We start from the raw sequence: 72,089 nt of genomic DNA on the forward strand, positions 1-72,089 counted from the left end.
GTTCTCCAGGTCATCTTCTTCTCCAGGAAGAAAAAAAAAATTCCTTATTTTAGGAGAGCAGCACAGAAAATCAAGGAGAATCATTTAGCCAAGATCTAGCTGAGCTGGGCTGGCTGGAAAAGAAAAAACAAACTTTTCAGTGTATCAGTGATGCATCCATTTTCCTTACATATTCGAATGAGGGTGATTTCATTTCCTAGCCAGTTACACATTTTCATGAGATTTCAGAAAAGCACAACTGGTTCTGCTTCTGCATGAAGGTCTGTTTTATTAGATTATCAGATAAATAAGAGACTCCTAGACCAGTGCTTACCATAGTAATATAAACACAAAGACTTCCAAATAGTTTGTGCACACTATACAATTTAATCAGTGCCCCAGGGTTCATTGTAGCACTCTTTACAATAGCCAAGACATGGAAGCAACCTTAATGTCCATTGACAGATGAATGGATAAAGAAGCTGTGGTATATATATATCTATACACACACACACACACAGTGGAATATTACTCAGCCATAAAAAAGAATGAAATAATGCCATTTGTAGCAACATGGATGGACCTAGAGATTATCATACTAAGTGAAGTAAGTCAGACAGAGACAGACAAATACCATGATATCACTTATATGTGGAATCTAACAAAAATGATACAAATGAACTTGTATACAAAACAGAAGTAGACCCACAGACAGAAAACAAACTTATGGTTACCAAAGGAGAAAGGTGGGTGGGGAGGGATAAATTAGGAGTTTGGGATTAACATATACACACTACTATATACAAAATGGATAACCAACAGAGACCTACTGTATAGCACAGGGAACTATACTCAATATTTTATAATAACCTATAAGGGAAAAGAATCTGAAATCTATCTATCTATCTATCTATCTATCTATCTATCTATATGTATAACTGAATCACTTTGCTGTACACCTGAAACTAACACAACATTGTAAATCAACTACACTTCAATTTAAAACAATTAATCAGGAGCCCTCAGAACTGTTTTTTTTTTTTTTTAACAGACAGGAAAATCAAGGCAAGACAATTATTGATAGAGAAATTTCAATGCAGCCACATTAAAATAGCTATATTTCAATATTAAAACCTTATATTTCTTTAACATTGGTATATTTACCTTAACAAGTAATATAAAACAGGCATCTCAACTCTTTAAGCCCTGTGGTGCATGACCCTGGATAATACAAATGAGGTTACGTTTTAATGATTTATTTATTTTTTTTACTCTTGGTCATTGTGCCATAGACCTGAGGCAATGGGGTCAGAAGGTCAGAGAGGTCAAAGAGTTCAAGCGAGGTCACATCATCCTGAGTGGCAGACTTGGACTCTACACCCGTGTCTACTGCTCTCTTGCCCCAACCTCACCCATCGCCATATTGTTTTTGAGGGCAGCTTCATATATAGGGACGTGACACAGAGTGATGGCCAGTGATGGCCAGTGGAGGAATCCCTTGGCATTGCTGGACGCGCTCCTGAGGTTAGGCCTATTTTCCACAAGGTGAGATGGTTTTCAGAGGTGCCAGAGCCAGTCAGCTCCCAAGGTATTGTGCCCCTCACATGTGTTAGAGATCAAGGTATATTCCTTTTGTCTACCAGAGAGGAATGCCACGCTGGCTCTTTGTATTCCATTGGCAGAGTGACAATAGAATTTATTGTCCAAACTAGCACACTTGTGAAAGCGCCAGAATAACAGGTATAAACACAGAACCATCTCAGTTATATGGGAGTGTATAGTCACCATACTACTGACTTTGGTCTGTCCTCGTGCTGTTGGGCTCATCCTTTCTGCAAAGCTTTGCTTGGATATAAGCACCGAAGAGCTACTTGCGAGCACAACCATCATCTTTGATTATTCAGCTTTATGTAAAAAATCCAAAACAAAAAGGGTTGCTCTTTCTTTAAAAATGCTGGGTAATTTCTTTTAAAGTATTCTGTTTCTATAGTAATTATTCACATTATTCTCTGAGTTTAATAGATGTTGTTAGTACACTGATTTATCAGGGATTTAAGCATTGTGGTTCTCCATCCTTTTTTATTTCACACGGTCTTTTATATTTGGGGGAAATCTGTGCTGTTGAAAAAAATCATCTTGTATCTGCTTTCAGTGTGCAGGAGGATTCTTAACTTGATCCAAATGCTGTGCTTTGATTTCCTTAAAGAATTGTCATTCTCCTCCCGCTCTAATCCCATCATCAGATCCTGAGCTTCCCTTTGGACATCATAGTATGGCGATATGGTAAATATGAAAATAAAGCATGGGGAGCAATCATTGTGAGAGGTAGCAGTGGTCGTGGGATGGACATTGAGGACCCATGATACTAGGGTGGGGACACAGGTGGTTACCTCGAGCACCCACAACCCCTTCATCCTTCTAACTCCATGCCTACTTCCATTTAAATGAATTAAAATTAGGACAGCACAGTGGAACAGTTGAATGAATTAAAATGAAACAAAGTGAAAAATTCAGTTCCCCAGTTCTGCTAGTCACATGGCAAGTACTCAATCACCATATTTGGTTAGTGGCTATCTTATTGGATGGTGTGGATATAGAATATTTTTCCTTCATCGCCAAAAGTCCTATTAAACAGTGCTGTTCTAACTGACCCCTGATTTGCTTCAACGGCTGTCCTCTCCTTCTCTGCCCACATTATTCAGTGAAAGTCCACCCTGAGTGTTTCCTAATTAGTCTTAGTCAATGATAATAATTCCATTCCTTCTTGCCAGGAACTAATTGAACAACTCAGGCTAAGGCAACCAATGCATGCCATGCCCCTGTTTACAGCTGCTTGTCCTGAGGTGGTTAGAAGCCTATGTTAGCCCAATTATACTGAAGAAAATGACTTTTGATTGGGGGAAATAGTCTCTCTTTCTCCTGATTGAAAGGACTAGGAAAGGGTATGGTCCCGGCTCCTGCTGGCAACCAACTTGTGACCAGGAGGGAAGCCTGCCTGAATACAAAGCTGACATGTAGAGGGGACAGCGCAAGAGAGAGGCAGGAAAGAACGTAAGGTCCCTGATACGACGGCTCGGGACCAGGAGCCATCCCCGCCCCCTTCTGGACTTCCTCTTCAGCGAGATGATAGATGTGTTTGTTGTTCAAGTCCATTTGAAACCAGATCTTTCTTACTTGCAACTCGAAGTCCTTTGATTGATTAATCAGGATTCTTATCCTGTCTCCACCATAAAATAATCACATGACCCTGAGTGACCCCTGCAACCTCTCTGAGCATAGGTGTCTTCATGTGTGAAACAGCAGAGACAGAGATCTGCAAGAGGTCTTAATAAGATCATTAAAACCCTGAAGACCTGCTCAAGGTAAGAATCATCAAGAAGAAGCTGTGACATTGATATTGCTCAACAGAGTCCTTAGTGGTCCTGATGGAAGAGAGTCCCGGACTCAGAGGCATGACTAACCCATGCCATCGACACGGACTGTGGGGACCCTCAGGAAAGAGATGCTCTCTCATTTGCCCACATGGATGCTGAATACATCTTGGATATTTATTTATTTAAATGCTGGTGAGTCATGATCTCCTGTGTCTCTCTGAGATGTGCCTGACATTAGCACATCTCAATGTAATGTTTTTGAATGTGCCCCATCCAGTCTCCCACACTCCCTTTCTGTGTTACCACATCAGTTATATAGTCTCCACTGATTCATAAAAACTTAATCCTCTCAATTTTCCCCTCCAAGAAGTGAAGTTGATTATAATCTGGTACTTCTAAGACATTATCTCTCTGCTTCCCCATCCTACTCCCCACGTGTTCATCTTCTGGTCCACATATCCCAATTTATTGTCCATTTGGTCATCAAAGCCAAGCATCTAGAAATCATCCTTGAGTGTTCTATCCTACTCAGCCCTCCATTCAATGGGTAATTCATATTTTCCCGTTTACTTTCTAAATATCTCTTGAATCCATGCATCCCTCCAGCTTCTCTGCTGTTGTTCTGGTTCATCTGGATCATTATGTCACCTCTTAAAAGATCTTACTGGCAAACACATAGATCCCCACACTAGAACACACCCTCTAAAACCTGTATCTGGTTATCTTATTCCTCAGCTAAGACTTTTTAATAACTCTTTGTTGCCTTCATAAGCCATTCTAACTCCTAGTCAGAAAGAGAAAAACAAATATCATATATTGTTTATATGTGGAATCTAGAAAAATGATACAGAGGAACTTATTTGCAAAACAGAAATAGAGACACAGATGTAGAGAACAGACGTATGGATGCTGGGGATGCAGAGGGGTGGGAGGCATTGGGAGATTGGGATTGACACATATACACTACTATGTATAAAGTAGATAAGTAATGAGAACCTACTGTATAGCACAGGGAACTCTACTCAGTGCTCTGTGGCGACCTAAATGGGAAGGAAATGCACAAAAAGGGGGAGATATGTACACGTATGCTGATTCACTTTGCTATACAGCAGAAATTAACACAACAGTGTAGAGCAACAATACTCCAATAAAAATTAATTAAAGAAAAAAACCTTTAGCCTCACCAAAAAGCCCTCTCACCTTACCCGGCCTGCACCTCCAGCCTTCTTTCCCACCTTCCTGGTCACTTGCAGTGCTACAGTCGTGTGTGATCTTTCACCATCATGCTTCTGTGTGTACGATTCACTCTGTCTAGAATCCCCTTCCTGTCTTGTCCATTCACAGGGAGCTTCCCATCTGCCCATGGAGAGCTAGCTCACCAAAGCTGCCTTCTCCTTTCCTAGGCAAGCTGATCACACTCTCACTATGATTCCATTTCACTTCCTGTGTCCTCTTGTCAAATAGGACAAGCATGCCATGAAGCCAAAGGTCATCTTTTAGAATCCAGCACCTGACTCTCTCTTCCTTAACACTTCAACCAGCCCCCTATCCTTCATTTCCACGTCGGATAATACTTAGCACCCTCTCACATCCTATATAATTTTATTATATCTTATGTTTAGTGTTTATGGTTTGTCTCCTTCATAAGGACAGGGATCTTTGTTTATTTCACTCACCCATATACCCAAAGTCCCTAGAACAGTGTCTGGCACATAGTAAGTGCTCAATAAACATCTGTTGCATAAAAGAACACATCTTTGTATCTTTGGAATGTGACATAGTTCCTGGAAAATACCAAGTTCTCAAATAAATATTTGACGTTATCCAATTTTTATAACGTTCATAATAAGAACAGTTAATATTTACTGAGCTCTTGCCATGTGTTAAATGATTTACACAAATCATCTCATTAAATCTTCACAACAAGGCTATGAGGTAGGTTACTCACTTTATTTACAAGAAATTTGAGGCTTTGGGAAACTAAGCAACTTGTCCAAGGTAAATAAGCAGTCAAGCTGAGGTTCAAATATGAAGTGTGACTCCAGTGCCCGCAATCTTAACAAGTATATTGTTCCACCTCAAATAATCAATCACATGTTTATTTTTTGTGTCATTATATACTCTTCCAATCTACTATCTTTTTAACTTCAAGTAGAAGGCAATAAGAGTAGCTGACCTCTGGGTATAAAAGACAATAACAGGGCAATTTGTGTTGGAATTGTGATGCTAGACATATTTTGTAGTTAAATATTTTGGATGAAAATAAAAACAGTGCTTGTGGACAGCGTGCTTATTTCTCTGGAAGGAGTAAAACTTAGACGTATATTGACCTCACAGGTCCAGCACGATCTTTTTTTTTTTTTTTTTTTTTTCTGCCGTACTCGGGCCTCTCACTGTTGTGGCCTCTCCTGCTGTGGAGCACAGGCTCCAGACGCGCAAGCTCAGCGGCCATGGCTCATGGGTCCAGCCGCTCTGCGGCACGTGGGATCTTCGCAGACCGGGGCACGAACCCGCATCCCCTGCATCGGCAGGCAGACTCTCAACCACTGCCCCACCAGGGAAGCCCGGTCCAACACGATCTTGAAAACGATATTCAACACAGACGTTGAGTGACTAATCTCTCCTCGTTCTCTTTGTGAGCATGTTGAGGAGGACAGATAGGAGACAGCCCCATCCTTCCACCACCCTTTCTCCAGCCTCACTATAGATGCGGTGCCCCTACCTCAGCATATACCAATTACACACCAGCAGTTGGCAGAATCATCTACAACTCCACACCTGTCTACACACACACACACACACACACACACACACACAGCAAAACCACGCACTTATGAGGGCTTCAGATTCTACCCCAGAAAATCCTGCAGGAGCAAATTTCATCTGCCAACATTATTTATTGTAGTTTATTTTCTTTTTCAGTCTCATTGCACTCACCTGAGTGCAATAATGTGCATTCTTCTTGGGTCTGGTGAGTCATTACAGAGGGTGGGTGACCAAATCCAGAGTCCTGAATGCACTTATATATTTTGCATTTCTAGTCATCTTTGATTTCACAGAATGTTTTTAAAAATAAAATTTGGACTGTACACCTTTGATAAAAAATAAAATGTGTTATATATTTTCAATTAATACGTAATATTTTCTCTTAACACATCATGAGGATTTTTTCTGTCTTAGTCAATGTCCTTCAAAAATTCCAGTTCTGATGGGTGCTCTATGTGTCATCTTAAAGATTCACCATGTATTTAACCATTCTTTGTATGTTGAACTTTGAAGTTGTTCCATTTTTTTCTATTATAAATAATTTTCTAATGAATATCTGCATATAAATTTTTCCTGTGTTATTTCTTAGAAGAGATTTCCAGAAAGGAAATGGGTCTAAGAGTAGTTTTTTTAAAGACTTATATATTAATATTGCCAAAATGCTTTCCATAAAATTTATGCTAATCTAAATTCTCAACAACTGATATGAGAATGATCATTGCAAGACCCTCTTGCTAGCATTAAATAGTATCATTTCAAAAACAATTCTAGATAATTGTATGGGAGAAATCTCATTGCAGTTTTATTTGCATTTTTGTCATTAATGATGGGCTTGAAGTTATTGCCTGTTTTTAAAACGTTTGTATTTTTTGTTTGGTATATCATTTGTTCACGTATTTTACTCAATTTTAGTAGAATTTGTATAAATACTTTATTTATTAAAGCTATCTTTGTGTAATTGAAATATCAGCTCTTGCCATATTTGCTGTCCACATTTTTTTCTCAGTTTGCATTTAATGTTTAATTGAATTTATGGGTATTTTTGTCATAAAAAGATTTTAAATTCATGTAGTTAAACATATTGATTTTCTGCTTTTGGGGTATATTTTTAAGCATATAAATCCCTTCCCCTTTCCAAGATCAGTATTTGGATTTTCAAGAACATTTAGTAGTAGTATAATCTGGTGAATTACAGTGAATTATTTTAGAGTAGTTTCCAAATTACTGATCATCTAAAAGTCAAACTTGTGTTTTTCTATAATTGTACTCTGGATTTATCTATTTATTTTGAAGGCATTGAAAACAGATTTACTACATCTCTTAGGCCCATTAGTGACATTACTCTTGCTGGAGATCAGAAAGAAAGGTACCATGGGCTCCAGGGGACCAGCCTCTTCCCCCAGTGAACCCTCCCTGGGGCTGGGGAATAACCCTGCTGCTCCCTCCTTCCATCCCTTTCACCTTTAAAGACGTTGGGTGTGAAGTGACCTCTGAGGCTCTGGCTTCCATCCCCACCAGAGCCCTTAGCCCGTTTTAATAGCACAGGTCACAATATCACAGGCTCCTGAGATCTGAAGCTCTCTCGTGATTGGCCTGTATCTTTTTCAGCGTTATCAGAAAGAAAAGGTCTAATTAGTTGGCAGAACCTGCCGAGAAGCTCCTGCTTATCAGCTGTGAAATTCTGCACAGGCCGTGTCACAGCCATAAAAGCAGAGCTGATTTCCCCAGTGGGATCTCTGTACACCATGCCAGTCCCCAGATGGGCCAAGGTCAGTTAGAGCGGGCTTCCAGAGGAGATGCTTGGATCAGGCTAGGTTTGCAGATTATGATTGCAAGGGTGCATGGGAGGGTGGTTATATAAATGCACACATGCACACATCCAGACAAACTGGAGAGGAATGGAGGAATGCACAGAGAAAAATGATGTATTAAAAGGAAGAGCTCAATCTCATAGCAATTTGGTTACAAACATATAACAGCTGCTTATTTTAAATATCTACTCTCCCTGCCCCTTTGGAATGGGGACCAATGGGGCTCAGCCTTCATAGGCAGGGAGAGCTTAAGAGCCCAGGAACCAGGCACTTTTGTACCTTGCCATCCATTGCTTCAAGGTCATGTGCTCACATACAGAACCTTGAACAAGATGATGCCTGACAGTGGGAGGAAAGGCAGTGCAGACATATGTTCCAATCTGTGCCCTACACCTCCCTGGTGGGCTCTCCTGGGAGAGCATTTGGTCTCTCAGTCCAGAAGCTCCCTCAGCTACTTAAAGTAAGATGATAACACCCATAACTAAATCTTATGAGGATGAATTTAGATCAATAAGGTGTCTATCACATATTTAATATGAGTTAATTAGTCCTTAATAAATAGTACTTTCTTAATATCTTAGCCCTTTCTAAAGGCTGGCTCTTCTGCTTTGCTTTGACCTTATCTTGTGAGCAGCTATGGCAGACGGAGAGGTGAGGAGGGCTTTGGGAATCTCGTCCAGTTGGGACCCTCTAAGGAGAGGAGTTGAACCCTGCGGTGGCATCTGGCCGACTTCACGTTCTGATCACGGGCACAAATGCTGCTAATGGTCAGCGTTTTGGCTTTGTGTCCACCTAGGTTTGGAGCCTGCCCCCCAACCAAGCCCTTCACAATCTCTTAAAAGATACATAAAAGCCCTCCCCTGAGAGCCAGTGAAAACTGTGTGCTCCCTTTGAGATGAACAGGAAACATTTGTTGCTAGATTCCTGGCGAACACTGCCTCTCCGGAAGCATTCTTCCCCACATTTATGAGGTGGGCACAGCAAAGGAGAAATCCCAGAGCCTTTGACGTCTTACGTGGGCACTTCTTCTCGAAACCCTCAGCTCCCAAGGGCTTCCTCACGTCCACAGGCTCACCATGGCAGGCTCACTGTACAGCTCAAGAAAGTGTGACATAGGAATGAAGCAAGGGAAGAATCAGGTATATGGAGGAAGAGAGAAAGGGTTAAATGGGGGATAGAGAGGAGAAGAAGGAGGGGGAGGGAGGGGAAGAGGGGAGGGAGGGGAGGGAAGGAAGGGATGATGAAGGAAGGGAGGACTAGAGAGGGAGGAAGAGTCTGCTTTCCAGAAAATGAATGTATCACTTCAAGAACAGGCTTATCCTGAAATGAAGCTGGGGTAGTGGCAAAATTAGCTAAATTCTATAATAAAGCCTCTTGAATGTCCCTGAAATATGATGTTTACCCCAGGGCCTGATTTTCTCTGTTTCAGAAGAAGAGGGATGTGAAGAAAGCAAAAATACCACAGCTAGACGTAGGAGGAAAGAGATGTCATCTCTTACAGGTAATTTGAATTCAGCAGGTGTAGAACCAGGTCCTTCCCCCACCCCAAACCCATAGTTCTTATTCTCAGCAATTGATCATTGCAATACATCCATCACTCATCTCTGATTAAGTTCTTTAGTTTGTCTATATTCCTTTAACGTCTTCACTGCATCCTCCTCTGATTGTGTTATAGATTTTCCTTGCCTTCTCAGTGCCACGGAGGAGTAGAGGGTGTTAGAAAAGGAAGGCATGGAGCAAGCTCAAGGGAAGAGAAAATGAGAAAAGAAAGGGCCGAAGGTCTTCTCTGAAGAATGCCCTGTAGGAGAGGAGGCACCTTTCACCTGGGCAGCCCCCACCAAGCGTAACCACAGTGGTACCCTCTGCGGGGTCATTAACTGTGTGACATTCCAACCAGGACTTCTCTCCAAAGATACTGCAGATGGAAAGCCCCCCAGAATGATCTAGGATAGTACTGGGCTCATAGCAATGCTCAGTAAACAGGGACAGTTTCTGCATCATTTACAATAGCCAAGACAGGGAAGCAACCTAAGTGTCCCTCAACAGATGAATGGGTAAAGAAGATGTGGTGTATATATACACAATGGAATACTATTCAGCCATAAAAAAGAATGAAATAATGCCATTTGCAGCAACATAGATGGACCTAGAGATGATCCTACTAAGTGAAGTAAGTCAGACAGAGAAAAACAAATACCATATGATATCACTTATATGTGGAATCTTAAAATAAAGATACAAATGAACTTATTTACAAAACAGAAATAGACTCACAGACATAGAAAACAAACTTATGGTTACCAAAGGGGAAAGGTGGGGAGGGATAAATTAGGAGTTTGGGATTAACAGATGCACACTGCTGTATATAAAAAAGATAAACAACAAGGTCCTACTGTGTAGCACAGGGAACTAGATATTCAATATTACAAGGTTATCTTGTAATAACCTATACAGTCATGGAAAAGAATCTGAAAAAGAATAGATATTTCATTATACTCTGTATCACTTTGCTGCACACCTGAAACAATATTCTAAATCAACTATACTTCAGTTCAAAAAGAAGTAGTCAATGTGGGACACAAATCCATTAAAGAAAATAGTGACTGATTTTGAAGGCACGCTCTCCCATCCTGCCCGGCTCCATCTCTCCAGCAGGGAAGTACGGGAGAGCCGCTAAGACTGTGGGTTCACCATCTCTGGCGAATTACTTACTTCCATGAAATCGCGTGCCCTTGCCTCTAAAACGGGGCTGTTCACTGTCCTCCCTGCATGAAGCTGGCCTTGAGAGTTGCATGAGGCCAAACAGGCAAGGCCCTTAGCCCAGAGGCTGGCACACCCAGTCACTGGCTCATCGGCAGCTCTGTTTCCAGCCACCCTGTCAGAGCCACACAAAACTTTCCCTCCCAGAAAACTGTCCACTGCCCCACAGCCCTGCTTCCTGGGCATCACAGTTTGACCTGAAGTTGCTCTTCCATTTACTTTTTCCTGACTTGGTGCCCCTGGGATGAGTCACAACCTCTTAGGGCCCTACTCATACTTCTTGGTGAGCCCATGATACGTTTCTCACCAAACTTTTTGGAATTGAATTGTTACAGTCACTTGCGCCCTAGAAACGAAACCTCCAAGTGGCCCCTGACCTCCTTCCCACGTCTGTACTCTGGTACCATGTGCATCCTCTCCCACGGATGCTGCTTTAACCAAAACCAAGATTTTCCCTAAGAGGATTTTTGTGAAAATCTTGGCTTCCACGCTGACACTTTTTTTTCAGTTATTGACAAAATTGTGCAGGATAGAGTGGGCCACCCTGCTCTCTCCATTGTTTTAACTATGGCATGATTTGAGGGTGGACCAATTTCAGATAATTATTCCTTTTTCTACCCCCAAAGCCTCTGAAGCAGTAATGTAAACAATGGGTTTTATTTATATACAAAAATAACAGCGTCAAAAGAACAAAGGACCGTATAGAAAAGCTGAGAACACTCAGGACAATTTGTATACAGGAAACATGACGCAAATATTGTTTTTGCTCTAGCAAAAAATTAACCCTACACCTCCTTTTGGCGGTAATAGGTAATTAAGTTTTCTTGTATTGTTGTTTCAGCTAGTTTTCACTTTTCCTATTTATGATTTCTGACATTTCCTGCTTTACCATAGGGCACACATCCACAAGCAGCAGGAACTAGAGTATTTGGCTTGAAACCTACCTTAGAATCTTGAAAAATAATAAGCTAAATTTTGTGAGAACATCTTGAAGAGGAAACCTGTTCTGGTACGACTCTTGTTGTGTCAACATTGCAATACATTATTTAGAGCAGGAAGACCTGGGGTCAAACCCCAAATTTTCGCTCCCTGGTTGTGGGACCCTGGGAAGGATGTTTATTTCTCTGAATTTTGGTTTCCTCATCGAAACAAAGAGTATAATGATACCTACCTTGAAGAGTTTTATGGAAATTAAATAACATAAAAGATGTAAAACATTTATCTTAGATCCTAGCACATAATAAACATACTACCTATTATGTTTAAGTCTGAGCAGTATAATTTTATCCATGGAGGCCTTGGTAAATAAGAAGATAATGGACATAATGTATCTTAGGTTTGATGAGCATCCTTTCATATAGTCATACTCATCACCAGCTCCAAAGGATTTACTTTGTCTTTGACATTGGGGCGCATGTTCCACAGGGGAGAAGACTCTCTTTACCTTTATCTACCTATATGTGCCCAGGAAGCCCTGGGCTCTGCTCACATAGAGTGTGCCTGATTGCTTCTTCCTACTGGAGACTTCTACCATCTTCCTCATTTAGTCCTGGAGCACCTGCCTTGGGGGCAGCTGGTTATCACATGCTTGCCTAACCTGTGTCTAAAGCATCTCTAGGGTTGTCCTTCTGCAGTTTTACAATGATATTCCTTTCTAGGTGACGCTACCCGACCCCCCGTCTCAGAACTTGCCCGGGTTAACTAGAGCAGACGAGGCGGGCCGGGGTGGGTCAGGACACATTCTCTGAGTTTGCTCGGTACTGATCTGAAGGAAGCTGCAGCATAGAAGCTGGGAGGAAGTCCCCCTTAGCAAGCAGAAGAGAGTATCTAAAGGGCGTGGCTAGAGCAAGCAGGCAAAGAGCAGTGTTATGAAGCCTCTTGGTGGAAGGGGGTATCCTTGCAGGTGGGATGGACCCAGGATCAGGAGTCCGGGAGTAGGTGGTACTCAGAAAATGGGCAGCCTTGGCAAGTTCTATGATGGGGAGCACAGCCCAAAGCATGGCAATGGGGACTGAGGGGCAGATCTCCACTGCGGCAAGGACTGTAGCTTTTCCCACTCTGCAAGGACTAGGATAATTAACAGGACCCAGGACAGAGATGGCCTTGGCACAGAGCATAAGGAGGATATTGACTGCCGGGACTGGGAAAATATGTGGTCTCAAGATCAAGGCAAGAGGCCAGAAATCAATATACAGACTAATGTCCGAGGTTGGCTAAGTTTCTCTAAATCAATTTCACTGAGGTTAAGGTTTTGTCCTAAAGGTATGGATGAGGTCTAGCTTCCAGGTTGAAGGTCTTGGCTAGGCAGAGAGGAAGGTGGCAGACCTGGAGAAAAGCAAGATCTGATGGGTAGAAATGGAATCTTTGGGTACCCAACCATGTTAGAGTGGTGAATAACTAATTCAACCAACAAAATAAAATCAGGATCAATATAATTATTAAAAATGAATGATTCTGTGTGTTCTGTCTCTCTGAATATATGAAGATATTTATTAGGTGAATGATAGTCTAAATTCTCTCCCTTCTATCTTGTATTATGCAGGGCAATTAAGCCAATGAATCTATTTCAGTTGGGAATTGTGTTCTGCATAGCTCCTCTCCCAAAACATTATTTTCTCTTACTATGGACCAACGGTAAGGTCAAAGGCAGAAACACCTGTCCATGCTATGCAGCTGCTAGGAACCACCTTACTTGGTGACTATTGGAAATCATACCTTATGGGGAATCCCCTCCCCCTAGTAGTGGGAGGATACCGTGTCTTGGCGTGAGCCCAAAGGATTCTCTGGCCTCAGAGAGCCCAGAACACACAGCCTCCAAGGACACACAGAAATCCTAAGCTTTCCTACAAGGAACAGAAGCTTTCTGCTAAAGGCATTTCTGCCTGGCATTGTTTCATGGGCTTTTTTTGGGCCACATGATGAAATTTAACCCGTTTTACTTGCGGAATCTTTCACAGAAGTAGACAAGACCATAAATGGAACCACGAACAGTGATAATTAAACCCTTCCCTATGGAATGCTGTTCTCTCACACATTTTGCTGACCACGAGACCTCTTTGACACATGGGTAGAGAAAACGTCTTCTGGGTGAGTGGCTCACTGAATGAAGCCTCCTACCATGGGTAGGGCATCTGCGTGCTCATCTTTGGGGACATTGGATGTTCCCCTCTGAGGTCAGGAGGGAGGAGGGCAGGATGAGGCTTTTGGGAGCTAACTGCTGTCCCTCACCTCTGGTTCATCGGGGGTGAATTCCATTTCAGACCATACCCAGATGGCAGAGCTAAGTGCTTGCTGGCGTTTTATTTTGCACTCTTTCAGAAAAAGCGAAGGCTGTACAGAAAAAGAAGGAGAAAAGAAGCAACAGCAGAAGAAACCAGGAACTGATGGGAAATGAGGTAAGTCTTGCATTTATGATGAGTGAATTGAATAAGACATGAGCAATTACCAAGTTGCGATCAGCAAAATGTTTTCGAAAAGTTCCAGCAAAGCTGTATGTGAGAGAAAGCAACTAATGCTACTCAGCTAAACATGCCCACGTGAACTGTAATTGGGCAATAAACGGAGTCACACAACATGCTATTATGCTCAGTTTATAAGACACAGTCTCCACAAAAAGTAGCACAAATTACCATGATTTTTATTCTACCAGACCCTTGGGTGGGTAAGTTATGAGAAGAGCTTAATATATAGCACTACTAAGCGAAGCATTGAAAAAGACTGATTGAATTTTACTCAGCGATCCTAGGTTTGGGATAATTCTTTCCTTTAGGAGAAAATGAATGGGTATATTCTGGTTCTTTTGCCTGGAGCTGGAATAGAGAACATTATTTGGGGATTTTACCAACCCTTCGGTTCCTAGACCTTATACATCTGACTTTCGCCGTCAATGCCAAACCACAAGCTTTTAATTTTCCCTGAAGATTAAACCAATATTTACCAGTAAGCCTGCATTTATCCTAAAAACCCTTTACTGAAAACCATTGGTTTCAAGTAAATGTTAGATCTTGTTTAAGAATAGTTGCCCCTCCTTAGTGAGGCAGGCAACAAGAGAAGAACATTTCTGATGAGAGAATGAAAAAGAAAATTTCCTTTCAATTCTATCAACGGAGCATACTTTTTCAGTTGGTTCATTTGTCACTTATTTTTCAGGATTTCTCATTAGCTAGCCAATCCAGTAAGTCCTAAATGTTGGCAAAGAATCACTTCCGGTGGAGGTCTTCAGTAGCATCAGATATAAAGATGCAGGGAGTTCAAGAAAAGATGAAAAAGAAACCTATATTGGAAAAGAATCTGAAAAAGAGTGGATATATGTATATGTGTAACTGATACACTTTGCTGTACAGCAGAAAGTAATGCAACATTGTAAATCAACTCTAATAAAAATTTTAAAAAAGAATCCTAACTCTGATGTAGATGTGCAAATAAATATGACATTTAATAGAAAGTAACCTCAGTATCAAAAAGCATATTGTTTCCAAGACAACATGCTACAAACCTTGCTTTTCTACTGCTTGTCATTGGCGTAAACAGATGTTCTTCATCTCTTTCAGGCCAGCATGTTTCAACTTCCAATCACAGAAATATTGCAGAATATCCACACAAATTCCTAACGAGGTTCTATCTCTTATTTGGTTTGAAATTTTGATAATCAATGGAGTCTTTCATCGACAGAATCCAAATAACTTCAATAGGTATCTGGATGTATATTATCTAAGATCTATTGGAAAAATCATGTCAGGGATCATCAATACAGATTGCTCTAAGGATGTCCCAATGAGCCCATATGAAGTCATTAAGGTTTCCTTAGCACTTCCCGGAAGAGATGGAGCATATTAACCAAATTCTAAATGAGCAGCATACATGTGGCCTATCTAAATCATTCTCATAATAAAAGCTGCCCACTCTATTGTTGGGCCTATCTTTTCCTTAAGGTAGCTGCAAAACGACCCTTCAGAATGAGGAAGCAAGGAGAAGGGTTTGTTCTCTTTCCTGATCTCTTGGTCCAGTTCTAAAACTAGCTGGTGATAAAGATAAATCATGGGGCCCAGAGAAGACCAGGTTGAAGTGTTCTTGATTGGAAGGCTGCTCTACAAATGAAATAGGGTCCACCCCATAATTCCAAAAATGCCTGGCTTAGAGCAATGGAGGAAAAGCTCTGAAGAGCCTCCCACAGACTTCACTGTCTACTTTTCTGGGGAAGAAACAGCTGAGTCAAACATTGCAGATTGGATCAGAAAATGCAGACTTCAGCTGCCACTAGGACACTGTCTCTCCCAGCCAGGGTTAATTCTTCTAGACTGTAGGCAGGAATAAGCAAGAGGCAATTAGTAAGGCCTTGTCCTCTGACCGTGAGGACCCATTCCCTAAGGACATAAGGGCCCTGGTAGACCATGTAGTGAGGGCTGGGAGGGCAGAGCCTGAGGTCCAGTCCTGGCTCTGATCCGATGCAGTGTGCCTTCACCTGTGAAATTAGGGGTTGGATAGGTGGGTTTCAGATTACGTGATTGTGTTGTGTTTTGTTTGTTTGTATTTTAGGAATTGGACCTTTTCTTAAAATAAGGTTTTAGGAGGATCCATGTGATGCAAAAGAGGTAAAATCAATGCAGCTTTGGATGAAATTGGGAGAAGGACCCAGACTGATCCATTCCAGTGGATCCAGTGTTCCTTAGCAACCACTAGGAATGATTTCACACACGCCTCAACCCAGGACCAGCTGGTCTTCAAACACCCTTTACACTCTACACTTTGTCTTTCCAGCTTTATTACCCTCTGAATTTCCATGCAATGAACTGCCTCTCCGAACTTATTTCCTCATGGGCAAAATGGAGTCACTCATGTCAACAGGAATAAGTGATAAGAAAAATAAAGATGAAGTTAGAAGAATTGTTCCAATCCTGAGACTGCCATTTAATGAGTGTGAGACCTAGAGAAAGTTGCTTACTGTGTCTCAGTTTGAATGTTATTTATCCCACGATGGGAACTTGGCAAGGCACAAGGGAAAACAAGATAAGATAATGCAGTTATCTCTCACTAGCCAAATTCTCACTCAGTAAATTCAGGAGCACATAGAGTTGGAGAGATATTTTAATCTAAAGATTCCTTGTAAATATTGAAGAGATAATTTTATTTTTTAATCACAAGGAATTATTATATTGTCTCAGATCATTTTTACAACACCTTGATGAAAAAAAGATGTGAAAGTGCTTACCAAGTTGAATTCTACCCCAATACTAATTATATTGTATGCTGTTATTGAAGGAAGCTGATACTAAATTACAACCTCTAAGCTACTCTGTTGTAACTTCTGGTGTAACAGAGGACAACCCCTGTTATAAAATCACATCAGTTTATCAAATGGCCCTGACTCCAAGTCAGTAATTTTTTTTTTAAATGACCTATCCCACTAACTATGGCTTTTCATGAGAATTGGCTTTGTGTTCAGGGAATAATTCATAAAAGCCAATTGTCTGCAATCAAACATTTAATTAATTATCAAGCAAAAACAAAAACAAAAACAACTTAGAACTAACCCAAGGAAATACAGAGAAGAATAAAATATGATTCTTTATAGCCCAGGAGTTTAAAATACAATGTTGAGGGCTTCCTGGTGGTGCAGTGGTTGAGACTCCGCCTGCCAGTGCAGGGGACACGGGTTTGTGCCCCGGTCTGGGAGGATCCCACGTGCCATGGAGCGGCTGGGCCTGTGAGCCATGGCCGCTGAGCCTGCACATCCGGAGCCTGTGCTCCGCAACAGGAGAGGCCACAGCGTTGAGAGGCCTGCATACCGCAAAAAAAAAAAAATACAGTGTTGAGAAACAACATTAATATTAATATCTATGAGGTACCACAATGAGAGGCCAGTAGAAGCTACTATAAAATGTGCTGCTGCAATTCTTCCTTCAAGCTGGTATGTCTGGAGGACCATCTCTCCAATTTATATAAGTTACCCTTGACCTCAAGTGTGTCTACAAGTAGCTGAGAATTAGCCATCTAATTGGTCGGTCATTCCCAAGTTGCTTGTCAAATGGCAGGGTCAGCAATCAGCCTTCTGGTGCTTATAGTTTAACAGGGAAGATATATTCTTCCAGCTGTAATAGCTTCCTAGGGCTGCTGTGCTACAAATTACCACACACTCAGAGGCTCAAAAGCAACAGAAATTTATTCTCATCATTTTGGAGGCCAGAAGTCCAAAAGCAAGGGGTCAACAGAGCTGTCCTCTCTCTCTGAAGGCTCCAGAGAAGAATCCTTCACTGCCTCTTCCAGCTTCTGGTGGCCCACAGGCATTCCTGGGCTTGGGCTACATCACTCTAATCTCTGCCTCTGTCTCCACATGGCCTTTTTCTCTGTGTCTGTGGTTCAAATCTCTCTCTGCCTTTCTCTTTTAAGGACTCTTGTCATTGGATTTAAGGGAGCCCTAATTCCAGAATGAGCTCATCTTGAGATTTTTTAACATCTGCAAAAACTCTTGTTCCAAATCAGGTCACATTCGCAGGTCTTGGGAATTAAGACATGGACACATCTTTTGGGAGGGGGCCCACCATGCAACCCATCACACTTTTCTTGAAAGAAATAAGTGCAGTTGTGGTAAGTGCTGAGATGGAATAAGGAATATGGAAGTATCTCAGGAAGTGACTAGCCTGGAGTTGGAGATCAAGGGAGGATTTTCTGAAGCCACTTTGGTTAAGACCTGAGGGATGGCCAGAGGGGAAGGGGGAGTGAAGAGCACACCAGGCTTAAGGAGAATAATGGGCTCAGGCCAGAGCAGGGAGATGGGGAGGAGGAAAGATATTTAGAAGAATCCAGGATGGATGGAACAGAGAGACTAGAGCAAGTAGATTCTAAAATTTTTCCTAAGAGTAATGTGAGTTCAATAAAACTGCTTTTTTTTTTTTTTTTTTTTTGCGGTAGGCGGGCATCTCACTTTTGTGGCTTCTCCCATTGCGGAGCACAGGCTCTGGAGGTGCAGGCTCAGCAGCCATGGCTCATGGGCCCATCCGCTCCGCGGCATGTGGGATCTTCCCGGACCGGGGCACGAACCCGCGTCCCCTGCATCGGCAGGTGGACTCTCAACCACTGCACCACCAGGGAAGCCCTCAATAAAACATTTTAATAAGGGAATTGAAAGTATTAAATTTGTTCTATATAAGGAATACTCTTTGCTAAGTTGTTTCTATGTCACATGCTGTTTCTCCTGTCTGCTTTTTGAGCTGTTTCCCAACGCCACCTCTTCACTTCATTCTAAAGACTGTTAACTATGGTCATTCACTTGTAAAACCTCACTTGATATTTTACTGATTCTCCTCACCAAATATCAGATCCACATCTTTTACAAAAAAGTCAATAATAATATATGCTTGATCCTCAAAATATGTGGGGCTCTGGGTCAAGGAAGCATCATGTCTGGGTTGGTTCTTAGCCAGTGAAAACAAATCTATTTCCAATTGTTCTCTCCTGATAGGTCTAATCATTATCTCATCCTGCAGTGAAAAATTTCTGAAAAGTATTGTCATCCTGTGTTCTTTTGTCAGGGGTCTGCAGTAGTTCTTACACTCCAGTGGTTTTTATCGCAAAATGTGTTTATCCTCTAAGATTCAGTCATAAATAATATTCTATTTGCAAATGCTACCAGAATTAGGAAAAAGATAGCATCAAGGGACTAGGGAGGGTTACAAGGCTAAATTTACGGAAGTATTACTTTATCTTTGGAAAGAGGTTTGATTACTTGGCTAATTATTGTCGTTATGCTTTAAAATCATTCATCTTGCTATTTGGTTGTATTTGGTGCTAAGTTTTATTTTAAGAGGGCTCTGCTAAGAATCCGGGTGGTAGTGACTCTGTCCAGAACACCAAGACTTATAATTTTGTGAATTCCTGAAGCCACAGCTATATAAAAATACATGTCTTGTATTTACATTCATATCTTGATGGCCTTTATAACATTAGTAATGCAGTTTCTTGGTTTCCATAATATAAGGCGGACAGGGGTAAGATGACCTAGAACAGCTTTTAACTCAAATTGTTTGGATTGCCAGATCATTACCAAAAACACAGGAAGATTTGAAAATTTTACAGGGCCTTGCAAATCTGTGGGCCACGAGCTCAGCCTTTGCCTGCCCTGTACAGTCAGGGAGCATTACTAATACATAAACCAGACATGGGACTGCTTCAGGCTATAAATTTCCCTCTGTTCCAGTCAGCCAGAGCAGTGGGAGAGGAACACTAGAATGAAGGGAAGAGAATGACTGTTCAACTCACATGTTTTGAAATAAGCCCACTTACGCTAACATTATTTCCTCCTACACAAAATCAAACAAACAAACAAAAAGTCTTGAGGAGAGAATGAAGTAGAATTTTCTGTTTTGGTTTATTACAGAACAAGCAGAATTCCCATAAGCTACATATGGCAAAAGAATAAATATGATCTTTGGAGTAACAGCACAGAGTAATATCAAAGATTCTAACTAGAAATAGTTTCTTGCCTAATGCCAATTATATTTCTGTCCTAATAGCTTACCTCATCATTGAACTAGAGTTAAAAGGTGCTACAGCTACTTCAAATGCTCCCCCAAATGACCACCTCTCCTCAATGGCACCACATAAGACTGCCATGCCTAGGTTTTTTCCAGGTTCCCTGATTTCAATTCCCTGCTCCCTGCCAAGACAGAGAGTATGCCAAGATGGAAACTGAAATAAAGCCCCTCTGTTTCATTCTCTTCTGTTACAGCTTGAAAGCTATTTTAACCTTAATGCCTATTCTTTCAAATTTAATTCTTATTATTGTAAATTACAAGACCTAAAACCAGAAATTAACCAGCCAATAGGCCCCGACTTTGACAGACCAGAAAGGACCCTTTGCAGGGGCCAGTCTTATGTGCATGGGGTTAGGGAAGGATAGGATGAAGATGTAAACACACACTGGTTGGATGGCCTTGTTTTCCCTCTATTTCCTTCCTACTATGACATTCTGCATGGCAACATTGAAAGGATTTTTGTCAGATTTGGTCCCCTGCTTAGCCCCAAGATATGTAAGACAGGGGAGACAAGCTGTAAGAGTCTCTCACGTGCAATGGCTTGGATTCACGCAAATGGGTCTAGATACCAGCTCAAAATGTTCAAAAAGGTCTGAAACCCCTGAAAAGGCAGGAAGAGAAACAGAAGCTTCTGGAGGGGCACCTGTGGAGAGCTTTTTCCCAGAGTCTACTTGGTCTAGGTTTAAGAGTGCCAACTCATGGGGTGACGGGGGAACTGGGGGAAGGCAGTAAAAAAGGTGCAATCTCCCAGTTATAAGATAAATAAGTCCCAGGGGTGTAATGTACAGCATGATAAATATAATCAATACTGCTGTATGTCATATATGAAAGTTATTTAGAGAGTAAACCATGAGTGTCTCATCACAAGAATATAATGTTTTTCTATTTCTTTAATTTTGTATCTATATGAGCTGATGGACGGCCACTAAACCTATTGTGAGAGTCATTTCACGATGTACATAAGTCAGATCACCTTAAACTTATACGGTTCTGTATGTCAGTTTGTCTCAATACAACTGGAAAAAAAAGAAAAGAAACTGAAGCATAGACACATCAAGAAAGCCCCAGAGTCAGCAATGAGAGGCAGGATTTGAACCCAAGTGAACTAATGCCATCATGCTCGTAAATACTGATACAATGTCATCCTCTTCACAAAATAATCATTAAAGAACATTAAAAACATATTTTGCTAAACATGCTAAATCAGACATTGTCTAACCTTTTAATGGTTGATAGCCCGAGATGGCCAGTGTGCAAATGCAAAAACAATGTGTAACCAGAGCTTGTGTTAGCCTTAATAGCTTGTTTTACATGATGGTGTGAAATTAAATAACTGTATTGATTTTTTTAAAAAGTGCCAATTCAAGCAACTTCCTAGGCCAGTGGTCTCAAAAATGTGACTGCCCAATCAACAGCATCAGCATCACCTGGACATTTATTAGGAATGCAAATTCTCAGGCTCCACCCCGGATCTACTAAAGGAGCAGCTCAGGGTAGGGTCAGCAATCTACATTGTAACCAGCCCCGCAGGTCATTCTGATGCACACTCAAGTCTGAGACCCCAGACCAGACACCTAAACTAGGGATCTTGCCTTTCACTCTTTTTCTCCCTCTCCCTCTCTCCCTCTTCCTTCACCCACCATCTCCCTAATCCCAATGACCAGATGTTCTACAGCTCACCTGGGGAGTAGCATGCAAGGCATTTTACCTCTCTCCATGTGTTTCCTCATCTGTGACATGAGGAGAAAAATACACCACTCCTTGGGGTCGTCATAAGGATTAAATGTCTAAATACATAGGAAGTTTTTAGAACAGTGCCTAACATGTAAACATAGCTAATTACTATCAGAGTGGGCCCTCAGTATTTGCATCTTCCTTACCCACAAATTCCACCAACCATGGATCAAAAATATTGAGGGAAAAAAATTCCAGAAAGTTCCAAAAAGCAACATTTGAATTTGCCATGCACTGGCAACAACTATTTGCACAGCATTTACATTGTATTAGGTATTATAAGTAATCCCCTGATGATTTATAGTATATGGGAGGAGGTGCGTAGTTTAGTTGCAAATACTATGTCATTTTATATAAAGGACTTGAGCATCCACAGATTTTGGTATTTGCTGGGGTCCGGGAACCAATCCCCCTGGGATATTAGGGGGCGACTGTACTAAGATCTAATGTTTTAATGTTATTTAATGATTATTTTGCAAAGAAGATGACATTATATCAGTATTTAAGAGCATGATGGGGCTTCCCTGGTGGCGCAGTGGTTGAGAGTCTGCCTGCCGATGCAGGGGACGCGGGTTCGTGCCCCGGTCCGGGAAGATCCCACATGACGCGGAGCGGCTGGGCCCGTGAGCCATGGCCGCTGAGCCTGCGCGTCCGGAGCCTGTGCTCCGCAATGGGAGAAGCCACAACAGTGAGAGGCCTGCGTACCACAAAAAAAAAAAAAAAAAAAAAAAAAGAGCATGATGGCATTAGTCCACTTGGGTTCAAATCTCATGGCTAACTCTGGGGCTTTCTTGATTTGTCTATGCTTCAGTTTCTTTCCTTTTTTTCCAGTTGTATTGAGACAAACTGACATACAGAACTGTATAAGTTTAAGGTGATCTGACTTATGTACATCGTGAAACGATTATCACAATAAGTTTAGTGAATGTCCATCATCTCAATTGATACAAAACTACCACTTAAAATCAGGCAAGATCATTAACTGACATCATCCACTCAAACATTTGTTTAGAAATATAAGATTGTGAAATAGCTGGGTTATAGTGGTACAAAACAAACAAATAACAGAATATTACGAGGTATCCAAGATCTTAAAATCCAAGTCCACTCCCTCTGTCCTGTTTCCCCAGGGTTCTCTTTGGAGAGCAAGGACACTCCCTCCCCAGAAAGCACAAAGAAGGAAACAGAAATTGTAGGGCAGTCATTCGGGGTGGGGATAGGGAAGCCAGGTGTTCCAAGTCTGCGTGGCCCCAGGAAGTCCACGGAAGGGCTGCCCAGTTTCTAAGTGTTTCACTCAAGAAACACAGAAGGGGAGAAACAGGAGGAGGCTGGAGTTTGGGGTAGAATGGCTGCGGTCCAGGCAGTCTTCATAGGGGAGCCGCTGCTCCTTTGTCCAGACAATGCCGACTGCAGGGCTGTAACCTGAGTGGGGACGGGGCGGGGGAGGGGCTACATAATCAAAGGACTCAGGCTCTGCAAGGTCCGCTCCCTTCAGCGTCAGCTTACTGTGTGGCTCCCTTGGGTCCTGCCAGAGGAGTCAGATGGAGGGAGAAGAGGGAACGGAGACAGATTTTTGGAGACGTTGTTTTCTAATCGATTGTTCTAAAAACTACCTGACTGTGACTCTGAATATGCTCCTGACATCCTAAATTTTCTTAAAGATGCAAGGGCATCTTCTCAATGGAGCTTTCTTCTGGAGCTTCCTCTTCTTCCTCTCCTTTTTTCTGGTTGCCTTGTCCGTTCAGCCAAGGATGTGGGCTTTGGGACAAGTTCCATTTTAGACAAACTCAGCAGCAAACACAACACGCTTGGTTTCCTCTCCATAGAGATGTATGTTGCAGAAATATGTTATTTCGTTCTTCCTTGCATCTCATGCCCCTTCAAATAGTTCTCCCAAACCTTTTTTGAAAGACATTTTAATTACATGAGAGCCACTAGTTGAAATGGAATAAGGAGTTTTGTGAAAAGGCTACAAACATGAATTCTGGATTTCCACAAGAGTTTGAAGCGAACCATGCATATACCCTCTGGCTGGCAACCAGGTCATCAAATATTTCATTTGGGATTTCTTTGTATCAGGTTTTCTTGGTGTATATACCAAAGTCCACCTTTTTAGCTAAACCACTTTAATAAATAGAAAGGAAGTTAGCTCCCTTTTCTCCAGTCCCCTACTAAATATACATTTTTATAGCCTGTCTAATCTCATTCATTTTGTTATGGTTCTGGCAGAGATATCAGTGTCTGGAAAAACAAATAATTTAAAAACCAGTCTAAGACTGAATCACCACAGTGTCAAAATCACCTATAAATATGTCACTGTTTTTGCACAGTTTAAACCATTTTCTTAGAATCATATATGTCAAACAACTCAATTTCCCTCTCACTTCTATACATTGATGGGTGGATCAATTCAACTCATCTCACCTTGGTTCTGAAAATTGATGTCATGAGACTTTGAGAGCCTATGAGAAGTCTCTGGGACATTATTGATTTGGTGCAATAGTTCCCCCAAAGATGGAAGCATCTCAGAAGTGGCCATACCATCCATATTATACCGGAGCTGAAAATGCCCTCTCATTATTGAGTTTTTATCTGCTTCTTCCTCTCCCCCAACCCATGCCTTTTTCCTAACAGGGCAGATGAATTTTACTGCCTAAATTTCTCTGTAATTCACTTGTTTCTGATCTTACCCAGTGGGCCACTATCTTCTCTCTCTGGAATCATCATTCTCCCTACATCTAGTCTTGAATCTCCCTCCACCATCCATCCCACAAGCCACACATTAGCCTATGATTCTGATGAAAAGGAAATCTGACCATGTCCTTCCCTTCCTCAAAACCCTCCGTAGCCCTCAAAACAGTGTCCAAGCTTCTAAGCCTGTTAAAAATTGCTTCTCCTTCTGTACGCTGTTTGCCTTTCCAGTCTCATCTCTTGCTACTTCTTGTCTCATATTCTGAAAATCAACCAAACTTCCATCCGTCACTTAACTGGGCTATACTCCCACTCTTCCAATTATTCTTGCATGTTCGACTTTCTACCTGGAAGGGTCCTCTCTCTACCTACCTTCCCTTCAGTTCACTAATTCTTTTTTTGTTTGTTTTTTTTTTTGTGGTACGCGGGCCTCTCACTGTTGTGGCCTCTCCCGTTGCGGAGCACAGGCTCTGGACGCGCAGGCTTAGCGGCCATGGCCCATGGGCCCAGCCGCTCTGCGGCACGTGGGATCCTCCCGGACCGGGGCACGAACCCATGTCCCCTGCATCGGCAGACGGACTCCCAACCACTGTGCCACCAGGGAAACCCCAGTTCACTAATTCTTAATGGCCTTCAGCTTAAAACCATGACTCCTTCAATTCTATAATAGGCGCCAGCCTCCAGCCATGGACAATACCCTGATTTACCCTTTCCTACCACTTTTCACATTGTGTGTTTTCCCAGCTGAATTATTTGTGCATCCAGCTGGAGCATGAACTCTGTGTAAGATGAGGCTATATTTATCTTATGGACTGTTGTATCTCTCCCTTCAGTTCTCTGTGAGGGACTTTTAGAATGTTCTGCATATCAGGAGAACCAGTCAAGTGCACACCACGTCATTGGTGGCCTTGTTTGTGATTTTTGAGCCCAGCTTTTTCTTATTACTGACTTTGGAGATAAATGTGTCACTTTCTGGCTCCAGAACAGCTTGTGTTCACCATGCCTTCAGTGTGTGCAGTGGAAAGGAAGCCCTTAGCCAGAATGAGCAGATCTCTCCATTTGCCCAAGACAATTCCAGAACGGCTACTACAGCTTCCTTGAATTCTCAAACGGGGCCAAGTTTGGATGATAGCTCTTTAAGGTCACCACATACATATGTACAGTTCAGGTACGTTCCTCATTCAGACAAGTTTCAACCTTCCCACAAAGCAGTGATATGAATGAAATCAATTAAATAATTTAAAATTTTTTAATTAATTCATTTTCTAAGACACCAGAGTAGCCTTCTGAGGGGTGGTTTAGACTTTCTTTTGGTATAATGTGCATATCTCTCTCTAACTATAAATGCATATTTCAAACTCTTTTTCAATTACTTTGGATCTTTCTAAGAACATAAAATAACCTAGAGAAATAGGTATAGAGTCAGAATATGCTGACCAAATAAATATATATCCAAAAGATTTCAGAATTGTCCTAACACTCAGATCCTCTTATTTACCTTTGATGCAGAGCCCAGGAGGATCTGGGTTTTTGGTTTTGTGTATGTGAGTTTTGTTGTTACTCTTGTTTCAGGAGATTTTTTCCCCTTGTTTTAGCTCCCCTGACCACCTTTGTCCAAGCCATCCACTCCAACCCTCACAGACTGCAATTGAGGAAATCTTCTAAAACAATTATCAAGATTGGCTGCCTACTGTGATCAAATTCATTTAGATAATAACTAAATGCTACATTTCACTTGGTGCACAATGTTTTACTTTTTTCTGTCTCCCTTTCTTTCTCCACTATTCACATGGAAATAATGCCATAGTTGTCTAGGGGTAAATTTGAGGTGCTCTCCGAGGACCTGGCATATTTCGGTAAGCACAGGCAGAGGGTGGATAGGTATCTGGCAGCAGGAGAGATGAGAAAGAAGAGGACAGTAACTCCTTTTACAAAAGCTTTTTTTAAAAAAATGAGCATTGGAATTGACATGTATGCACTGCTATATTTAAAATGGATAATCAACAGACCTACTGTAGAGCACAGGGAACTCTGCTCAATGTTATGTGGCAGCCTGGATGAGAGGGGACTGTGGGGGAGAATGGATGCATGTACATGTATGGCTGAGTCCCTTTGCTGTGCACCTGAAACTATCACAACATTGTTAATTGGCTATACTCCAATGTGAAATAAAAAGTTTAAAAAATAAATAAATTACATTATATTTCTCATTATGAAAAAAATAAAAACTAAAATGAATATCACCATTAGTGATTATTCCTAAGGACTGTTCAAAACTTGGAAATACTGAAAAAGTATAAAGAACATTTTTAAAAAATAAATACACACATCATACTATATGTACTCCAAAATTAGGATCATAGCAAGTAAATACTTTTGTATTTTAAATTTCACATTATATATATTGGAGAGTAAGTTCCAATGACATTGAATATTATTTTAGAACAGTGTTTTGAGATAGAGGGTTTTCATCAGATTTCACTGGAGATTTATGTAAAAACTCTGACTCCCAAGTCCTGCACCAGAATCAAAAAATCAGAAAGAGGTAATGTGGGACAGGAGTTCAGGAACACAAAGAGGTGTGTATAGTTAAAGATCATCTGAGGTAATTTTGATGGACAACCCATTTTCTCATTTTAAGAACTGTTAGAGGCAGTGCTTAAAACCAACATAATATTCCACAGATGATATAAAGAATTTAACTAATTCCCTATTGCTAGTCATTTTGGTTGTTGAATTTACTGAGCCCTAGAATGTCAGCATTTCTAAAGCTACTGATTTACTGTATTCCAGAAGTTTTCAATGAGTTAAATAATGTGTGGGACTTTCCGTCTCATTAACTTCTTTATACTTTTAAAATATGAAAAAACTTTGAGAATCCAATAGATGAATAATGGTTTTCCACTCTATACTTTAATTGATTTTGCTTTGTTTTCTACTAGGTTGTATAATTTCCAAGTGTTTATTGACCATTTATGTTTTTTATCTTCCGGTTCTATTCAGAGTTCATTCTTGTTCTTATGAATTTATAAGATCTCTATATTTGTTGAAGGTATTAACATTCATTTTTCTCACATTTTGGTGACAATTCTTTTTTTTAAACCTTTTAATTTTGTCAACTTGTTTTGTTGTGAAGAAGTATAGATTACATGCAATCAGATATGACACGACTATTTCATTATTTCTTTCTTATGGACCTCTCCTCTTGTAACAGTCAGTTAAATACTCTTTTTTTTCTCTCATTTCTTCTGTAGATTAATTCTATACTCCATCTGGAATCTATTTTCAAGTATAACTTGAAGTAAGAGATCTTGCTTATTTTTTTCCAAATGGTTTATCAACTTTTCTAGCAGCACATTAATAAATAATTCATTTTTATCCCCTCTAATTTAAAATGCCACAAATATCATAACAGGATGTTTAGATATAGAAGAGTCTTTTTCATTGTTTTCTGTTCAATTGTAACTTTATGCGACGTTTTAGTATTAAAAAGAATGCATCTCTTAATGGACTTGAGGACACGGGGAGGGGGAAGGGTAAACTGGGACGAAGTGAGAGAGTAGCACTGACATATATACACTACCAAGTGTAAAATAGATAGCTAGTGGGAAGCAGCCGCATAGCACAGGGAGATCAGCTCTGTGCTTTGTGACCACCTAGAGGGGTAGGATAGGGAGGGTGGGAGGGAGGCGTCAGAGGGAGGGGATATGGGGATATATGTATACTTATAGCCGATTCACTTTGTTATATAGCAGAAACTAACACAACATTGTAAAGCAATTATACTCCAATAAAGATGTTTTTTAAAAAATGCATCTCCTTCCTGTTTTGTTACTCAAAATTTTCTCGGTTAGAATCACTTTTTCAAGTTTCAGATATATTTTGTTTCCAAATTAAATTGGAATTGCATTACATTTATGAGAAATTTAAAGAGAAATTACATTTTTCAATAACTGATATTCCTGTGAAGGAAAATATTATATGTTTTGACTTAATCATATCACATTTTATTCCATTAAGAAGTAGAGTTTTTACTTTTTTTCACATAAGTACTAAATAACTTTATTAATCTTATTAACATATGGTTTATATTTTCTCTGATATTATTAAGTTTATTTTATTCAATACAATTTTGAACTGAGGAATAAAAAACAATTGATTTTTGTATGTTTATTTTGTAACTCACCACCTTCTTTTTTTTTTTTTTTTTTGCGGTATGCGGGCCTCTCACTGTTGTGGCCTCCCCCGTTGCGGAGCACAGGCTCCGGATGCGCAGGCTCAGCGGCCATGGCTCACGGGCCCAGCCGCTCCGCGGCATATGGGATCCTCCCAGACCGGGGCACAAACCCGTATCCCCTGCATCGGCAGGCGGACTCTCAACCACTTGCGCCACCAGGGAGGCCCTCACCACCTTCTTAAATCATCATCAATTCTAATATTTTTCAGTTTATTTACTTACATTTTATAGGTTGCAAACTGTATCATCTATAAATAGCAACAATTTATCCCCTCCTTCCCCAATTTATAGTTCTTAGGACTTTTTCTTGTTTTGCGATGATTAGACCTTTTATAAAAACCATGAGTAATAGTGGTAATGGGAGACATCCTTTTCTGAATTTAAATATCTTTGGTATTACATAAGCACGTGATTGGCGTTTGGTTTGTGATAGCTATAAAGTTTTAAATATCAGGTTAAGGACATCTCACTTATCATATGAGGAAATCATTATATATAAGATCCTGGCACTGCATTTATTTTGTAACTTTATTTTGAACTACTTTTAGACTTATAGAAAAGTTGAAAATAGCACAAAGACTTTCCATATGTCCCTCTCCCAGCCTCCTTCAATGTTAACATGTTACAGAACCACAGTACATTGATCAGAACTAGGAAATTAACATTGGCACAGAAAATGCCATTAACTCAAGCCCTATACAGATGCCATCAGTTTTGTTTTGTTTTGTTTAACTGATGTCTTTGTTGTTGCTGTTGTTCCGTGATCCAGTTCAGAATCTTACGTTACTTTAGTCTCAGGCAGCCTGTCATAGTTTCTCAATCTTTCTTTGTCATTCTTAACTGTGGCCTCACTGAAGAGCATCTATGTTATTTTGCTAAATGTTGCGCCATCTGAGTTTGTCTAGTATTTGCACGTGATTGTGATTATGCATGTTTGGTAAGAATCCAACAGAAATGATGCAGTGTCCTTCTCCATGCGTCCTACCCCTTTGCATCACAGGGATCATGAGGGTTCACATGGTTTCTGCCAGGCTTTCTCAACAGGAAACTATCTTTCCTTCTATGGCTAACAGATAACTTGTGGGAGGTAGCATGAGACTGTACATCCTGTTTTCCTCACACTTTCTCCCACTGATACTAGCATCCATCAGTTAATCTTGACTTTTTTTTTTTTATTAGAAATGGTTTTGAACTTTGCCAAATGCCTTTTGGAGATCGATCAAGACAATCATGTACTTTGTCAAGTGTAAAGTATGTTGCCACTGAAATTTGTATTAGAACTGCATTACATTTATAAGAAGACATCATATTAATTTGTGGTTTGGAGTAATGGATTTCTTCTTTTTAAATTATCCTTTGAATAAACTCTACTGGTTATTTTTCTTTTAATATACTGTTGGATCTAAATTGCTAGCATTCATTTTAGGACTTTTGCAACTAGAGTTGTTAGATTGATCTGTGGAATTGAGGTTTTGTGTTATCTTTTTCTTTTCTTTTCTTTTCTTTTCTTTTTTGAATTACTAAATGCTTCAATCCCAATAAGCCAAAAGCTTGAAAACTAGGAGAGACATTGATAACGCAGGGAGCATGTGAAGATTTTCCAAGGGCTGCCCAGATATGGAGACGTTTGAATGGAATTAATGGCTACAGTCTTAATTTCTCTATGATATTTTTCCTAAAATTGACCTACCTGAGAATGAGCCTGGGGTCAAGGCCAACTTTCCTCCTAACTCCTTCCTTAACTCCCTTTCACAGTAGCCCTTCTCTCACTTTGAATAAGAAAGTACTCTCACCTGGCTAGAATCTTACTAGTTGCATTGCCCTCAAGGAATAAGAATCTCTAAGGAAATTCAAATCTCTAATTTCTAAGTAAGGTTCAAAATATTGCTGTCGCTGTTGAGAAAATTAATAATGCTGGTGACTAACAAATTCCTCTGCTTGTCAGGCAGCTTCCAAGTTTCTGCTGTCAACAAAATTGAAGGAGGACTTAATGCAATTATTGATATTAGATCATTAAAAATATAACTTGGAAGGACTTCAAAGAATTAAGTGACATTTCCACAACAAAACTCCTTCCATTCTCAAGTATTCTTTATGTGATCCAAGTTTCTCAGAGATTACAACTATCACAAAGGAAAATCAGGAATAGAAATTATGGTGAACGCTTGTCATATTCTAATAAAAGTATTACTCATCCACAGACACATGAACCCATAATTCCATCCATCTGCTTAAGAGAGGCAGCTTCAATAAGAGTTTGCTTTTTATATTTAATAATTATCAAGATGTATATTTATCTTTGTGATCCTTTGTCTACTATTAATTATAATCATAATTACGGAATTTTTACATTCAAAATAACATTTTAAAATTTAAAATAATAGGCTTTTTTTTGCAATGATGTATGATAGGTGGTGAATAAAAACTTTCAAACATAAAAAAATATGTATTACAATAAAATATATGGGGGAGGAGGAACAGAAATACACAAGTAGAGGGAAAAAGGAAAGATGTAGAATTTTGAAATTTAAAATAAAATCTATTTTCCTTTCATTTTAAATGATAGATAATGCATATCAAATTGCTATGGCATTTCACTGAATAAAGATAATTTTGTTTTAAAATTACAATATTTCAGAAATTACGTTCTTTTAAATTATGTAAAACCTGATGAAAATCATCTAATTTGAAATTAGATGTTAACTTTGAAATATATAAAGATATATAGCCATATATATGTGTATATATACAATTCTTTTATGGGCACACAAGCAAAAACTTGATAACCATTGAAAATCATCTCCCCTGTGAAGATTTAAATTTATTCAAATGTGAAACCCTCTATTAGTTCACTAGAAATACTAATCAAATGGGTTGTTTGCAAAGATTATTTCAATGAATGAATCCATCTATTCAGGGAAAGTGTTTACCTATAGCCCATATACCAGCTTAATTCTAATTTGTCTGAACTATTGCAGAGGCTGCCTGTGTATAAACCATGGCTCTTAGTGTAAGCTATGTTTAATGCATGTTATTATGTGGGCTACAAGCTCTGATTCCTGTGGGGGAAAAAAATCTATGTTTCTCAATTGCAAGGTATTGGGTAAACTCAGCAAATGAGCAGGAGCCTGAGATGGTTAGCTACCATTTTATTCTGGAAGGCAGTTTTCATAAAGTAAATTTTGATCTGTGTTATAAATTGTAAATCACTAATAAAAAGTCTTGGATTTACTTTTGCCCCCCTAGAGAAGAAGATATTGGCACTTATCTTAAAAAAAAAGTATTTTTGCAAAAACAAAGTCACAATATTAAAAACACACAGTGGACTTCTAGCTTCTGATCTAGCATATAGGGAGCTTGTAAGGCATCACTCGCATCTTCACAACAAGAAAAAATGCTGAGCAACATGAAAACCAACAGCTCTTCTTAGATCCATCATAGAATTGAGGTCATAGGAAAAACTGCTGCCCTCAAACTAGGAAAGCATACAAGTGAATATAGAGAATCACAGCCTACCAGAGCAGTGGACTAGCAGTCACTGTAGTTAGCATAAGAGTAGGAAAACTTAAATTGCAATTGACAAATTGCTAGAGACTTGGTGTGGACAGGCTTGAGAGTTAAAAACTCCAGGGAGGGGCCCAGTCCTAAGGGGATCCCCACACTATCATGAGTTTTACCCCCAGGAGCTCTACTGGGTTCCAAAAGTGAAAATGAGAGAAAAATTCCCTTGTGTTTCTGGCAAGGGGAGGTGAAAAGTGCCATTTCAAAATATGTCCAAAGCGTTCTGTTCTCCTTAACAAGACCCTCCCTCAGGACTTACCTATTTTACCCTACCCTAATCCACAAAATTTTACCAGAGACTAACGGACTTGTGGGAAAGGAAATACCCAACTCTAACTTCCTCTAGGCTTCCTGTCTCATCTAGGGGGAAAACAAACAAACAAGAAACTGAGAAGCACTTGTGAAAGTCACAGTCTTGTGACACAGGTGCAGTGAAAATCTGAGACTGAATCATGGGACTATAGAATTCTTCCCCTCCCCACACACCTTACCACCATGTCAATATGGTTCCTGTAAAATTGCCAGGATTACAAGTGTAAGACGTGCATAACTCAGACTTTACCTAACGAGTCTCTAAGGAAACTCAAAAACAACAGGGGAGAGAAAACAATGAATGCCAATGGAGATTTTAGTCTCTGGCACCTACATCTATGGCAAATAATAAACACTGTCTAACTCATAGCCAGGTAAACATAAAACCTCACATGAAAGGCCTATTTACCTCAGTTCCTTTTACCCAGGACGTCATGTCCAGCAGCCAACAAAACAGACAAAACATACTTCAGAGTAAGGGAAATTATCCAGACTAAGAGGCTCATTGTATAATGATAAAGGGGCCAATTCTCCAAGAAGATATAACAATACCTAATGTGTATGCCCCTAACAACAGAGCATCAATATACATAAAACAAAAAGTGATAGAACTGCAAGGAGAAATAAATGAATGCAAAATTATACTTGGGGTCTTCAACACCCCTCTATCTAGCAGGCAGGAAATAAGGATGGACATATTTGAACTCAACAGCACCATCAATCAACTAAATATAATTGACACCTACTGACTAGTTCGTCCAACGGCAGCAGAATGCACATTCTTCTCAAGGTGCACATATGACATTCACCAAGACAGACCACATTCTGCGCCATAAAACATATCTTAATAAATTTAAAAGAATAGAAGTTGTACTAAGTATGCCTTCGGACCATGATATAATTAAACAAAAAAATCTGTTACAGAATGATAGCTGGAAAATCCCAAAATACGTGGAAAGTAATCAAGTTCAGCAATCTGCTCCAGAGCACCCAGCTAAGAGGAGCCTAGGCATAAATCCATTCCTCTTTCATTCTGGAATCCTTGCTTAAACTGTTTTGCTATATTCCTTTTTTTTTTTTTTTTTTTTTTGGTGGTACGCAGACCTCTCACTGTTGTGGCCTCTCCCGTTGTGGAGCACCGGCTCTGGACGCCCAGGCCCAGCGGCCATGGCTCACGGGCTGAGTCGCTCCGCATCATGTGGGATCTTCCCAGACTGGGGCACGAACCCGTGTCCCCTGCATCGGCAGGTGGACTCTCAACCACTGCGCCACCAGGGAAGCCCTATATTCCTTTTTAATTCTTTGGAGATTGTTAATATATTGTAAAAATCTGAAAGGTTTTGAGATTATTTATATTTCTCTTTTACTAGCTATAAGGAAAAGTGAGAAAATGAAAATTCTAAAGCCAAATCATCACAATTTATAGTCACCTTTTCACAGTAGGTCTTTTTTGGTCCTTTTCCTCATTACACTAAGCATTTTTATGCCCTTTAAGATTTTATCTATCAATATTTATGATACAGTGTTTAGAATGTTATAGAGTTACAAGTCCATGGTATATGTTAAGAAAGTATCTGCTAGGAGGGTAACCAAGATCAGGAGGGCTGAATGAGCAGATAAATTAAGTAAAACCTGATCAGTAAGTATGGTATAGTTTTCTGTTTTAGTTTTCATGGGCCAGTCAACATATTAACTAGTAGGCTTTTCTTAAAAAATTAAATGAAATAAAGTTTTTGCCAATTCCATGTCACAAATTACCTTTGGGAAGTATTTCTATTTACTGAGGATTTGGATTTGATTGAGAAAAGAGTTTTGCTCTTCAGTTTCCTTTAGCTAGCTTATGAGAACCAGTGTTTTTGCCAACTAGAGAGAATTAAAGCTCCTGGTAAGCCACCCAGTACTTCTAGTCTCCCTCCGAAAGATGCTCATGAGGGATCTAGATTATCCTAAGAGTTGGGAAACCACCCCTCTAAACTTGAGCTTCACTAACCTTATAGACTATTTAGAATGGATGCCCATGACTTTGGGTTTGGGGAATGTGTCTCTCAAAGTTATACGTAAATACTTAGGACTTGGCAAAATCAAATGCCAAACACATTTTTCTTTGATTTTCAATTATGAGTATTTTGATAGAAATCAAATAATTATAATCTATGTGCTTTTGATTAATTTATAAATAATTCATTCAAATGCTATGAGCAAGGCAGACTTTAGATCCAAGAAGTGTATTTGGCCTTATAGTCTGTTAAAGTTTTCAAATTATCTTTTTTTTTTAAATTTTGGTTGTTGGACCAAAAAGTTGGCCATGGCTAAAAGGCTAAACTCTAACTTCAAAGGGTTGGAATTGTGTTTACAACCCAGACTCTCAGAAACATTTTCTCTCTCCTCTGAGTTGTAGTGTCCATCCTACCTTTTATTATAATGTCTGATCCTGGTCAAGGTGGCAGCCAGGGAGTCTTTGATCAGCTCCTATGGTGGAAATGGAGGCTGGTCTGCAGCCTCTCCACTGAATTTCATTCACGCTGTGGTTTCTGAGCAAAGAGTTAAGCCTCAGAACTTGATCAAGAGGCCTAGGGTTGGGACAATTGTTTTTCTCTCCAACTATTGGTGATAGAAATTATTTCTTTTGCATCCTAAAACTGCAGTTAGCAGTGGTTGACTTTCAATAAAAATGCATAACTTCTCATATTCTCATCAGAGAAGTAATGACAAGGCCCCAGTCAATGTTTGCTTAGGAACTGTCTTTGTGGGCTTTACCATTCTGTTCCTGCAGCATTTAAAAGGTTAGGCTCTCCCAAGCTCATGCAATGGCTGTCCTTCCTCTGAATCTGTAGCCTGCAAACTCTGCCTCAACATTTACATCACAGTTCAAAGGGTACTTCCTCCCTGAAACAGACTTGATGTCTCCTCCTTCCCAGCTGTTCTCAGTAACCACCCCCTTTCCTCCCATAACAGTTACAGTTTATCACTATAGTTGTTTGTTTGCCTCTCTCTCCTCTAAAGCGTAAGGTCCTTGAGACAGAGATTTACTTTTCCCTTTTGTGTCCCCAAGGCCTTTCATTAACATGTTTGGGATAAATATGTGAGTAATTGTGTCCATATAGTAATAAGTGGGAAAAAAATGAAATGAAGATTTATACCTTATACAGCTCATTGTTTTCTTCACACACAAAAATCTCAGATGTGACCACCAAAATCTCCCAACATGTTTCTTCTGAAACCATACCAAGGAACAAATCACTTATCCACTGAGGAGTATTTATTGAGCTCCTCCTTGGTGCTGGTGATGCTGTGCTGTAGAAGGGAGATGTGACTCTGATGTCAAGGACCACGGTCTTGGCCATATCTTCCTGGGAAACTCTAAGGTGTCTGGAATTCCTAAGATGAAAATGTCTCCTGTAACTTTCCATGTGACTTTCCTGTAAGCATCTCATTCTATGATAGTTCAATTCTAATTTTTATTGTTATTCCTGACATAACTTTAGCACTCTCTAGATGTTCCTGGCAACTGCCTGGTAACTGCCTGGCACTGATATTTGAAGAGCAAGAATGAGCGCTCACCATCTGAGGAAAAGTGAAAGACGTTCATAGCTGGTCATGAGCTAGGAAATCCCTGCCTGTGGCTTTTTACTTTGTTGGCTCAGAACTTACCTCTTCCTTCCCTGAAACCATGGATCATCCTCTTGCAGTGCTGCTTCTGAGCCATTTGGAGGAAGAACGAAGAAAGAGTCTGGGAGAGTGAATACTACTCCTCAAATGATGCCTAGACCCATTTCAATCAGCTAGGGAGGCCGCTGGGTCACAGAACGGTGGTGCGGAGACAGCCACCAGGAGGTGTAGGAGGTGTCTGGCTCTTGGACTTTGCAACAGGTTATGGATAGACTGTTTCCTCTAGTCTGGGAATTTTAAGTAAAGCCCCAAGCTTAGCTTAATGGCTTTTTAAGTACCCGTTGCATTCCAAAGGGAGGCACTAGATTAGCTACTCCCCCCAGGGCTTGCTAAACAGCATCTAAACCATCCTAAATCACCGCCTCTCACACATCGTCTATTAAAGAGAACAGTAGGGTTTCAGTAGAGAGAAGGAGAAGCCATTTCTTTGAAGAAAATCCAGAAGAATGCAGAGCTCTGTGACATTTTGCTTTTCCCCCTTGCACTCCCCATTCTTTAATCCAAGCAGTGGGCTCCTGGAGGTACAGGGTGGTCTGTGAGAGCAAAGACTTGTATCTCTCTGCTGGCTGGATACCAGCTGAGAGCTGAGGTCCACAGGTCTCCTGCCAGAGAGGAGTGAGATTAAAGAGAGATGGACTCGTGCCCCAGGACTGGGCGTCTATGCAAGGGTTCTCTCCCTCTCCTTTATAGAAGCTGAGTCAGACGTGGGTTATACCATTCTTGGGAGCAGTGCATTGCAGAGTTTGGCAGGGTGAGGATACATGAGATTTCCCCTGGTCAGAGAGGGTATAGGCTCAAGTCATCTTAGAATATGCTCGAGAAGTCTTTCTGCTGCAAACCAAGGATGCCCTGTGGAGGGCATGACTTCAGAAGTCAAGAACAGCTGAGTGTGTATGGGGTAGCGGAAAGAGCAGCTCAGAGGAACCTACCCATAAACCCCTGTAAAAGATGGTGCCACCAACCCAGTGGCGTTCAAAGGCTGAGGAAGAAGGATGGGGAACACCAAGTGAGAATAACGTCCTTTGGCCCATTTGCTCTAAACACCCACATTCTCTCTCCATTCCTCTACCTCAGAAGAGCCGTAGTGATGGAAGTGTTGGAAGTCAGGAAAGCAAAAGGACAGATTGCGTCTCCCCTCTGTATTGCAGGTGAAGGGAATTTCAAATCAAGCCTGAATTATGGAGATGGATGACGTTTGAAATTGAATGTAAGGTTAATTTATAAAAGTGTAGATGGTACCGGATTTTATAAAACCTGAAAGTGAATGGAGAGCGTCAGCGCTGCCAAATCAATATGAAAGGGATATTCCCAGGAAGAATTTGACGGTAGTGATGGGAAGAAAGCCATTTCCAGATTTTACATGACACTGTTCAGCCCTTTCGATCAATCAGTAACCATGTAGGGACTTCCCTCCAGTGGTTAAGACTTCGCCTTCCAGTGCAGGGGGTGTGGATTGGATCCCTGGTCAGGGAGCTAAGATCCCACATGCTCCATGGCTGAAAAACCAGAACATAAAACAGAAGCAATATTGTAACCAATTCAATAAAGTCTTAAAAAAAAAAGGTACACATCAAAAAAAAGAAAAAACAAAAACCAGTAACCATGTAAATGGCTCAAGCCTGGACCTGGACTGGATTATGGGTCATTCCTCAAGGCAGTGGAGGATTAAGGGGAGCCCATGCAGTGTCTGGCCTATTGGGGTAAAATGTGTGGTGGAGCAGACACTTTGGGTGACTTACCCATGTCCCATTGGTACTTAGGTCTAACCAACCAAGACTACTCACCTCCATCTTCAAAAGGTGTTTCTTTTTCTGCAGCTTCAGTTCCATTGATATCAGTAGAAGTTCCATGGAAACAAAATTAGCATAAAAGATTCATGGTCCAAAATGTAGGGTGCTCTCTGCTTAATTCCTCTGGTTTTATTCTAGTCAGATTTCTTAGAACTTACTTAGTATTATGAGTCTATAAGAGAAGGGTAAGGATGCAGAGTTTCCCAAATTTATTTGGTCTGAGAATTTTTTTTTTCCCAGACAGCATCCAAAGTGACCAGAATATCATGGCACATACTTTGGGAAGATCTGCATTAGGGAATGTGGGTAGAGGAGAGAGAGTCTTGCTCAAAAGGTCACTGGGTACTCCCTCCCTCCTTTCTGGAGACTGCTTTTATTCAGCTTAAACTATTTCCTAACAAGTAATATCATAGTCATTTTAAAGAGGAATAAGCCATAAGATGTTAAATGAAGTCCCTCAAGTCACATAGCTGATTAGTTGCAGAAAGAGGTAGAACCCTACTCCTGGATTCTTTTCCCTCATATCGTGCTACTTGATTAATGCTTAACAGTTTTCAATACATATTCCAGACCCTCCACTCTGCAAGTGAGCTGACTAAAAGTAAAGATGCATAGCTGGGTGAGAGTTCATAGGTCTAATATAAGGCCTAAAATGAAGTCTCAATATCTGTGCTGCCTTAATATAAGATGAGACCAGGAGGGCTCATCTAGCCTAACTACACATTCCCTTCCCCCTTCTGCTCCTGCAGTAAGGAACTCTAGCCAAACCATGGGCACCAGGGGTAGGTCCTAATTTACCCCAAAGAGTGGGTTTCAGTTCCCTGCCAATCTACAGATTTATTCTAACAAGCCAATCACATTGTCTGTGAGAACCAGGGGTACCTCACCCTCTTGATACTACAAAACCTACTTCCCACAGCACCTGCTTGTTCACTCTGTTCCTGAGCGCAACCCCCTTATGGACCTGCGTGCTGGGCAGTGTCCTCCTCCCCTGGGTTGTGAGCATATGTGACTAATAAACTGCTGTGGACCTTATCTGCCCAGTATCCATCTCCACAGCTCTAGGGTGAGAATTACTTCCTGACCAATAGGGTGAATGGGAGGTGATTAAAACAGTGAGCTGTACAATGTACAGCTGATATTTGAAACTGTGAATAAGAAGGTATTTCTGTTATACACAGAGTAAAAAATAGACTTAGAATAAATCCATACCGGGTGGCCCTCATAGTCTCGCATTAGTAAACTAAAGAGAATGGGGCAGATTCCTCCCAAACAAAACGATGTTGATGACTAAAGTGATTTAAAATACATGTTTTGGAGTCAGACTGAATGGAGTTGACAGCTCTGTCACTTAGTAGGTGTATGGACTTTGACAAGTTAGTTAAACTCTCTCAGTCTCACTTTCATCAGTCGTACAATGGGAAAACTAATTACACCCAAATCACAGAGGTATTATGAAGAATAAATAATGCCAGGTAAAGCACCTAGCAAATAACATAGCACATGATAAAGACTCAGTAAATGTTAGCTGGCTGTTTGTATTGATATTTCTAAATTCTTGTAGAAAAGAGAATACCTCTGTAAGAAGTAACCATGACACCATCATTTGTTTTAAACCAATGTGTGAGTTAATCCATCAAAGCCCACCCTAGAGTTGGAACACTTAATAAACATGATTTTTTTTTTCAATTGGGGAAGAGAGAAATAGAAAAAGGGGGAATGATATATCTATATATGAAAACATACTCCACCTGGAGATGCAGATATAAATATAGACTTGCATATAAATATAGATATAGGTATATAGGTATAGAGATAGAGATAGAGATGAGTTGCTCCAGGTGGGACCTTGATGAACTCTTGTTGTTGGAGTTCTTGTAGAATAGTGATTTCACTGGAGTCTTCAGGGCAAAGAGGCTAGAAGTGTAGGTATTAGTTCATTGTGTGAAAGAAAGCAGAGCTGTGAGAAAGAGGATGGGAAAATGTTCTCAGGTGCTAGCAACAAGAAGATCTTCAGAAATCATGTTAACAAATAATGGGGGTGGAGGAATAAAGCTAATCCAGCTTATGCTACCTCTCAGGAAGTTTCTAGAATTGGAGTACAAGTTCCAGAAGCAGAAGGTTGCGAAGGTAAAAGGGGCAGACATGACAAGATCAGATACATTCCAGGTTGATCCGTTAGAATGGAAGGCTCTGTGTTACTTAAGCATGCCTGGGCTCAAGACTTCAAAATAGTGAGACAGTAACTACAGGCTGAGAAAGAATAGAAACATGAAAAGTAGACAAAGTAGGAACAAGAGTTTTCCTTTTAACTAAGAATCACCATTTGATGAAAATAAACAGAATTTTTATGAAAGAAAGAGATCAATATTATCACTTCTGAGAGAGATGGAAAGGAAGGTGAAATTGGAATGACATGAGGGAATACTATGAACTGAACTCTTGTGATCTAATAAAAAAGAATTAATAAAATTAGTTCCAGTGTCCAAACATCCTTTCTAGCTGACAGAGCTCAGAGTTGCTCATCTCAAAGTTCTCCTGTTTAATTACAGGACATCTGGACTGGTCACACTGTTCTCCTTCAATAGTTAACGAGATTATCAGATAAATAGAACTGAAGTTTAAGATGACCATGAGAAATTTCTGTCTCTAATACAGAAGAGCCATGTGGGAATGCCATTCAAATCACAAATGGTTACCTGTGGGGCAAACCAAACCCAGTACTTCTGAACTATCAATCTGCTTGGCTCTGTTTGATAGCCTTCTAGACAAAGACAGGGCTATTTCTTTGTAGAACCCACTTACCAGCTGTGTTTCCTATAACATATTCAGAATAAGACAGTGGACTCTAACTTGTTCTTGGGTCACTGGTATTACTGATTATGATAAATGTTAGAGTTATGTGATTCCTTCTGTTTTGTTATTATATTAGCTTTTCAGTATTCATTTCTATTTATAAAAAATTATGACACTTATAAAAAATTATTTATCATAAGAGATTAAAATAACTCTAAAGAAGTGAAAAGAGTAGCTTTGTAATGTTTTTCTAAAAATTTTGTAATTCCTTTTAAGGAGATTAATTCAGACCAGGTTTTATCTTGTTATTAAGTACAATAAAACAGAAAGTATTACAAATTTTAAGAGTTTTGGAATCCTAACAGACTTCAAAATCTAGTATATTAAATAAAATCTGATCATTGAATTTAGACTATTTCTTGAAAATTACCTCCATTGAGTTTAAAATCATGTCATGAGACTTTCAACTCAAGACCTGGATAATGATGCATTTTGTTAATAATTCACAAAATGGTGACTTGGAAACTTGGAGAAATTGATTTATCTTTCAGAACACAAAACACAATCTGGACAATAATTTGGCTATGACTGTTCCCTAATCTGAAGTTTCTCTATTTAATATACATTATATCTTCCCTCACCTCCTTTATCATCTTTATCATCAAGGATCCAGAGGAACTAAGAGGACATTCATTTGATCATTCCTTCACTCGACAGACATCTATCAAAGACCTCCTGGGTGCAGGGCATGGGGGTAGGCATTTGACACCCCCTCACCCCAACAAGTACTCTCATCGACATGAGATAGTCACCATTTCATTAGAAAAGACAATTCAATGTGATAGATACACCATTAGGAACCCAGGAGAAGGAGTAGTTAACTCCGCGTAGAAGGGCCTAAGAGGATGGCTCAGAGGGGACAGCATCTAAACTGGATGGAGGAGTAATTCACCAGTCAGCAAACAAGGGAAAATGTACCCATTTCCAAGCAGAGAAATCTGTATGTGTAATGCCCGGAAGTTTGAAGAGCCAAACATTTCAGAGTGAATGGAATACAGGGAGCTTGTGAGGGTGAGGGAGCTTGTGAGGGTGTAATGCCCGGAAGTTTGAAGAGCCAAACATTTCAGAGTGAATGGAATACAGGGAGCTTGTGAGGGTGAGGGAGGTGGAAAAGAAGGTGCGGATAGATTGCAAATGATTTGCAACAGACTTCCTCCCAAGGATTTTAAGCAAGGAAGTGACAACATTAGATTTGTCTTTTGGAAAGATAATATTTGAAGGAAGTTGAAGTACAGACTAACATAGTAGCAAGCAGAAATAGGAAGGTAAAGAGGTTGTTACAACATTCTAGATTAAAGATAGAAAGTATTGCTGGACTAAGGTTCTGGAAAGGGGATGGAGAAGAGGGAATATATTTGAAAGTTTCAGGATGTAGAATTTTAGGTCTTAATGAGCTATTGGATGTGGGGGTCAAAGGATGGTAATTTGGGCAACTGTGAAGTTATGAAAGTCCTTAACTACATAAATCCTACGAGGAGAACACATCAGGGGAGAGCCAAATGTTTGCCAAGCGAGGAGAGTCTTATTGGACTTGTTGAGACTCAGGTGACAATCTGAGTTTCAGATGATAAACAGTTATGTCCAGTAGATATGTGCAATGAAGAAGAGGATAGAAGGAATATGGATGTAAAATTAGGGGTCGATGGTGTAAACATACCAGTGGAAGCTGACATAGTGAATGAGGTCACCCATAAAGTGTCCATCACGTTTGAAGAAAGTAGGACCTAAGATGAAACTCGAGTGAACTCCGAAATCTAGGCCATCTGGTTTACAATTATGAATTTTGAAATAAATTAAATTTCAATGGTCTAAACCACTGTTTAGGCAATCACTGATATTTGATACTATTATTAACAAGATTGACAGCATTAATGCTAATGAAATATGATCATAATAGGTTCATTAAAGGTAACCTCATTCTCTTCTTTTTATAACAGCCATTTTGTTAATGTCAGCCAAGTTCTCAAATGATGTGTTAATGGAAGAAACAGTAAAATCTAGCAAAATGAACATAGAGATACAGCTGTAGTAGATGTAAATATATACAGTCAGATGTAGGTGTACTGTAGAGATATAATCCAGTGTGTGTATCCATCAGGAGTTCCCCCTTCTAAGGACATAGCTCCCACCTTTCAATCTTTGTGTTTTTAATCCAAAGGGAATAAGTTTACCAGCACCAGGTAACTTCCGTACATATTTGCCTCAGTATTGCTAGCTTTGTTTATCCAGTGACTCATGCTACTGACAGGATCTTTTAATTGCAAGTGTGTGTAGGCACTGTAGCAATGTCATTCTGACATGGTGTGCTAAGAATGACCCATAGCAGAATTCCCAAATGTATCTGAGACTGGAACATGGAAAACCATTTTCAGCACCATTCTTTGGTTAGACTTTTAGAGTTAACTGGGGTCTCCACAGTCAGTTGCCCTGCAATTTCCACTAACTGTGCCATTCTGGATGATTTTAATGCTCTGACCCCAAACTGAAAATGGAACAGATTTTATTTGACTCCTTTCTTCACCCTACAGTGCAGTACAAGTTCATGCAATGACATCCCCAAGCACAGAGCCTAGGCAGATGTATATATGAGCCGTCACATAAAATCCCTGCGCATTTACACAGTGTAGTCGGATAACATACACACATAATAAAGCTTTCCATAGATACTTTTTCACTTGACGTTCTCACTTCTTTTTTTTTTTTATGTTCTCACTTCTAAGTGAGATGAAAATCAATGTGAGTGATCACTAGTACGTTTCACCCAGATGACATTATTGGCATATGTGCCATACCATCATTCATACATTAATATGTAAAAATGACATTTTTTAATAAAATGTGTCACTTTAATTTAGAGCCGAAAGAGAAGACATAGGAAAATATTTTCCAATTCATTAGGCCACAGGCCCAAAGAAATAAATCCTTCTGATGAATCCTGTCATCACATTGTAATTCCAACATTTCAATATTCTGAAATTAACCAGACCCATGCCACCCTTGACTTCACTATTTCAGCCTAAAACGCTTCCAGAAAGTTCCCCAAGCGCTAGCTGTGATAGTACGTTGTATACTAATGGGAGTCACCAGGCAGGGGGTAAAAGAGGGTGTTTTGCAGTGTGTAAAAGATTTCAGATAAGCGGTGAGCTCACGTATCAGGAAAATGACTTGTTTCCTTTTCCCATTTTACATTGTGAAGCAGCCAAGGTAATTTTACAAGCAAGGAATTTGCTTTAAGCTGTCGTGACGGTAATTGTGCATAAGCAAAGTTCCGAGGCAGTGGCCCCGACGTCTTTTTCGGTGCGGTGGCACTTACTTATTGTCTTTGGTGGGGTTCTTCTTCCTCATGGTGCCATCTGGCAGAGGTGTTTAAGGAAGCTATTGATCCAGTCTCCATTGCAAGAAAAAAATGAATTGTCAGGTGGCTGCCATTGTTTTCCAATTTTGATTCCTCAGCACTTCAGATTATACCTGTCTCTGGCCAGAAAGCTTCTGTATGAGACTTACAGATTTTTCTTATAAAGTATTGGTCTCTCAGAACCTACCTGCTAATGATGTCCCAGACAGTGTCACCTTCTTAAAACCAAAGGGCCCTTAATCCTGCCATGTGTCAGAGAATGTGCACTATCAACTGAATATGTTCTTCCAGACATCTTACAAATGGGGGACTTGGTATGATTAGTAAAGCTTTGGTTTCTAGAGAAAATGAAAGTCAGCATAAACATGGTTTCATTTCCCGAGCACTCTCCTAGGTATTCCTCCTAAAGACATTCAACTATATTTACAGAGCATCTACTACACACTCGTGATTGGGATATACCTGTGAACAAAATGACTATCTTCCTTGTCCTCAGATTGTGTAATGAAATAAGTTGAGAAACCCTGTGTGAAGACACCTAGAAACATTTCTTCCCTGTGGAGACCTATCAGTGCTGTTAATATGCTAACAAGTATCATCTATGTCTAACAGAGGAAGGAAAATCTTTAACTTTTCCTACCTTTATTATATCAAGGGGGCTTTTCTTGTTTTGTTTTGTTTGTTTCATTTTTAATGGGGAGCATCAATCAGGACTAGTTCTTTGGAAAAAATTGCTCCTTGTCGATAATTGTTTTCATTCCTGTATATCTCTAGGTCTTTACCTTGTCCCTTCACTGATTATTCTACACTCAATGCAGAGGTTAGGCTGTTGTCTAACACTGCTATTTAAGAGGCCTGATTTCCTATGGGAGCTCCGGGAATTTCAAATAGCATAAGACTGACTAAAATTGTCATTTACGTTTTCAGTGCTTCACTAATATAAAAATTAAATAAGATGATGTTTACCTTAAGATGGGTCTTAATACATGTCTTAGGCAGTCTGATGAGTACTTTCTGTGAATGGCCAGATTCATATCTTAAAACAACCATGAGGGGCTTCCCTGGTAGTGCAGTGGTTGAGAGTCTGCCTGCCGATGCAGGGGACACGGGTTCGTGCCCCGGTCCCAGAAGATCCCACATGCCGCAGAGCGGCTGGGCCCGTGAGCCATGGCCGCTGAGCCTGCGCGTCTGGAGCCTGTGCTCCACAACGGGAGAGGCCACAACAGTGAGAGGCCTGCGTACCGTAAAAAAAAAAAAAAAGAAAAAAGAAAACAACCATGAAGGCAGCAACTATTATCTTCATTTTTTAGATAAGGAAAGTGTGGAACAGCTAAGTAATTTGCCCAAGGCCACGCAGCTACAGTAAAGAGGAGCTGATATTCCCTCACAGGCTGCCTGGGGTCCTGGCTCCCCCAGTGCTGGGGGGAAAAGTCCCCTTTCAAGTCATTGTGTTTGCTGTTTGCTTGATATAATTGTAGATGAGTCCCCACCCTACCCCATCCCTCCAGTCAATTAAATTGTTCTCATTTGCTCAAAAACAGTCCTTATCTTTTAGGAAGGGTTTTCGTTACCTGTGTTTTTCTAGTATTAAAGTAGCGAGTCCATAAACACTTGTGTTTATCAATGATGTGTCTCCCATAGATCCTACTGTCCTGGACTTTTTGTATCCCTTTTGATTTATTTTATCTAAGAAAGTAGAGAGTAGGGTGGAAGAGATGGTAGTGGTCATAGCAGAGAAAGGTGAGAGCAGAGATAGTTGGGTAAAACTGTGTTCTTTTTCTTTCTTTTTTCTTTTTTAAGATAGTGATTGTAGATGGAATGGGTAGACACATTAATGACTGGAGGAAGGAAGCTCCACGGGTGGGCAACAAGGGCAGAAAAGGAAACGTACTCGCAAGTAGCCAAGCGCTCTCCTCTCCTTGGCAGCCTCCCTCGCAGTTAAGTTAGAGCCACGTGACCAGCGCTGGCGGGTGGGCTGTGAGAAGCCGGAAGTACTGGTTTCAGCCCCAGGAAGTGTGTCTCCTCCATGCTTCTGCTTCCCTCTCGTGACAACCTCAGGAGCCACGTGCTCCAGACACAAGAGGGAGGCAAGCCCACCTGACCCACATGGGACTTTGTGCGAGCGAGGAATAAACTTTGGTTGTGCTAAGCCACTGAAATTTAGGGAGTGATCTGTTATGGCCACTAGTATTATGTATGGCAAGTCACATACCAACACAGAGGACCCAGATGTTTGAGAATCAATGAGCTGTTTCTGAGCAGTTAAAAGAGTGTCGATAAGAAGGGCAAAGTCTTCATTAGGGAGGAATATCTGCATTGTCTCTACCCCCCAATTTGCTCCCTCAAAATTGGTATCTTGTTTGGCTCCCGCCCTCAAGTCATGAAGATGGCTTGAAATATTCTAATAAATAACGTATGGTCTTAAGTCATGTTACTTTTGGAACACGGTGTGGAGCAATCTACACGAGGACAAGGGAATGCCCCAGTACATGCACAGTTAGTCCTCCCCTTGCAGTAAGATAACAGCAGATATTTATTGTTGCATAGTCAACATGTAACAACACTGAATTTTACTTGCGAACATTATTTCTAAGATCTCATGGTGAACTGCAATGTATGTGCACACTATAATTTAACAATGATTGTGTTTTTCCGCTCCTTTATGTGGACACTGAATACTTCTCAGATAAAATTCTATACTTAATTATGTGGAGGGCTTCTTTTGTTTTAAATGCTTTTATTTTATTTTACTTTATTTTTTGGTGGAAAGTTATTGATGGAGATTTTTCTGTGCGTACGTGTGTTCTCCATAGAAACAGTTCTTTTTTAAGGGGAGTAAATATTGAGGAGAGAGGAATCATTTAGAGATTTGAAGCCAGGAATATCTGCTTGGAGTTAATCATATCTTCCTTCCCAACCCACATAAATAGCTGAGGTTGCATAAGTGATGTGTAGTGTGATTAGGGTTTACTGAGCACAAGGCATAAGATATTTGCAAAGTTTTGGCATGAAACATACTCTATGCTAACATTCTATACTTTTTCCCACACAAATCTGGGGAAAAGGGCATCTGGTTCCTTGTTTTGTTTGTGGATGGGCTCTTTACTAGTCTGTGGAATTCCTACTCTGCTACAAGCCAAAGTTCAGAGATAGAACACACAAAAAGCTCAATTCTTTCTGTATTTAATATCGATCGTAATACCATGTCTACCCAATCATACTGTTAGAGTGGCTGAGTTGGCTTTTCAATTCTCGGAATCATATGATAAAATCATCTTTGTGGTTTAGATGGTTGAGGGATCATCCTTTGAGAAGACAACCGAAAACAAGGGTTACTCGAGATACGATTGGTTTAGTCTCCAGAGGTAAATATGAGAGAAGCTCATGATTTTGGAAGCTGGTGAGTTTAGTGAGCTACCATAGCTGGTTAGGGGTGGGGGGAGCTTGGGCACAAGATGCCAGAAACACCATAGTCTTCCAGCAGAAAGCAAGGGTTCTGAAATACCAATCTGATTTTAAAGTGAACTGTTTTACTGTTTAAAAAAAAAAAGAAAGAAAGAAGGAAATGCTAAGAATGATCAAAGTGGGCAAGGTCCAAATCTAACCCAGTGTCAACATGGTTTTTATTTAGTTAGAGGAAAAAAAATGAGTAAAAGCTTCTTTAACAAAAAATTGGACACAGGAGGAGTAAAAGGGGCTTTACTTCATAGTTTCCAATAGTAAAATATTGATTTCAAAAACACATACCCACTTGCCCTCCAGAGGTTCGCTCTTCTGTAGAGCAGTGATCTGGCTGGCTTTGTTTCACCAGCTTTTCAGTTGTCTTAGCTCTCCAAAGCCGTGTGTCTACTAATGGTCCCCCCAGCTCCTGAGCTAATGTTCATGGGGACCAAAGGGATTTGGCTCAGGATAAAATCGCATAGATAATGGTGGATTGGTGAGGGAAGGGATGGAAAGAGGCTCAGTTTGTGCCAAGAAAATTTTAAGTACTGTATAAATCTTAGCTCCTTGCTCCTCTAAAAAGTCCCTTAAGAAGGGATTCATATGGTTGTTCCCCTTTTACTGATGATGACCTGGGACTTTGGGGGTTAATTAACTTCGTCTTTAAGCAGAGGTGATAGGACGTGACCTGACTCATCAGGTTCCGGGCTTGTTCCCTTCCCACCACTGTGCTTCCCTGGGCACCCAAGTCTACCTGCAGCTCCTGGGTACTTGCATGCTGGTTCCCCACACCTTGCATCCCTCCAACCACCTACACACATGTGCAGACGCACACACACGCAATTTCTGAAAGACTCAGAAACTCGGAATACTGGCAAAGGCAAATCTCTGGTGGCTGGGTATTTCTACAGAACTGTGTGTTTCCATGATTTCTTACTCATTTCTTAGTTTTGGTCTAATTAACTCCAGTATCCTCCAAGTCTTGGACCCCGCCAGAAATCTAAGCAGTAACTGGGCCACAGCCATCCAGCTGTGGCTCCTGTCACCTCTCCTTCACCGGTAATCCATGCTTACACCTCAACCGCTAGTAAGAGCCATGCATGATGGAAAGACTTTCCAACAATATCTACTGCCCTCACCTGTCTTTGTAATGACACCCTTGCTTGCCATGTCCTCCTTCCCATGTCCTATCTGTCAAATTGGGCTCCCAGATATTGATAAGGACCAGAATCTTTCATGAGCTTGAAGGTGAGCTCAAAAATATCACAAAGTCACCCTCACCGGAAGCTACCTCTGCAGTAAAGATAATTCCGCTGAAGTCTACCCATGGCCTAAGAAGCATGTTCCCACTCGGGCCTGGCTCCCTTCCACCGTCTCATTTTCCCAGCATGCCTCACCACTGAGCAAACCACCGTGCCTTATCAACCCAAAAGCACCAACAGTTACTATCCAGGAGCAAGTGTGGAAGTGTTCATGTGTTTGCAGTGATAAAAATGTACAAGGGTGTGGTTTCTACCCTGGGAAAGTCCAGCATTTCCCCCATTTAGGCCATAATGGAAAGTATATGGAAACAGGATAATTTTCATTTATTTAACCAATATGTAGTACTTTGTACCCTGGCTCCAAAGGTTGCCACCAACAATCCTCCCTTGCCTCTCCTCTTAGTAAGAGGTGGAGTCTGTTTCCTCTTTCCTTGAATTTGGACTGGCCTTTTGATTTGCTTTGATCAGTAGACACTGTGCCAGTTTGGGGCCTAGCTCTTAAGAGAACTGGCAGATTGCTCTTTGCTCTCTTAGAGCCCCGAGCCACAGTGTAAGATGGGCAAGTACCCTAATAGAGAGAGAGAGAGAGAGAGATACAGAGGGAGAGAGAGACCCAGCCAGCCCACAACAATTTCAGTCACCCCAGATGAGGTGCCAGACATATGAATGAAACCATCTTGGACCTTCTGACCTCAGCTGACTTCCTCACTGAATTTGATGTGACTGACCCCTTGCTGATGACACTATGTGTAGCAGAAGGACCACCCAGCTGAGCCCTGCCAACTCGTGGAGTGATAAGTGCTAAATCATTGTTATTTTAAGCCACTATGTGCTGGGATTGTTTAATATAAAAAAATATAACTGAGACAAGTGCCTACCAGGTGCCTGGCATCCTGTTGGCACTCAACATATATTGATTTCAATAAATACTGGTAAAGATGTTGACTCCCATTGCTGAGTGTAAGAATTCAAGGTTAAATACTTCTGGGAGAAGATGCTCTGAATTCTCCAATTAACACTCCCCACTTCCATCCTTGGAGCAGTTTCAGGGAAGTAGCTGAGATAGATTGCAAAGGGTCAAGGCCAGCCATGTACTTCTTTTTGGAGATGACTTCTGGGAATGGGGAGAGGTGACTATCAATCCAGCTCCTGACAGAATACTTCCCACTCAAGAGTGGGTTCAAGAATGAAGCTGTCTCTATGTTTTTCATCTAATGACCTAACACCATGTTCTCTCTGAAGGGCCATTATGTACATCTTGTACATCATGTCAAGTACTTCCCATAACTAGTTTCCTGCCTTTAAATATTTATAAAAACTCCACAATAGCCTGGCAGGACTTGGGCTTGGCAATGGCTCTAGCTGATGGTTAATATTCTCCATTCTAAACCCTGTGGATAAGGCTATAGATTCAACAACAAAACAAAAGACAAATATTTCCCTGGGAGGTTGTTAAAAAAACAAACCTCCAAATCATATAATTGCATTTATTTTCAGGGAGAACAACCAGCAATCATGTTTTATAGCGTCATTTTGCTTGGGGAAGGTTTTCATTAATCTGGCATATTTATTCTACTTTCTTTTGAACCGGCAAAAGCCCTTCAGTGAGCACATGAAGGAGGCCTTTGGATAGTCCTTTCAGGCCCCCAGGAAGCATTGGGATAAATTGCTAAGTCACTATTTAGTACATGATGGTTTGATGGCCTAGAGATCCTTTGAGTCCCTACAGGTAGACAGCTGTTAACTATCCCTGAGCTCCTCTGGATCCTGGAAATAAACTGAAGATGAAGCTGTTTGCAGCTGCAGTTGACAGGGCTGCCATATGCTTCACTCCCTGGAAGCTCTGAGCCAAGGACTTTATGTCTAACTGCTTCACAGCAGAGCGGGCAGTTTTGTGTAGGGAGCTGGCTTGAAGGTCACCTCTCCCCATCTCCAGAAGGCACTTCCAGAAAGAAGGATGTGGTAGCCCTGACTCTTTGTCATCTACCTCAGCCACTGTTCTGAAACTGCTCCTAGGAGAGGGGAAACCAGAGAATTCAAGAGAACTTCTCTTTGGCCCTTGGGCAGTGTGACCACTTACCCCTCCATAAAACTCTCTTTCCCTTGAAGTCTACCTATCATGTGTCCTTCTCTTTGGGCTCTTCTCTTCGGGCAATCACCTCTCACAGCAACACTTCTTTCTCTAACTTTCAAACATAGTAACACCACAGTTTTGGAGAACCCAAGTTTGTGTGCCCCACGCACAGGGATGCCAAACAAACCAAAATGTCAAAGTCTGTAGCAGAGTAATGCTTATTACAAGGGCCAAGCAAGGAGAACAGGTAGCTTGTGCTCAAAAGACCTGAACTACCCAATGGATTTCAGGGAAGAGTTTTTACAGGCTATATTGGGAGGTGTGGGTGGTCTGCAGGGTGTGTGACCCTCCTCTGATTGGTTGGTGGTGAGGTAACAGGGAAGCTCAATCATCCAGGAATCTCAGTCATCAGCTTATGGTTCCAACCAGTCTGGGGTCCTATGTCTGTGCTCAGCCTGAAGTTACCATCCTCCACCTGGGTGGGGGCCTTAGTTCCTGTTGAAGAACTCAGAGATATGTATTAGATTGTTCTGTACGTCTTCCCCAGGAGGAAACAGGACCCTGTCCCATCTCTGCACTGTTGTTTCTTTCTGCATTCCCTCATTCCCTTAATTAGTAACTGTTTGAATCTGCCCTTTGGAACTCAGGGAAGGTCCAAGAGGCTAAAACCGTTTTCCTACAAACAAGAAATGGGGGACACAGAAAGACTTTTGTGCCCAGGAGGGCCCCACAGGGCCCTGCTCAGTTTCAATCCTCCCTTTTCTATGATATTCCCTAATCTTTAGGGGAACGGGTGTACAAGAAAAACAATAACATATTGGATAAGGAGATCTATCATAAATTCAGCAGAGGAACTCAGTTTTAGGGGGACTCAGTTTCAACAGGAAGTCCTCCACTCTGCTTTTCTCTTTCTGAATCTTCATTGTTTGACTTATCCCTTTCAACCCCTGTACTCCATCTACAGCCCAAGCAAACACACACATATTTTAATAATATAGCTCCAATATATCTGCCAACGGGATGTCACCTACTAAACTTCCTATCTTTCCCAAATCAGCATTTCTAAAGCAAAATCAATCATATGTCTACATAAATGATGACCAACTTTGAATTTCCCTACCTGCTGACTCAAGTTTTTGAACTTTGACCTTAGTCATCCTATAGGCTATTGACCTACTTACTTCCCAAGCCTAATACTAAAACCATAGACTAAAAATTTCACCATCTAAAATCTGGGCACTTGCAATAATTTTCTAGTTCTCCTTCCCATCTCTATTGTTTTGACCTTCTAAGACATCCTATGCACTGTTCCCTGCAGGAATATTTCTAATGCAAGTCTTGCCATTTTATGCTTCTGTTCAAAAATCTCTAATTGTTCCTCATGTTCAGTATAAATGCCTTCACACTGACATTCAAGGTGTTTTAATTCATGGCCTCAACCAACCTATCTTGGCTCATCTCCAGTCTATGTCTAGTATTAACATAGATATTGACTGAACCATTGTGTTGAACAAACCCAGAGTGTGCTATTGATACCAATTCCAGTGTGACTATTAGTCCATGGTGTTGTGCAATGCAGAGGACCTGGTCAGAAAATTCCACATACATTTCTTCCTCCAGGCTTTTGCCTACTCTGTGTATCCCCTTTCTTTTACTTCCTCCTTGTCTTCATTTTCCCTTTATCTTCTCAAACTAAAGCCCAATACTCTCTCTTCTGGGAAGGCTTCTTCCATCTGCCCCCAGCCCTGGAGCAATTTATTGCTTAAATCATTCTTTGGCACTTACTCTCCACCCGACACTTGTTTCAATTTGGCCATTCTTCATGTGTAAGATCTATTTCTGGGACTAGAATAAAAGTTCCTAGATAACAAGAACTACTCTGAAATTATGTGTAGCTTCAACGTTTATTGATAATGATGCTTATGATGACAGTTTCTGGTGTTTTTCTCACACATAGACCATAGCTCTAACTAAGAAATCTTTTTTGGTAATGTCTGAGTGAAATATTTGAAAAAAGAGAATAGATAACTGTGTTTTCCATAACTATACACCCCATTCCTCTTTACTCTTAGTAAAGAGAAATACTCTTAGTATTTCATATTTTAATCAATTGATTCACATCAGTTATAAAGCAAATGCTACTATCAGCCAGCCAGTTTAGGACTGTGGAAAACATTACTTATGGCATATTGTGCTGCTGTCCAGCTTGTTGAAATTCTCTCCTCCCTTGGCACTGCCTTCACCTGATTCTCTTTCCATGCTTCCCTCTTCATCTCCTTGTTTGGATAATCTTTCTTGTCTTGTGTTTTACCCTCAAACCTTTTTTTTGGCCTTCTTGTTTTCTCACTCTACTTGCTCAAGGAGGATGGTTCCCAAGCCTATCTCCAGCAGTGAGACATTTCTTAAATGCCAGACACACATCCTCTGCTGCCAGCTGGAAGCTTCTCCTTGGATATTCTTTAGACAATTCAAACTCAACACCTCCTCCTTTCTCCACATCTGTCTTGGTTAATGGCATTGCCATCCTCTCAAGCTAACAGCTCAGGGTCATGATTCTCTTCTTCTTATTTCTCACTTCCAACACCAGTCTTGGTCTCCTGTAGTTTTTATTTCTTAAAATATTTTTTCTTCTTCCAATTCCTGCTGTTGTGTCTTGATCTAGATCCTTTGTATTCACCAGGATAATTAACCCTACCTGCTAGAGCTGTTAAACTTGGAAATCTTCATGGCTTTAAAAAATGAAGGCTTACTGTTATGGACTCATTCAAATCTGATACAGGTTGAATGATCTCCAAAGAGGCTGTCCTCCAGGTGGTGATTCAAGATCTATTCTGCTTCCATCCTGTGACTCTGCCATCTCAACACATAATTCTGTGATCTCTGTTGAAAGAGATGAGAGAGGAGAGGGACAGATTAGCTCTTTACTGCCTTAAACAGGAAGTGACACAACTTAGAAGTGTGTCAGACCATTGGCCAGAAGAAAACCATTGGCCAGAAGAAGTGGGAGACCATTGGCCAGAACTAGTCACACAATCTAATGGAACTACAAGAAAGGCTGGAAACTATGGAGACACATGGAATTTGTGGGGAGAAGTAAGCATCTACTATACTCTTTTCCTTCCTCATATGGACTACGGCCACTTCTCCTAACTAGATTCTTTAGTTTAGTTTTCTGTTCTACTCCATCTATACACTTTCACTAGAGAGGTTTTATTTATTAAATGTATTATTATTTTTATTATTATTGGGGTTTTTCTGTAACTTACAAAACTCATCATGCCACTTCCCTTTCCATCAATGACTCTCCACTATTCATGGACTAAAATTTATAGTCCTGCAAAATCTGGCTTCAATCTACTTTTCCAGCTATACCTCCACATCTACAAATCCTTAGCTAGAACCACACCAGACAAAATATATCCTGAACATTCTGTTCATTCTCTCACTTTCATGCCTTAGTGCATATGGTACCCTCTTCCTGGAATATGTGGAAAATGTAATTTAAATGTGTTTTGACTTTGCTCGGAATTGTTATGTTAATGTAAATATTGAATGTGGATCCATACAGAAAAAAATATCTATACGAGTAAACAAACCCAATTCTTACAGTTCCCCTTATCTTAGGAAAACAGACTTAGGGCTTAGTTTACTTCTTTTTTCTTTAAATTAAGAATGTAACCACACTTGGCTACAACTCCTACTCTACGTATACTCTAATCCCTCAAAAAGCCAGTGGTGAATGATGCTGCTTCTTTGAAGACAGGTTCCAGATCCCTAATGAGACCATTAGAGGAAAATTTGGAGACACTTAACAGCTGATGAATTTCATATAAGAACTGGAGTATTTCCCTTCTGGTTCAGTCCATGACCACACCAGCCAGCTTTCGCTGCCAGGAATTACCTCTGGGACCAGGTTTATATCTGGATGTAGAGGAAGATGAGATCTTTGCTGCTGACAGCCTAAGCCACTAGGAGCTATGATTATTCAAACACAGAATAAGGAAAGTCCCCTTGGGAAGCCAGGTTGCATTAGCAAGAGTCCAAGGAATTAGTGAGAAGGCAGTGTAGCCTAGTGGAAGCATCCAGGTGGCTGAAGGCAGATAAATCCAAGGTCGAGTCTACTAAGAAGTCCTGTAACCTCCAGAGGTTACTTAACCACTCTAAACGGTAAGTTTCTCATCGACCTCTTCTTCCTGGGATGGTAATTACATAAAACAACAAATGTGTGGCAGATTAATTTTTGAGATGTTAATTTGTACTTTCTCTCTGCATCTCCTCTCCCCCACGCACACACACACTCACACACAATCCAGTCTTTAGACATCCTTAATTCAATGAGCTCTTTGTTTTGCTGCACAAACAAGATCGCAGTAGGAACACCCCCGTCCGTCCTCCCTGCTGAAATTCACAGAAGAGACACCACTTCAGGACAGGAGAGAGAGAGGAGCACAGAAGGCGGAGAGAACTGGGGGCTGGAAGATGAAAGAGAAATTAATCATGGACTTTTGTGTGGCGGTGTCCTGAAAAGGCAGTAAGACCTCAGAAGGTGCCCAAAAGAAAGTTGGACAAAAGACAAAAAGGATCCCAGCTCATCCACATGCTTCTGGCTCCAGGTACACTGCCAGAAGCCAGAGCTGCACGAATTGGAGGTCTCCAGTGTAACTTAAGACAGAGAGTTAGAGGCATCTTTCATTACACAGGATAGCCACAGTCATGACTGCTAATGAATTTCTCTACCAAGCAGGTGGGATGGAGGTTGGAAATCTAATTTCAATTGATTCAAAGAAAATCCTGAAATATAGTGTTTCTTTTTTAGAGTTTATGTGCTACCAGGGTAAAGCTCCTAGCACTTGGTAAGCCTTCAGGGGACGTTCATACCCTCCTCCTTTCCATCACCTTCCTCCTGCTGCTCTGGATATGATGGCAAGTGTTCACACGCGTCCCCCTGCACCACCACTTTAGCCGAGACATATTCCCCTGAAGTGCAAGTTCTTATCACAGACAAAATCTTTCTATCGAAATCACAGGGAAAGCTTACGGTGCAACATGCCTAAGACAGAGCAACAATTCAAAAATCTCAGAAGGATGAAACAATAAAAATACACAGCCATTCTCAGGTTCAGTATGAGAAAGGACTTGGCATGCTTCTTTGGAGTAGAGAGACTTAAATCTCTATTTATTTACTTTGGCATTTTGCCCAAGGTTTGTCTTCAAGGTAGCCCTCATGAGGACAAGGCTTGGAGGACCGGGATAGAACAACCGCCAGGTTGTCATTACCTGATCTGTCCCTTTTAGTTCTAGATCAGAGGCCAGCAGACCACAGCCCATGGATCACATCCAGCCCAGTGACAAAGTGTGTAAATAAAGTTTATCAGAACACAACCCTGCTCAGTTGTTTACCTGTGGTCTCTGGCTTTTGCTGTACAACAATAGCAAAGTTAAGTAGGTGAATAGTTGCAATAGACTGTATAGCCTACAAAACCAAAAATATTTACTACCTGGCCCTTTACTTAAAAAGTTTGCTGACTCCTGTTTTAGATTATGAACAGGGTGGAACTGGTCCCACAGACAGAGGAAGGCAGCCCCAGCTATGCAAGAGTAACTGCATCTACCATTTTTGAAGTAGGACATGTTTTGGCACGAGAGGACCCCAGAAACACCCCTGTCTGTCCCTCTCTGTTACCCCTACCTCTAGCCCTCTACCCTCCTAAATCAACCCCAGGGAATCATGATACTTCCCTCCATCATTCAACCAGCATTGCCTGTGCACACACTGTGTGCCAGGTCCTCTTAGGTACAGTTGATATTGAAGTAAATGAATATCAGACTGGCCATGTTCTCAAGGAACTTACAGTTCCTGTCAGGAGATAAACACCCAAGAGCTCATGAGTTCTGTGATACTTCAGGGCACTGGACCACATGACTGCAAGACCTTAGCCTGGAACGTCAACATTTCCATGTTTCTAAACCTAGAATGGAGAGTAACTTTACAATAGAAAGCCCCTAACGTGAGCTGACAATTCTCTTCTAACATAGATAATGTCAAGGGAAGAAAATAGACCTGCTATTCCTTTGTCCAGTGTTTTCTCTCTCTCATATATTTCTTGTTGTGACACGAATAAATATAAAAGAAGTTCCAGCCACACGTGGAGCAGATGGGGAAGACTTAAAGAATTGCAGGTGTGGCCAAAAGGACTTCGGCCCAGGTCCTGCCTGTGGTATGTAACCCAGCATAATTATGTTTAATAGTAACCCTTTTACTCCTCAGAGAGTTCTGGTTTGAACACTAAATCACATGGTAACTTTACCTAGGACCCAAACCTTCAGCCTAGCCACCTATAAGATATTAGTCATATAGAGTTTTCTCCTTATCAGTTCAAAATTTCATTTAGGTGATTCTGCAGGACTCACACCAAATGAAACACCTAACGATCCTTTTTTTTTTTTTGCGGTACGCGGGCCTCTCACTGTTGTGGCCTCTCCTGTTGCGGAGCACAGCCTCCGGACGCACAGGCTCAGCGGCCATAGCTCACGGGCCCAACCGCTCCGTGGCATGTGGGGTCTTCCCAGACCGGGGCACGAACCCGTGTCCCCTGTATCAGCAAGCGGGCTCTCAACCACTGCGCCACCAGGGAAGCCCCCTAACGATCCTTTCTTGCCCAAAGAAAGTGATACTCTCTTTGCCTCATTGATTGCACAGTTTAATTATCAAATAAATCCCCAAATGCCTAGAATAATCCCTGGCATACAGTAGAGAACAGTTAAATTTGCAGTATATGAGACTTTTTATTGAGTTTTTCCCCACAGTTTTGCTGAGATATTATTTACATATAACATAAGCGAGTTTGAGGTATATAACACAATAATTTCATATTCATATATATCACAAAATGAGACTTTTTGTTGTTTTTAACTGATAAAATGAAGACCCAAGAGAACAGTCTTTACGTTACGATCTGCAGTTAATAAGTGGAAGACACGCCTCCTTTGGGAAGCCTTGTCTGACCTCTCAATTCCCACCACCAGCATCCTTGAACACAAGCCTTTTAGAGCTTGTCACATTCCTGACTTACTTGTTTCTTGTCTGTTGCCACTGGAGGACCTTGAACTTCTAGTTAGCAGTAATAATCTCAGAGTTTAGTACAATGTCTCCCTCATGGTAGGTTCATAGGAATTTTTGCATAAAAATTTACTGTCTGTTGACAAATTCCTGAGATATAAATAGAAATAATGTCTCACCAAATAGACCAGAACAAAAAGCTCCTATCACTGTTATTATGATTATCGCTGCAACTTGTTTCTTCAGGGGGTGTTGTTTGCCCATAATCGGGGCCCCTTCATGAAAGTTGTGCTCTAGACATTTACTGTTTGAAAGGAGCAACTAAACTGTGATGAGAATCAGCCGGGAACCAAATACTTTACAAACAGGACAAGAATCAGACATAATTTCTCCTTAGAAAAGAAAATGGTACCCATCAACTGATCTCTGGTTATTAAGTAGACAGGATGGGGCAAAGAACTAGGTGTTGAAAGTGGAATTTCGGCTGCTTGGCCTGCTCTGATATTCCCCACCTAAGCCCAGTCCTGTTACTGGTGATTTCCTGAGTAAGAGCCACAGAGGGAATAGGTTCTTGTCTGGGCATTATTACAGTCCCTTAGGAGCAATGTGTGTAAGCCATTTGGTGTCTCCTATGAACAGGCATTGTGGAATCAAAACTGGGATCCGGCAGCCTTTCCTCTCCTGAAGGAAAGAGAAGAAAAACTGTCAGAACAGAGAATCTGAGACAGGGTTGGCCCATGTCCTACCAAAAAGCATATAGCACAGAGGATGGATCCACTTCCAGGATGAATTTTCCTTACTAGAAACAGCTGTTGATAGAAGGAAAATGGTCCATCCAGCTTTAATTGATGGGAAAGTGGTCCATGTTGGAAAGGATTTTGCTAGAAACCCAGAATGAATGGAGGGAGAATGAGAATTGTTACGGAGAATGTTATGTAGGCAGACGTAATTTTCAGACACCTATAATGCCATATTGGAACAGGCAGGGAAGAAATACATTTTCCATACAAAGACTAATGGAAAACTATGAAGTAAACCTATAAGTTAAAAGGAAATGTTAAATCAGAAGAGACCAAATGGTGGGCATTCTCCTTATACTGGGTTAGCAAAAATATATATAAATAAAAAATAAAAAAGGTCATAAAGTGAATGATTCCCCCCAAGTACATCAAATGTTTGCTGTACACATCAGAGTCACCCCCAGCCGCAAAGCCCAGAGACATTTGTTGACTTAGTGGTTCAAGTTTAATATGCCCCCTTTTCAAAGGCCATGCATTTCAAACTGATCCTCAGGACTAGGTTCAAAAATTTTTTAAAAATTGCGATTTAAGCAAGTTCAAAATTTGTGTGTTTGGGTCACCACGAAGGAGAGTCCCAAGGCAGCAGTGCAGGGCTGGTGTGGTGATTCTGCTCCACGAAATCCTCAGGGACCCAGCATCCTTCCAGCTCACCTCTCTGTTGTCTTCAGTATAGCGTTCTCACCCCCATCATCTGAGATGGGCCACATTCCCAGCAGCAGGATTAGGGAAAAGAAGAAAAAGAAACACTTGTCATGGAGGAGTCCAGCCCCAGGCCACCATTCTATGTATGATCTTTCAGGTCCAACGACAGCAATGACAAGACTGTACCTGGCCGGCCTCAAAGGAGAAAGCCTCCCCCTTCACACAAGACTTGATGCACAGCCTGTGCTTTGCAGTTGTCAGGAGGGAGTGGTGGTCAAGGACTCAGCCTCCCCTGTGCACACCCCCATCCCTGGACCACGCAGGCCAGGCTCAAACTCATACCTGCATCATCATAGCCCAGGTGACTCCCTTCACAGGCCTCTTTATGGAGGCCTCCATTGAGACTCTGTGAGACCTCATTCATTATCAGCCAGCTGCCTTGGCTGAGACACTCTTTTCACAATGACTCAGTGCTTGCCAACTCCTTGCCCTTCCCCTTTTCTTTCCCCCTGGGTCCCTGAAAAGGCCAGAGCCATTTATTTAGGACTTCTGGTCAGTGAGAGTCGCCCTTCCGCACTGCATGCCATCTGGCCCTCACCGCCGCCAATCCGTGGGGAAAGTGCAACATGGCAGAACGGGTGCCCTTGCTGTTCTCTCTTCCCTGCACTGTTGCACTAAGTGGAAGAGGCTTGATTCTCACTTGCAATATGGCTCTGTGTCCTACCTGAACACCTTGATACCTGGCAGCTAGAGTTATGTGCCTGATGTCCTTACTGAAGGATCCCAAGACTGCCTTACCACTGTTTCCTTAATCCTATTGATCAGAACTTAGTCACATGGCCATAGCCAGCAACCAGGGAGGCTGAAAAATGCATTCAGTTACTATTAGTATGGAAGAAGAGGATAGGCTAAATCAGGAGGAAGCTAGCGGTCTTTGCTATATTCTTGTACGCTACTGACTTATAAGAGTAGGTGCAGGGGCTTCCCTGGTGGCGCAGTGGTTGGGAGTCCGCCTGCCGATGCAGGGGACACGGGTTCGTGCCCCGATCCCGGAGGATCCCACATGCCACGGAGCGGCTGGGCCCGCGAGCCATGGCCGCGGAGCCTGTGTGTCCGGAGCCTGTGCTCCGCAGCGGGAGAGGCCACAGCAGTGAGAGGCCCGCGTACAGCAAAAAAAAAAAAAAAAAAAAAAAAAAAAAAGAGTAGGTGCAGACAAGTACTGTATGATCTCACTTGCCTGTGGAGTCTTTAGAAAATACAATAAAGTCATAGATACAGAGAACAGTATGGGGGTTGCCAGAGGTGGGGGAATTTCGAGAAGGTGGTCCAAAGGTACAAACTTCCAATTACAAGATAAATAAGTCCCAGGGGGCTTCCCTGGTGGCGCAGTGGTTGAGAGTCTGCCTGCCGATGCAGGGGACGCGGGTTCGTGCCCCGGTCTGGGAAGATCCCACATGCCGTGGAGCAGCTGGGCCCGTGAGCCATGGCCGCTGAGCCTGCGCGTCCGGAGCCTGTGCTCTGCAACGGGAAAGGCCACAACAGTGAGAGGCCCGCGTACCAAAAAAAAAAAAAAAAAAAAAAAAAAAATAGGTTCCGGGGATGGACAGCATGTTGACTATAGTTAACAATATTGTATTGTATATTTGACAGTTGCTAGGACAGTAAAAAAATCTTAAAAAAATTTTTTTTAAATCTGAAAAGTTCTCATCACAAGAAAAAAAATTGCAGCTATGTGAGGTGATGGATGTTAATTATTTGTGGTAATCATTTTGTAATATATACATATATCAAAGCATTATGTAGTAGGCCAAAAACAAATACGATGTTATACGTCAATTATATCTCAATTAAAAAGAAACAGAAAAAGAAAAGAGTAGGTATGGTAATGGATGCAGTATTGTAAGGAGACCAGCGTAAGCCTGCACTACCAACTAAGTCATGTTGACTTTGGGTAGCTCTCTCCATCAGTCTTATACAGCCAAATGAATTGCTTGTATTATACTTTTGTTTATTATAGCTAATTCTATGATTTTAAAGACAATATTGAAGATCTAAAGACTTGCCCTTCAAATCTCATTTATGTGGTTGAAAGCCAGGAATGGAATTCACCATGGGGGAAGACCACCTTTAGAGAATTTTTCCCCACTTTTGAACTTCTCTTCAAGGTTATTAGCGATTTATTGGCCTGAGTTCTCACCTTGCAAACTGCAGTTGAATGCCTTTTCGTTAATGAGGGAATAAGACAGATGGCCAATCCTGAGATATCTGAGACAATACAATACTGAACCCCAGCAGGACTATAGGAGCTATAGGACTTCAAAGGACACAGATGCCAAATGAAATACAGAAAATATAACCCTTAAAGAGTCATTAAGTTAGCAGGATGGGAAGATAATGTAGAAACTTCCTTATCCACAGAATACTATGAAATCATTTCCGGAAAGAGTTCTCAAATTTCAAATTTATTTGTGAACTCTAGCTAGACAAGATGTTCATTCAGTTGACATGAAAGGCCCTTCCACCATTAAGACATGTGCCTTGAATTATCCACTGCTATTCTGCCATCCTTAAACAGAAAAGTTTTGGTAGGGCTTACTGCAGAGGTCTCTCTATAATTTTCTATTCTTCTGTAAATGAAAAGGAATATTGTGATTCTTAAAGTGAATTTTAAAGATTCATAAGTGAAATGTCAGGAAATATATTTGCAAAGCAAACTTCTACTACTAAATTTTGATGATTTAGCTCTGATAAAAACTCAACTGAAATTTTATAATTCATTAGTTTTTATTCTGCTAGTTTTATAGCATATTTTTAAAACTCTTTTCCTGTTATTATGCAATACTGTATATTCATTAGGCACCAATAATCTTGTGATGCTGGGCAAGTCATTTAGCTCTGAATATACTTTTAGTTCTTCTTTCCCAAGACTCTGGTATGTATCCTTCACACTAGGCACAGCTCGACCCAGGTTAAGAATCACAAGACAGGATGAACAAGCACCCTTGCAATCTCACCACTATATGAGCAACTCCATGTTATGTGAAGATGCTTTATTACAATTCTGCCACCCTGTTTCTTCTGTTGTACTTAATTTTTATTTATCGAATTCTTGTTATCTGATAGGTCCTCTGCTAAACACTGGGGATACAGTGGCAAATAATAGTTATATTCCCTGCTTATTTCAGAGACTATTTTTGCCTACTCAGTGTCCATTATCCATTCTTTCTTACCCAGAAAACTCTAGCTTTGTTAGGAACTACAGCAAAATTTTCATTTTTCCAGCTTCCTTGCAGTTGGAAGAGTTGGCATTTCTGCATGCTGAAAAAAAGGTAAAACTGCCTATTTTAAAACTTTTCTTATCTATTCACTAATAGTACCTTTTCAGAGGATATTAGAATAAGCTATCATACTTTATTTTTAAGTACTGTTGCAATTTTTATTTAGATTTAGATTATAGATTATTTTGGGGGCATTGAATACAGGCATACCTCAGAGGTATTGCAAGTGTGGTTCCAGACCACTTGAATAAAGTGAATATTGCCATAAAATGAGCCACATGAATTTTTGGTTTCCCAGTGCATATAAAAGTTATGTTTGGGGGCTTCCCTGGTGGCACAGTGGTTGAGAGTCTGCCTGCTGATGCAGGGGAGATGGGTTCGTGCCCCAGTCCGGGAAGATCCCACATGACGCGGAGCGGCTAGGCCCGTGAGCCATAGACACTGAGCCTGTGCGTCGGAGCCTGTGCTCCGCAACGGGAGAAACCACAACAGTAAGAGGCCCACATACAGAAAAAAAAAAAAACAAAACAAAACAAACAAAAAAGTTATGTTTGCATTATACTGTAGCCTATTAAGTGTGCAGTAGCATTATGTCTAAAAAACAATGACAGACCTTAGTTAAAAAATACTTGATTGCTAAAAAATGCTAACCATCATCTGAGCCTTCAGAGAGTTGTAGTCGTAACATCAAAGTAGTATTACAAATCACTATAATAAATATAATAATAATTTAAAAGTTTGAAATACCGTGAGAATTACCAAAATGTGACTCAGAGACATGAAGTGAGCAAACGCTGTTGGTGAATTGGTGCTGACAGACTTGCTTGATGCAGGGTTGCCACAAACTTTCAATTTGTGAAAAATGCAATACCTGTGAGGTGCAGTAAAGTGAAGAGAGATAAAACAAGGTCTGGCTGTAATAGCTTTGCTCTCTATCTTATCACTTTCTGCTCATACTTATTAACTCCTTTGTTTTATTCACTTCATATTTACCCGGTTGAATTTTTCTAACTTCTTCAGTTGGGCACATAGTATGGCAGTTTAAAATATGTCCACAAATTCTTTGATGCTTTTCCCTTCAAAAGGTAGAGTCCTTCTGTTAATTGTGGACTGGACTTATTGAATCACTTCTAATGAACAGATTATAGCAGGAGTGATGGTGTGTGACTTCTGAGACTAGGTCATAAAAGACACTGTGGCCTACTTCTTGCTCTCTTTTGGATTACTCCCTGGGAAGTAAGTCAAACAGCCCTATGAAGAGGTTAGGGTGACCAGTTGTTCTGGTTTGTCTGGGAGTTTCCCAGTTTTAGAACTGAAAGTCCTGCATCCCGGATTAAACTTTTAGCCCTGGGAAAACTGTGACAGTCACCCTAGAACAGGCACACATGGAAAGAAATTGAGGTTTCTAGCAAATGGCCACATGAATGAGCCATCTTGGTAGCAAACCCTTCAACCCCATTCAAGCCTTCAGATGACTGTAGCCGTGGCCAATACCTTGAATGAAACCGTATGAGAGAGCCTGATCCAGGACTGCCAAGCCAAGCCATTCCATGTTCTGGACCCACTGAAACTGTAAACAATGAATGATTGTTGTGTTAAGCCAATGAAGTTTGGGGTGATTTGTTATTCAATAGTTCATTATCTTTTAGCATTTCTTTCTTTTGTAATAGAAGCATTTATATTTTCAGTTAAGTTTATAATTTTATATTTTCTCTAAATTCTATTTAACCTGAATCCCACAGTCTTGAAATTATATTTTCATTATTGTTCAAAATTAAGTACTTTTCATTTCTTTTGTGATTCTTTCTTCAGTCCATAGATATTTGAGAAGTATTTTTTTTTTTTTTTTTTTTTTTTTTGCGGTATGCGGGCCTCTCACTGTTGTGGCCTCCCCCGTTGCGGAGCACAGGCTCCGGACGCGCAGGCTCCGGACGCGCAGGCTCAGCGGCCATGGCTCACGGGCCCAGCCGCTCCGCGGCATATGGGATCCTCCCAGACCGGGGCACGAACCCGTATCCCCTGCATCGGCAGGCGCACTCTCAACCACTTGCGCCACCAGGGAGGCCCGAGAAGTATTTTTAAAGTTACAAACGTAAGGGCTTTTCTAAGTTATCTTTGAGTTATTGATTTCTAAAGTAATTTCATGATAACCATAATTTTTGAAATTATTCTATATAATGCTGATTCTTTGATATTTATTGAAACTTACTTTACAGCCAAGCACACGGTCAATTTTGGTAAATTTAACATTTTTGCTTGAAAAGAATAAATATTGGGAGATACAGTGTTCTGTATATGTCACTTGGATCAAGTTTGCTAATTGTGCTCTTCAAATCTTCTATACCCACAATGATATATTTGTGTGCTTGATCTATTAATTACAGAGAAAGATGAATTAAAATGTCCCCCTATAACAGTAGATTTGCCAAGTTTTTCTTTTATTTCTGTTAACATTTTGATGTCTGAAGCTGTGCTGTTACCTGCATATAGTTTGTAAATCTTAAGAAAGTTGCATTTTATCAATATGTAATAATTATCTTTAACCTTAGTAATCCTTTTTGCCATAAAAACTATTTTGTCTGCTATTAATAAATCCATACTACTTTGATTATGGTTAGTACGTACCCAGTCTATAATGTTTTTATCTCCTTGCTTTTAATCTTTTAGTGTCCTTATAGTTCAGTTGTATTTCTTTATAAGAGTAAATACTACCTGGATTTTTTTTTTTTGATGAAGGCTAAATTGTAATCTAATCTAATAATTTTTGTTTGAACTGGACAATTTAGTTGATTTATACTGATTATGATAACCAATATTTTGGATGCATTCCTTTCAATTTATTTCAAACTTCTTATTCTCCCTCTTTTTTATTGTGATAAAAATGCATAACATAAAATTTACCATCTTAACCATTTCTAACTATACAGTTAGATAGTGATATACTCACATTGTTGTAAAACAAATGTCTAGAACTTTCCATCTAGCAAAACTGAAACCCTGTACCCATTAATCAACAACTTCACTTTTCTTCATCCCCAAGCCCCTGGATACCACCATTCTACTTTCTGTTTCTATGAATTTGACTATTTTAGACACTTCATATATGTAGAACCATACAATATTTGTCTTTTTTGTGACTAGTCATCAAGGTTCTTCCATGTTGTAGTGTGTGACAGGATTTCCTTCCTTTTTAAGGCTGAATAATATTCCATAATATGTACATAACACATTTTGTTTATCCATTCATCCATCAACAGACACTTGGGTAGCTTTCACATCTTGGCTATTGAAAATAGTATTGTTATAAATATGGGTGTGCAAATATCTCTTTGAGACCCTGTTTTCAATTCTTTGGGTTATATAGTCAGAAGTGGGATTGCTAGATTGTATGATAGTTCTATTAATTTGGGGAGAAACTACCCTACTCTTTTTCATAGAAGTTGCACCATTTTGCAATTCCACCAACTGAGCACAAGGGTTCCAATTTCTCTACATCTTTGCCCACACTTTCATTTTCTATTTTTTTTAAAGTAGCCACCATATTGGATGTGAAGACTTTCCCCCTTCTACTATTTTATTTTATTTTCATTTAAAAATTTCAGATTGATTGAAGTCCCCTCCTCTTTCTTTCTAGTTTATTTTTCTCTTGGTTTGGAAGTTATTCTCAATTTAGTCTATTCTTTTAGAGATTACTTTAGGAATTTTAACTTGTATATTAACTCATACAAAGTTTAAAATTTACCTATAAATTTACTTTCTGCTCCAGATTATGTAGGAACTTCAGAAAATTGTAATTTCAGTCATTGGGTCTTAATTACAACTTGATTTTTTTAAACTTCACTAACTACACATTACTGTTGCTGTTTTACAAAGCCAATGTTAGTTTCTATTTAGTTCTATCATTTTTTATTAAATATATTGAAGCTATGTTATTAGGTCCCTATACATTTAGAGTTATTTTATTTTTCTTCTAGATTGACCCTTGTAAATTTATGAATATCTTTATTTTATTCCTCTTTATGCTTCTTGCTGTAAATCTACTTTGTCTGATGTTAGTAGCTTCCCTAGGTTTCTTTTTGTCAGTGTATTCATGGTGAATCTCACTATATCTCTTTACTTCCACTTTTTATCTTTGCTTAACACATCCCATGTCGTCAGCATAAAGTGTGATTTTCCTTTTTCATTTACTGACTCTTGGTGTTTTAACCAATTTATTTGGTCTCTTTACATTTTTAAAAAATTACTGATATATTTGGGTTTTAACCTACCATTTTCCTGCTTTATTTCTCATAATCTTACCTATGTGAAACTTTTCCTCCCTCCTTGTCTACTTTTGTATTAATCAAGTAATTTTTAGGGCTTCCCTGATGGCACAGTGGTTGAGAGTCTGCCTGCTGATGCAGGGGACATGGGTTCGTGCCCCAGTCCGGGAAGATCCCACATGCCGCCGAGCAGCTAGGCCCGTGAGCCATGGCCGCTGAGCCTGCGCGTCTGGAGCCTGTGCTCTGCAATGGGAGAGGCCACAGCAGTGAGAGGCCCATGTACCGCAAAAAAAAAAAAAAAAAAAAAAAAAAAAAAAAAAAAAAAACCTTCACAGCAACATCTAGACTGGTATTTGACTAGAAATTACGTACCATGGCCTAGTCAAGTTGACACATGAAATGGCTTTACGTACTCACAGATTCAATCTCTTGAATCGTTTCTGCTTTCTTTCTTCTAATTAGGTTCTTTCTCAAATCTCACTTTTCCTAAATACAGTTCTGCAAACCCAATCTCTAATATTCTCACAGCACTCTCAGAGATAGCTTAGCTTAGCCTTTTCCAGAAAGACCGTGAAACAAAATTCAAAGTGTCCCTTTCCTCTTTCTCTAACCTCTTCCTTTCTTCTTTTTCTTTTGATTTTTGGGAAAAGATGGTTTTATATATTATCTTGGAATACAAGAGATTTGTAACAATTTAACTGAAGAGAAATAGAATGAAACAAGTGGAGTAGAAAGAAAGAGATGACAGTGGTAACTTAGAGAAGAACTAACAGGATATTTGAAAGGTGAAAGAGGATTTGTAGATCTAAGAATGTCAGTAAAGTTTTCCTGGGCTGGACCTGTTAGGAAAGGCTTCGAAAGCCTGGGGGTGCCTCAGCATGCACTGGCCACTGAGCAGTTCACAGCTGGGAACTTTTGATAATTTGATAGAAGGGTGAGTGCTAGGGATTCTGAAATAAGGATTTGGCATGTCTGTGGGAATCATTTACTATTACAATATTACAACTATTACAATATATTACAATATATTACAATAGAGAATATTTGCCATTCTGTTAGCTTATTTTCCTCTGTGATTAAACAGTGAGATTGTAATTGGCTCTTTTGAGGACCTAGCTCCTGATGAATTCAACGTCTTCATTTTTACAGCAAGCACCAACAAAAATAAGAGCTACAATGAGATTGAGTCAATCTTTCAAAATTCCCTGAAACTTTCTTTTCTAGGAAGCTTTCTCATGTTATATCAATCAGGAGCTTGATATAATGTAGTGTACTATATCAAGATATACAGATACTACCCAACAAATGAAACTTGCCCCTGTGAAAAATAAATTAATATGAGTCTGATAGAGTAATTATGTTTCATGATATGATAGTCCTTAGGTAGTAATCAAACCTATATTTTATTTCACTGTGTGAATGAATTTTATAACATTTGCTACCAAATTGTGGTTTGATTTGTGCTCCACTGGTGGGGAACCCACTCTTCAATCAGCCCATCTGAATTTTAGACAACTTAGACTGTAACTTCTTTATATGAAACTGGAATTTATCTTCCTGTGGATTCTACTCACTGACCCTAGTTCTATTCTTTGAACCCAATTAAAATAAACCTCACACATTTGACTCATAAACTCTTAAAATATTTGAAGAGAATTATTATTCCCTCCTCATGCTTAATTTGCAGTTGTCTCTCTTTCAAAGTACCCCACACACAATATCTTCAACTATGGTTTATTACTAACTGTCAAGCATGTTTGCTTTACTGATTCCTTTCTGATAACAGATCTGAAAATAGACAACTACCTTATATGATCTGACCGGCAGACAATAGTAGGAAAAACTTCTCTGAAATGTTTAGCATTTCTATTATTCCATTATAATATCCCTAACTTTTCGGTTTATTAAAACTCGACAGTCATTTTATCACATGCTGCTATGCTACATACATCACTCCCAACTGCATTTGGGCAGTTGGGTTTTTGGACCCAAGTGTAGGATCTTATGTTAATCCCTGTTAATTTCTATCTTTTTAGAGATTCATCCCATTGCTACAGACTGACAAGATTTTTTTTTGTTGTTTCAATTCTGGTTCTGACATACAATGTGTTCATTCTCTTGCCAGGCTTCATGTCATCTACATATTTGATAAGCATGCCTTCTGTAGCTTCATACAATTCAATCTATAGGATTATACAGTCATAATTACATCTTTTGAGAACTTTCCAACCTTCTAAAGTTGTATTTCCTTTCAAAACTTCATGTTATGGAGTAATAGAAACTTTTCACTAAAATTTGAGAAGTTCTACTTTCTAAACCTTGGAGTATATTTTTCCCTTCTTTGGATACCACACATTCTCAGATGACAGGTTCTCAAAAATCACTCATTTTATCAATCCCTAACTGTGATGGTTAATTTTATGTGTCAACTTGAGTGGGCTGAGGTTTGCTCAGATAGCTGGTAAACATTATCTCTGGGTGTATCTGTGAGGGTGTCTCCAGGAGAGGTTAGCATTTGAATCAGCAGACTTATAAAGAAGATCATCCTCCCCAGTGTGGGTGGTCATCAACTAATCAAGGTCCTGAATAAAACAAAAAGGCAGAGGAAGGGCCAATTTTCTCTCTTTCCTTGAGCTGAGACATGGTCTTCTCCTGTTCTGGGACATTGGCACTTCTGGTTTTCAGACTCAGATCAGGACTTACATCATTGGCTTCTTCTATTCTCAGGTCTTAGGACTTGACTAAATTACACCACCAGCTTTCCTGGTTCTCCAGCTTATAGAGAGCAGATAGTGGGACTTCTCAGCCTCCATAACCGCACAAGCCAATTCCTAGACTAAATCTCATTTTACACATCTCTCTCTCTTTCTCTCTCTCTATCCTATTGGTTCTATTTCCCTGGAGAATGCTAACTAATACACGAACCTTATGTTCACCATCATTGCTTACGCATAGCTTTATTTCCATTCCTTTATCTCCATTGTAGGATTTGTTTAAAATTGTATTTGGGGCTTCCCTTGTGGTGCAGTGGTTGAAGATCTGCCTGCCGATGCAGGGGACACGGGTTCGAGCCTTGGTGCAGGAAGATCCCACATGCCGCAGAGCAACTAAGCCCGTATGCCACAACTACTGAGCCTGCACCCTAGAGCCTGCCAGCCACAACTACTGAGCCCGCGTGCCACAATTGCTGAAGCCCGTGCGCCTACAGCCCATGCTCCACAACAAGAGAGGCCACCGAAATGAGAAGCCCGCTCACCACAACGAAGAGTAACCCCCACTCAGTGCAACTAGTGAAAGCCCGCAGGCAGCAACGAAGACCAAAAAGCAGCCAAAAATAGATAAATAAATAATAAAAATTATTTTAAAAAAAGAAATAAATAAATAGAAATAAAATTGTATTTGTTTCCTATTGCTGCTATAACAAATTATCATAAATTTAGTGGCTTAAAACAGTATAAATTCATGGTGTTATATTTATGGAGGTTAAACTCTGAAATCAGTCTCACTGGGCTAAAACCGAGGTGTTGGTAGGCTGCATTCCTTATGAAGGCTCTAGAGGATGATCTGTTTCCATGTGTTTTCCAGCTTCTAGAGGCTGCCTACCCTCCTAGACTGTGGCCTCATCCTCCATCTTTAAAGCCAGCAGCATAGTATCTTCCAATCTCTCTCTGATTCTGACTTCCTCTTCTACCTCCCTCCTCCATCCTAAAGGACCTTTGTACTTACACGGGGCCATTCTTGATAATCCAGAGAAGTCTCCCTATTTTAAGGTCAGCTGACTAACAGCCTTAATTCCATTTGCTACCTTAACTCCCTTTGGCCACGGAACACGACATATTTACAGGATCTGGGGATTAGTATGGGGACATCTTTGAGGGCCATTATTCTGCTTACCACAAAAACACAAGTCAAAGAGTTATTAGATACCTTGTTTAGCAACAAATAAATCATCAAGCCTATGTGCAAATAGTCAAAGTCACTAGTCATGGCTTTATTTTGTTACAGGATTAGACTTCCTTATTTGGCTAAATGGCCTAATGTGTACTCTTAGAATACTACCATTTTCCTCCTCTCCTTTCAGTCACATAAATATAAGCCTGTAACTCAAGGTTTCTGAATGTTCCTGAAGGCATACATTTTTCCCTAATAGTGTATCATTTACCTTAGATCTCTCTACACTTAAAAAAAATTATTTCTACTTTTTACCATTTCCTAGACTTTGCTGGTCCATCACACTTTTACCAATGCGTAACACATTGTTACAGTTCACTATCTGAATAAAACTAGCTTGATATTTAAAATAAAATGCAATAACCATTAAAAGATCATTAAAGCAAAATAGAAGACACTGGTCCAAAAGTAAGCTATGTGAAGAAGACAGGTTAAATTTTTAGAAAAGCAGACAACAGGCTCTTTGTTGTCACTGAGACAAAACTTCTAGTCTGGATCTGGTTTAATCACCTGAAAAATGAGACTATTAAAAAAATTGAGTTTGTCAAGCTCAGAAGGATGGTAGGAAAAATCATTTCATTCTATTAATCTGTGTCTGCATACATATATGTCTACATGTATCTCTAAGGTGAGAAATCGTTTTGGCAATGAAGAATTCAATGGGTTTTTTGTTTGTTTGTTTATTTCTGTAGGGATCTTAATGATACTATTTCACCTTAAAAATCACAAGGACAAATGAGCCTGACGTTGGCAAATGTAGGAAGGCAGTTCACCAAATGTAATATAATACTTGCAAAGTTTGGAGAACCCACACGAAATACATGATAGAGTTGTATTGCTTCTACCATCTATGGGCTTTAGTCAAGTTAAATTTCTACTTTTCAATTTTATCCC

The sequence above is a fragment of the Mesoplodon densirostris genome, chromosome 9, assembly GCF_025265405.1.
Source record: "Mesoplodon densirostris isolate mMesDen1 chromosome 9, mMesDen1 primary haplotype, whole genome shotgun sequence".
Classification (NCBI taxonomy): Eukaryota; Metazoa; Chordata; class Mammalia; order Artiodactyla; family Ziphiidae; genus Mesoplodon; species Mesoplodon densirostris.